This window comes from Triturus cristatus, chromosome 6, assembly GCF_964204655.1.
Source record: "Triturus cristatus chromosome 6, aTriCri1.1, whole genome shotgun sequence".
Classification (NCBI taxonomy): domain Eukaryota; kingdom Metazoa; phylum Chordata; class Amphibia; order Caudata; family Salamandridae; genus Triturus; species Triturus cristatus.
The window spans coordinates 200,164,878-200,236,966 of record NC_140589.1 but is presented as its reverse complement, the minus strand read 5'-3'; positions in this window follow the sequence as shown (position 1 = coordinate 200,236,966).

The window sequence follows — 72,089 nt, the reverse complement described above, 5'->3', positions numbered from 1 at the left end:
CGGAGATTACATGCTGCTACCTCTGTGTCCATTCGATATGGCCCTGGGGGCGAAAAGACAGGGCCGATTCCATCAACTGAAGGCGTCCGTCAGGGTTGCATTTTGGCCCCTTTCTTGTTTTTAGTTTACATAAATGGTTTAGAAAAATTCCTATTGGAAAAAGGTGCAGACTTTCCTAAAATAAATGGCAAACAAATACCTTTATTGTCCTACGCAGACGACACTGTATTGATGACGTTAACTGCAAATAGTATGCAAATATGCCTGAATGCTTTTAATGAATTTATGCTGGGGCTAGATCTAAAGGTTAATTTTACAAAATCGTTTATTATGGTCTGTGGCCCAAATAGGACCAAAACTTGTAAATTTGTCATAGAAAATTTGATTGTTGCCAAAGTCACAAATTTCAATTATTTGGGAAATCTTTTTAATAAAACTTTGAGTTGGGATCCTTTAATAACAACACGGGCACAAAAGACAACAAGATCTATAGAGGCCCTTTTTTCGTTTTACAAGTAAATTAGGCCAAAAACCTATTGCTGAATTAAAGACATTGTATAGATCTAAATGCTTGCCAGTTGCTACCTATGGAGCAAGGGTGTGGGGATACCATAAAAGCGTCCAATTACAAGTTATGGAGAATAAGTTTTTAAAACGTCTTTTATCAGTTTCAAATAGTTCTCCTAATATATTTTGTCATTCTGAGATGGGCCTTGACTTTGTGAGCGATAGTATCCAGATGTCCCCATTGCTCCTATGGGGAAAAGTATGGTCCTCAGATGATTTGCACCTTTCAAAAGAAATTTTGAAAGATGGTGTAAATCTGGATCATGCCATGCGGATCCCATGGATAAGTTATGTAAAGGAAACCTTTCATAAAATTGGCCTTGGTAATTTATATGATAATCCTGATTCTATTAACCCAGGCTCAAAGATGGCGATTAAGAATGCATATCGTAGTATACTGGGCTCATCTAAGTATGATGAACAACCATTATACCAGGCAGTTACACTACAGCATCAATTTTATTTGTCTTTCACTACACATACGCAGTGGCGTTTTTATTTGACCAGATTTCGGTTAAAAATATTGCATTTTCTGGTTGCTTTCCCGAAGCAAGGGGGTTGGTGTGAGAGCCTACCATCTTGCCCATGTGACAATGAAGCTGAACAGAGTACTCTGCACTTTGTACTTTTCTGCACACTTTACAAAGCTCCAAGAGATCGTTTTATTAGACCTATCTTAAGGGAAATTAGACCTTTCAATTTTAAGGAAGGTTTTGAACATTTAAGAACATTACAAACTGCTGCTATATGTATCTCTATGATCAGTTTTATTAGATTGGCACTCTCAATCAGGAATCGTTATCGATAGGAAGTTATTAAATGTCCGCGGAGATACAAATTGATCGTGAGTCCATTGGGAAATCTGGAGTAATAGATTTTTAGTTGTTTTTAATGTAATTTTTATTAGTGTTATCGTATTGAATTTTAGAGAACTTTTTATAAAGAATATAGTGTCCATAGAAAATGTGCTTTTGATATACGGTCTTTGCCACTTATGTATTCGTACCTTTTTGATAAGAAATACCATTTGTGAGCTTGTATGTTAAATATGTATACTTTTATGATTCTTTTTCGAATCGAATAAAGTTATTGAAATGAAAATGATAAAAAATGTTTTAATTATATTTCAATACTATTGTATGTTGTATATTTTCAACTTCTATTTCCCATTGTTTAACGGATATTTAACTTTTCTTAACTTTTTATATACATTTTTACAACATTATTTTACCATGCTTTTTTTATGTATGAACATATATAACATATGCTATATACGTTCAGTATATATTAATTTATTGTATATATTTTATACAGTTTTCAATATATACTTTACCATTTTTTTACATTTCATCTAAAAAAATGTTGTCACGTTTTGCATGTTTACCAATGTTTAACTTTTTGTATACATTTATGCAACATGTTTACAATATTTCCTATTTGTTTCTGTAGTGAGATAGTCTTTTTTTAGTTTCATTTAGTGGCCAATTTATTTTACTGCTAACTTCTATTTTGTAACCTATTTGTGGTATTTTTAGTCTATTTTCCCAGAGCCAGGTCCTGATAAGGTACTGCTGTTCATCGGAAGCCATTTTTAAAAGGATTTTTTAAGGGTTTTGAGGGTAAAAGGGTTTAGGGGGGAGGTATACAAGTTATTTACAGTGTTGTTTGTGATTTGTTTTGTATATTTAAATGTTTTAGTATTACTTTTTTTCACTAATTTGTAGTTTTGGCTTTCATACACTATTTTAGTAAGGTACCGCTATGTTATGTTAAATTGTGTTATGTTACATATATTCTGATGACTAACTGTTATGTATATGTATTTTTGGAAATGTAATGTGTTTTGCGGGTGGGTTTTTAAAATGTATTCTACAGGTTATTGTCTGCAAGTGTGTTCTATGGGCATTGCAAGTTTATGTTTTTTTAAGGAAATGATTGTTGTTTTAAAATAAACCAATGCTTTTTGCATTGATTTCCTTTTTTTGGTGTTTCCTTGAGCATTTATTAGACACTTTTTCGAGTTTCTAATGGTTCGCAGATATTTTGGATTGCTTCGAGAGATTTCTATTTGATTAGTTCATTTTTCTGGACCACCATCGCACCATGAGTGGGACCACTCGACAAGTAGTCGGAGGTCCCACCCACCAGATTATGATGAGACTGCTGTGTGGGCAGTCATAAATATCCTTTTTCCTATTGCGGCTTGTGCTGTGGCCCGGAAGAGGACCGCAGCACAAGCCACAATAGAGAATGATATGTTTTTAAACATGCATGCACCATGTGCCAGGCTCCATGTGGTGCCTGGCACGCGGTCCATGGATGTTTGAGGGCACAACACATGCGCCCCCCTGGTCATATAGCATAGGCCCAAGGGGATGGGGGCCCTGCTCCGGGTCCCTAAAGTTCCTTCTGACAGCCTTTCCATGGCAGTGCGACCACCATGAAAAGGCTGTGGGAAATGGACATTGTAATCCCTACTTCAGTGCCTGCACAGGCACTGCCCTCATCGTAGGCATTACGATCCGACCGCTGCGATCCAACTGACCACATCATAATGCGGCGGTCAGACCGCTATCCTGGATGTCGGTGGGTCCGCCTCCGAAAACTGGCAGTGCCGATCCTGCCGGCATCATAAAAAGGCTCTATGTGTTTGTGATGTGGAATTGTTTAATTTATGTGGTGTAATTATTTTTGATTGAGTTTGTTTTTAACTTTCTTGGTTGGTGAAGGTAAAATTTAAAAATATATATATAATTTTATTATATCAGTCTTCATTAACATTGACATTGTAATTAATTTTTTGACTGATTTAATAACATTATTTATTAATTATTGTAAATAAAATGATTTGGTATGTTGATTTAGAACTTGTCATTGTTTTTTAGGACTTTGGTAGGCCACTATTTATTTTATAACAGGCTTTTGGCTATCATTTTTAAGTATTTTACTCCTTTGTTCTTTATAAAGAGGTCAGTTTAAATTGTAGCATGTCATATTATTCTTTTGGTTTGTTTGCTAAGTTTAGGGCCAAGTTGGCCAGCAGATTGCTTCATTCGTAGTTGTTGGTAGCTTTGCTCTTTTTGCTATGCTTCTATAAATTTGAGAGTATATGTTGTGTTCTACCTAGTGTGGTTTGGAAGGCATTGTGCCATCCTTTCACTGCGTTGTTTGTATTAGCGTCTTATGCCAAGGTGCTGTCATAGACATTCCACTATGATATTTGGAATTTGGGTTGGCGTCTGTGTCCGCACCAATGAAGTCTGACAACCCAAGTGTCTTCAAAGTAGTTCATTTGGGGACTGAGTTTGTCTTAATTTCTTTTGGTAGAAAGGGCTTTCTATTAGTAAATTGTAGTGATCAACTACATCTGTGATAAGGAGGTAGGCTAGTGCTATAATATCTTAAATTTCAAAGGCAAATTGTCTGTTTGTAGAATAATCTATGCAGATGTTTCAGTAACAGCTCATTTGGCTGTGTGGAGGTACATTTTTAAAATGGTTTGAATAATAACTTGCTCAAAGTCTATGAGTATTGATGTGGGTAGTAGTTATTTGTTTTATGTTTTCTTTGGCTTAAGAGGCAATAGTAAGTACTGCTTTGTTTACTTGATAGTAGGGCATGCATAAAAGGGATATCTATGCTTTGATATTTACCATGTATGGTGTATATCCGAGTGAATAGATTGGGACATATTTTGAAAGCCCCACCCATCATCCATGTTTCACATTGGCTAATTTTTACTACTTTATCTGCTGTAAATAATATTAGGATTTGTTTCTCAAGGTTTTCCTATAGAAAGTGACAGTTAAAATACAAAATTGTGAAATTGAGTTGAAAAAAAACAGCCATTGGTGCCTACATTTTCACCTGTAACTTTTTCTAACTATGACAGGTTTTTTAAAGCAATATACTGTTACATCCACTGGTCCCTTCTGGATGCAGTTATATATAGGGCTTGTAAGTTTACCAAGAACCCTATGTACCCGGGACCAATAACTGAGCTGTTTTTTGCTATGGTTTTTCATTGTGTGCTGGGTATACAGCAATTAAATTGGTAACATATAAAGAGTGAAAAATATCAAGGAAACCTATGTATTTCTGAAATAGAAACAAGGTATGGAGTTTATAGGCAGTGGTTATTTGCACATCTCTGAATTTGTGGGTACCCATACCAGTATGTGAATTAGAGGGCACTTTTCAAAATTACTGCTTTTTTACATGCTGTCTTACATTTGGAAGGCAGAAATGCATAGAAAGACAATTGGTAATAGTGCTTGTTCTACTATTCTGTGTTTTCCCAAGTTTCCACATAAAAATGTTTAATTACTTGTGGGGGTAGGCCGAGTGCCTTCAACAAGAAATGGCCCAAAACCAGCCGCGGGCAGTGCAGGTAAGAGCAGTGGGGTGGTGTGGCGGTGGGGGGATTCGACAGACGATCACATAGGAAAATTAAATAAATAATTAATTTTCCCTCATCGTCTGTCAAAATCTCCCTCAACCAAGCCTCATTGCCCCACCGCTCTTACCTGCACGGGCCGCGGCTACCCAAAACACAATGTGGACACATCACATCTTTCCACTGAAAGCTGGCCCCTTTTAGGAATGTGCCTACCTGGGGATTTTGGTCCCTAGCTCAGCCATAACCTAGGGAAACCTAGCAAGCCTGTACATTTTTTAAAACTAGACACCCAGGATAATCCAGGATGGGGTGACTGGTGTGGCTGTCACCAGGTTCTGTTACTCAGAATCCCTTGCAAACCTCAAAATGTGTCTAACAAAACACATTTTCCTCACATTTCTGTGATGGAAAGCTCTGGAGTCTGAGAGGAGCCACCCACTTCCTTCCACCCCACATTCCCCAAATCTCCCGGTAAACAGGGTATGTCACTTATGTGGTTAGGCCTAGTGCCCCCGTCAGGAAATGGCCCAAAATGCAATGTGGGCACATCATATTTTTCCACTGAAAACTGACTTTTTTTTACAATGTGCCTAGCTGTGGATTTTGGACCCTAGCTCAGAGGGCACCTAGGGAAATCTAGAAAACCTGTACATTTTGGAAAGTAGATACCCTGGGGAATCCAGGAATTGTGTGGCTCTGACCTGGTTCTGTTACCCAGAATCTCTTGCAAACCTCAACATTTGTCTAAAAAACACAATTTCCTCATATTTTTGTGATGGAAATCTTTGGAATCTGAGGGGAACCGCAAACTTCCTTCCACCCAGCATTCCCCCAAGTCTCCTAATAAAAATGGAACCTCACTTATGTGGGTAGGCCTAGTGCCCGCGACAGGAAAGGTCTCAAAATGTATTTTGGAGACATCAAAATTAGCTATCACAAAACAACCTAGTTTTGCAAGGGGGTCACCTGCGGTTTGGTCCCCGGATCAGAGGCCATCTAGGGAAACCTTTGAAACCAAGACATTTAAAAAAATTAGACAACCGGGGAGAGTCTGGGGATGGGCCTTGCATGGATCCCCAATGTTTTATCAGTCAGAATCCCCTGCAAACCTCAAAGACTGTGGCTATTTTTTGGGGGGGTGGGGGCATAGCCATGCCCATGTTGGGCAGCCCCCACCAATACAAATAAAAAAAGCAATCCTTGGTATCTAGTGGACTTTTCGCCCCCTGGGGGCCTATGGAATAATTGCCTCCATCTCCCCCCCCCCCCCCCCCCCGAGGAGCAGAAAGACTTTTCCAATTTTTTGGGGGGGAGGGGCATGGACATGCCCTTGCTGGGCAGCCCCATCCCTAAAAATTTTAAAGATAAAGAGTTACCCCTGGTGTCTAGTGGTTTTCTGCCCCCACCCCCAGGAGCAGATTGGTTTAGGGTAGAAAATTGATAAAATAATACCCATATAATGGGGAGCAACCCTTTCCCAAGTGGCCGCTCCACAACATATTTATTATAAACATCCCTGGTGTCTAGTTGAATTCCGCTCACCAGGGGGAAGATTCGCCTAAACCTCAGGCCAATCTGCCCTAAAGAGGGGGGAGAAAACAGCCAAAATCTATTACCCACTATGTGGAGCGGCCCTTGCCTAAGGGGCCGCTCCCCGCCACAAAGATAAATCCCTGGTATTTAGCTGGGTGGAGCCCTGCTTGGGGATTGCCATCCTTGGGTGATCCCCAAACAGGGATCCACTTGGGAAAGGTACTCCCCTTTCCAATGATAACTCTCCCTTGTGTTTCGGTGCTCGGGAGCTGAGAAAGCCCTGTGAGCACTGAAGCAGTGAAAGTGAAATTAGCAGATTGGCTCATTTCACTTTCACTTTCAATGTAATGATGTGAGTGAGCCATATGTGCGATCGTCATTACATTGAAAAAGAAAAATGCATCAGGTTGTGTGCCATGGACGTGATCTTTACGTCCTCAGCACAGCAGCACCACAGCTAAGGACGCAACCATTACGTCAATGGCACCGAAGGGGTTGAAGTTATTTATTGTTTTTTTCCATTGGTTGGTTTAGTTTCAATTTGATTTTTTTTATCAGTTGGGTCCTTCTGTGGTAAACACATGACATATAGTTTAATAGTTTTGAATACATATCAATAATTTGGGTTGGTGTTCAAATGTTTTTAGTTAATACAAATTCTTTTGGGGGGAGTTGTATTGTTAATAATTCAGTTACATAATTTATTGGGGTGAATGGTAAATATTTTTGTTGATTTAATATATTTAATTTAATTTAAATTTGTATATTAAATGTTTCATTTTTTTAATGTAATTGTTTTATGAAAAAAAGTGTTTCTTATTATATTTTCATGATTAAATATTTTGGCGATAATATTGTAGTATATATTGTGTGAATCTTTATGTTGACCATATCATATGTTTATTTAAAGGTAATGATACTTTTGTTTCTGATATTTTTGTTTTCGATATCATTGTTAAAAATACGGAATTTTACCTATAATTGTGTTCTCGATATTTGTGGTTTCACTAGTTGAGTATAAGAAGTCAGTGATCCGCTATCCTTCATTGCCATCGTACTCAAGACTCTGATAGGTTGAAGTCTTTGAACAATGTGGGGTTGGAGTGCTGTACAGGAGTGACGGCGGCCTCAGATTTTCTCTATGAAGTTCTTGTTAAGTTCTGGTGATCTGTAGATCATAGTGAAGAAGACTGTCTGATATATTGAGATTGAGAAGGCAATGAATTTCTTGGATTTACTTTGATCAAAGAGGGTGGATGGGGAGAAGGATTTGTGGATGATGGCTAGTCTCATTACTGTCTTGAGCAGGCAGTTTATGTGCTGGATGTTGTAGCCTTTAGATGTTAGAATATTTAGGATGTGTGTGTAAAATGGTTTTTAACCATGTCTCTATGGTCGGGAGTGCACATAGGTTGTGTTCTGTGATGGTGTCAGCATTATTACTTGTGTAGACGATTACAGAGTTGTGTTGGCGAGCATTCGTTTTATGGTTTGTGCAGTAGGTGGAGTGTTTGTGCTAGTGATTAGGTTGTGGTTTAGGTTGCTAGAGTTATGCTGAGATGGTATCTTTGTTTGCATTGTCAGGTGATAGTAGAGTATATGGAGGGCTGAAGTGAGTGTAACAGTACACCTTTGATAGCTACCCGATGGCTTACATGAACAAACAGGTCTAAACAGGTGATGTCATGCCTATAGTAGGAGCGATCATTGCATATGAGGCAGAACATTTGTCCTCAGGAAACATTTTAGGGAGAATTGGGATATTTAAAAAGAAACCATGGAAAGAAATAATATGTACACCTTAATGGACCCACCTGTATCGCTGGAGGCAAATTTTGCATACACTACCATATCTAAAAGAGTACACACGGGCCTAATATATTTTGTGAAAGAAACACATAATTAAAAACAAAATGTGGTTGATAGTTGTTAGGCTACACAGATGTGGACACCTCTCACGTATCTGGAAGAAGGACCTGGGGAACATAGTGTCAGAAGAATCAGAATGCCCTCAGGATAAGTGTCTCTATACAAGGCATCCATGCACAGAAAACCTCTTCATTCTGGCCATGTCAGCAGCAGGTATGGCAGGAACAGAACTAAACGTATTGTTCATTTACAGATGGATGGAACTGAAGTATTGTGCCTGCCACACCCCCCGTTCTTGTATGGCCGTCCTGACATCTTGCAAGGCTACCACAGAAGAATATGCTGCGGAAGCAAGAGACAGTCCAGTGCGTTGCCTGCATTTTATTTTACCATGTATGCCTTTGCTCATGGAATCCATGAGCCATAGAGTACAGAGCAGTCCTTAATTTGTAAAATAAAATTAGATCCAGGACCCTCGTCAGGAGGCCACTGCCCCTGCCAGCGCTGTCAATAACAGCACCAACACAGCTACTGAAACTCATACTCCTAAAAATGTGACAATTCAGATTATTCCTGGTGCCCAACATCGTAAGAATGGCTTGGGCGGCAGGGTATTAGTCCTTTTTAATGTATATTGAATTAATAACTGTTTTTGCGCTCATATCTAAATTATACAGACAGTGCCACTAAGTAGCAGACTGTCATAAGTGCCAGTGTTGGCAATTAAGAGTGGGTACCAAGCACCAGAAACCACTGGCTCAAATTAAACACTAGTGCAGAGTTATATTACTCCACCTAGTTTAAAGTAGAAATCTATTTCTGGGCGTTGACCCGTGCTGGCCATTAAAATCCTGTACGCTTCACTACTCTCACTAGGTGGGTGAAGGGGCGGGAGTCCGCTGACACCATCAGGCCTTCATCATTAACCTACTAGGTTAATAGATGCCAGTGTATAACAAGGCAGCTGGCATGGTGGCTCTGATGTTTTGTTATGCATGGAGAGTCCGGCTGAAACTACAAGTGCTAGTGAGGAGCTCACTAGTGGTTCCGGCATTTCCTTGGTGCGGGTCCAGATGGTGACTCGGGAAATCTTGCACGAAAAATGAAGGCACACATTTTCAAGGGACATTTTGCTGCACACGGATATTCACTTTTGCTTAGTGCTAAATTTGTAAAATAATAAGTGCTGTACCCAAAGATTTATCAGAAGCCCATGGCCGGCAATGCAAAAGGGCTGAGTTACTAAACATCTAGGCTGTGCAGCGGCGGACGCCATAAACAAAACATGGTGGGGCAGGTGGCGTCGCGCGGGAGGTATCACGCCGGGGGTTAGAAGTACAATGTTAAAAGGGAAAAAATTTACCTTTTGCTTCCAGCCACATCCAACGTTGCGTCTCGTCACATCGCCTCTCCTCTTCCTGCCTGGTCCAGCTGCCCCTGGGACAGACTCCCTGGGATTGGTCTGAGCGGGCAGCAAAGACGCCCCGCTCAGACCAGGGAGTCTGGGGGGTTTCTCCTGCCCGGCTGCTCAATGCAGCTGGCCTGGAAACCTAAGTGCGCATGTGTGTTTTGGTCGGCCTGATACGCCCGGCCAAACACACATGAGCACTTAGGGAGTGGAGTGCACGTAGCACTCCTCCTCCCCCCTCCCTTGCCTCGGCCCGCCCCTCCCAACAGCACTAGCTAAGAGCCGGAAAATTTAAACTAAAACGATGCAAGAACATCGTTTTATTTTACATTTGCTGGCTCTGAGCTAGTGGGTGGGGGAATGCTCCTCCGCCATTGCAGAGGAGCATTGCCACTGAGGCTGCGTGGTCTTGATTCCACCTCATGTATTTTTTATCCACCGGCAGAGACTCCTTACCCCTTTATCTCACTCTTGCAGGTTGTTTTTCTTCCCTGCTTTATTATCTTGTCATTGTTTTTCCGTATTTATTTTCTCCGTTCTTTCCCATTTTTGTGTTTTTTTGCTCTCTTGCTTTGAGTCAAAGTCTTAAGCGATAAAATAATTGCTGATCCACAAAAATGAGTGCTAAAGAGCCCCACCTGCAACCACCAGCACAAATTAAGCAATGCCTGTGCTTCTATGCATAGGGGGGGGTCACAGATCCTATAGAGAAAGAGCCTCATAATCACAACAAATGCATAAGTACATAAAACAATGAACACTCCCTAGAGTTATAATCCCAACAAAAGTAGATCTTTTTGTAAATGGGGGAGCGCAAAAAATCCCATATGTGAAACCGAACTGTATTTGAACTACTGTACTTGGAAAGTTCATATCAATGTGGCAAGCAGTCTAAATGTGTATGCAATCCAGTGAAGTAGGTATGCGCTTTACACAGGGATTGTGTCACTAGATTAAAGTGCATTGAGTATAGAAAGAAAACTCAATTATTCATACAGGCCTTTCCAAGAAACGTGTTAAAATAAAAGGTTAGAACACATCACTATTTGGTAATGTGGATCGAAAGGTAAATAAAAGAAAATGAGCCCTGGGGATTATGTGCTGTGTGCATCATTTATTTATAGCCTAAGCCTTTCCCCGGGCTTTCATAAATGTTTGACGATCAACTGCTAGCATTGGATTTCGCAGTTGGCCTGGATTCTGGCATGTGCTGAAGGTTGTGACATGTGTGGGTAAGTGCCGGGAAAAGTCCAGTCAACAAATGGAGGATTCACAGTGACAAGGTTTCAAACCAGAGCGCGCAGAAAGAGTTGTAAATGTCCAGATCACTTATCAGTAATGTGGCAGCTCAGTGTCGCCCCACTGCTTGAAATGGAAATGGAAACTGAATACAAAAAATAAAACTATTTTTTTTTTTTATTCAGTTTGCACATGAAGCCAGGGAGGCGGGTCTAGAGAGTTGGCAGCACCTAAAGTGCGCATGATGGTTTGGCCGGCCGCCTGGGGCCAGCCAAAACGTAATGCGCACTCTGCATGTTCTCCACGACTGCTAAGGCAGCGTTGTGATTGGTCAGGGGATTCTGGGAGGCTTTGTGTTTCCTGCAGAAGGAGGACGAAGGAAGAAGAGGCCGCGGGCAGCGTTTGGCAGTATAGCTAAGTGTTTTTTTTTTATTTTTAATTATTTCCCACCCACTCCCTCTGTCTTCCCACCCGACCGACCACCCCTGTTCGGTAGAAGCCGCTACTGATCCCAATGTAGCATTCTTTTCTTCCTCTTTCCATGCCATATTTGTGAGGAGGCTCCGCCTCTCTGTAGACAGTTCTTAAAGCTACACCTTTTACCTAAATGTTGTTAGTCCACCCATTTTACCATGTATATGGGGACATGCCCTTCATTCACCTGGTACAATTACCTAAAAAGAAATGAGGAGGCTGCAGGCAGGAGGGTGGGTGGGAGGGAGTAGGCCTAGGCAAGAAAAATCCGACCTGCGATTACCGGAAAATAATATACACATTACCGTATCATTTTCGTTCCTCTTCCCCATCCTAATGTGTGAGGACATACCTAATCCAAATAGCAGCTTCTGAATATACCGGAACACAATAGCGTTGCAAGCAAATAAGTATGCAACACCCAAGTATACTTTTATGGCTACATCTCAAGCCATCATCTTGAGACAGAGGACAAAACCTCAGTGCCATTGTGTTGGAAATTTGCCCTTTTTGCAGGGTCATGTTTGCCTTTGTATCAAACTCTATTTTCTAAGTATGCATGGAGAGGGCTCCTCCAGTACTGATGCTGAGCAGCAACCAATCGACATCAAAGCCTTCCTTCCTCTTCACCCTCGCTCGCAGTTTTCCTGCCTTTATCAGTGACCGTACCAGGACTTCACTCTTCCGCAGCCCGCCGTCATCGAGCCCCACTTTGGATCTCTCTTTCAGCTTGCCCCGCCAACGACTCGTTGACAACCACTTTTTCTCCATTAAAGCTTCTAAGTCCAAAGATAAACTTTCTAAAGGAATGAATCTGATTGGCGATCCAACGCAGTCTGACTTAACTTTTGACTTTGACCCATACCAGCACGACAAGTTGCTCGCAGTTGGTGCTTGGTGCTGTTTGGCGCTAGTTTTAGGTCAAACAGTAAAAATTCATATCCCCTGTTCTAAGATTTTGATTTTTCTGTTTAGGTGCCATTTCATTTATTAAAATATTCTCTGTTTTTATTAATCTGTGTGTGAGCTTTTCTTGTATTGTGTTTTCACTTTATTAATGTCTGAGTATTGCATAAATAATTTAAATATTGCCCCTAAGTTAAGCGTGACTGTTTTGTGCCATGCTATCAAAGGGTTAAGCACAGGTTTATTTAGTGACTTAAGTGATTCACCCTGACAAGGGATGTGATTATTATTTAGGTGGGTTCTTACCAGACTCAACTAATACACAAAGGATTAAAGCACATGTAACTGCTTGACAAATGTCTGAAATGGAGACCCCCCTGAATTTCTGCCCTCGAGGCAGCTATACACTGTGTTGAGCATGTATTGGCAAACTGATTGATTTCCCTCATATTGATGAAAAAACAGAATATGTACTGTAATCTCCGGATCTAGGAAGGAATGACTGCACACCTTTTCCCTATTCCTTTTGGGGAAGCAGAGAGATGGCCTTCTTGTCTGGAGGAGATTGACCTCATCCTAATAAGGTCTGTGGCTTTTAAAGAGAATGAGACCAAGAAGTCACCAAAAACCAGTAATCTGGTGGTAGCATGGAAAATTCTATTCTTTTAGAACCTTCCCAAACTACTTCCAAGACCCAAGTGTTTGAAAAGAACTGCGCCCAAATTATTTAAACCTTCCCCCAACAGGCTGTGAGGCAGAGAGGCTGCGGTAGCCAGGAGCGAATTGGTTTAGAGAGAGGATCCAAATAAGCCTTTGAAGAGGAACCCCCAATTCTTGCACCTCAAACAACTGCCTCCACCTCTGGATTGATTAGATGCAGGGTAATGACATCAACAATGAGCCTACGACTGGTAGAATAATTTAGAAGACCTTAGGGAACCGTAGAAAACTCCATAAACTATAAGGCATGTTTTCTTTCTTTGAAAAACCTGTGTACAAGATCCTTCATTTGTGGGCCAAATCAGCTAAGAAAGGAATGTGGAGCACTGCAGATTTTTGAAGACCCTCCTCTTTTCAGCTGCAAGTTCAGATATGTCACCCTGCTGCTAATATTGAGTCTCAGGGTATCAGAGGAAGCATTTGCCAGCAATTTGGCTCCTAACTCTATCCTAAGAAGCCCTGCAAATAATCTTCTTTTGCTGACATAAGGGACTGGAAGTCTCTAACCAAACCCTGAGAATCTTAGTACGAATAAGACAAAACCCTAATGCTCAAGTGAAGCTATCTATAATTTCATCTACTGCATCTGATAAGGAATAATCCTCCATTACAGCTGTAGAGCAACCTGCCAAATAAGAAAGCCTAGGATCCACCATCGTGTCAGAGGAAAGCCTGGATCCTAAATGGGATACATCCAAGTCCAAAAGCATGGTAGGACTGTCTTCTTCATATCCTTGAATTCCTGAAGAATGGAATTTTGTATGACCGGAATTGAAGGTAAAGATCGTTGAGAAGACAAGATTTTTTAAAAACAATACCTAATCCCACCTTGTCCAGGCAACTGGCCTCTGGGATCTGGTAAAACAGTGGTAGCAGAATCCTCTTCAAACCCAAGAAAATTCAATGATGAAGGAGAGTAGAAAAGTGATTCCGATAAATCCTGTTTGGCAGTTTTATGTTTAGCCAATAATTCCTGAAAGGTTTCAGCCATTAAGGAATGTATGTGAACTTTTGTCACGGTAAACCTCACACACACACTTAGCAGTGGGATTACCCTCCATAGTGCAAGAAGGAAGCAGCCACAAAGCAAGTAAACACAATTGCAAGAGTAAAGATGTGACAAGCAGATATCAAGAGCAGTGGTCCAGTTTAAGAATGAATCTCACCTACTTTCGCAGACAAATCACCTGCTTCCTGTTGCTGGTGTACATCCCGGGGCCTATTTACAAGGGCATTGAGCCACTGGAACATCACTTTTTCTGACGTTCTGGTGGCCCAATGCCCGGCTCTATATTTACAAAGCGATGGTGAGCCACTTTGCCTGGCTTAAAGCCGCTTTGTAAATATCGTTCCCTTTCACACAGGTATCTGCGTATAATGGGCATGCAATAGGTGTCGCTGTGGGCGTTCTACCACAACACCCATTGCTTTTTGATGCTGCTGCAGATTTCCAAGGATCTGTAAATCTGAGGCTGTGCCAAAAACGGATGCCACTGAATAGCAGGCATTAGACTGGCGCAAAAGGAGAAATACTAATATCTCTCCTTGTTTTGCTCTTTCTATGTAAGCTGCATCCTGCTGCACACATAGAAAGGGTTACTGGGTTATCCCATTATCTTTAATGGCACACATAGAAAGAGCGTATCGCCTTTCAATATTGTGTATGTGCAGGTAGGTTTCCCTTCCTGCACGTATATAATCATTCCCTGCATCGCAGGTACCCTTGCTCTATGACACATGGGTATCTGTGTTGGCACTAGGCATCATTTTAAACTCCAGTACAAGGGAAAACACATTGGTGCACTGTATTCTTGAAACATGCCACATCCCTGCGTTAAATGGTGCTGCTAAATTGCGTGCAGAGCTGTGCTGCGCAATTTCCTTGTAAATATCCCTCCCTGTTTGCCTATGTGTCTCAGTCTACCTGCGCTTCTCAAGAAACATATATACAAATACGACCTTACCCAGAAGCCTGGAAGGGAATCGGGTGTTGACTCTGAGATGTGCTGACACATTTCCTTTTCTCTCATAAGTCACTGACATTACCATGAACAAGAGGAAGGATCTGAACCTAAGGAATGCTACGCGGGACAGACAAAAGACCAGGATAAATGATGGGCATTGTTCCCTTATGTAGGGTAATATGGGAGGAGTTAGGAAGCGAAGAACATCCTCACACATAAGTCCTGGGACAATGAGGTATATTGAGGAGGCATTGAGTAGTAAAGAATATTGACCAGTGAAGGACTGATGCAGCCTTATAGGTGACAGAATATCATGGCTACAGACCCATATTGATAATCTGTGCAGGGTTCCTCCTGTCAGGACAGTGGTGACACAATCTTTGAGGCAGGTTGTTTCCAGACAAACTAGCAAGAGCAGTAGTCAAACACGTTCTAGCAACATCCTCAGGCTTTATCCTGAGGCTTTACTGTACATAGTGCTCGGGGGAGGGAGGCAACAGGTGTTTACGCCTGCATTTTGGCCCCCCGTTGCACTGTAGTATTATATAAGGGGTCACAGGTGCTTTTACCATCTTTTCTGTACTAGCATGATCCTGAGAGCATTTTCTCATTTGCATAGGGGTGTGGTCTAATGCAAATGAGGAAACCATTTGCCCTTTGTTACTGCTGCATATTACAGATTTGAGGGTAATGACAAAGAATGTATTAGGAAGTGCATGGAATGTACGTCACATGGGAGATGGTGCACAGTCAGTGTGCCCTTGTGGATGCAGATTTGGAGATGCCCCAGAGTCGTAGGGACCCCTCAGGGATCCTTTTGAAGGGGGGTGCAGTCACAAACTGCATCTGCCTATGACGAAATCATTGGGACCCCTTCAAAATAAGGATGGAAAGCCACCTTGTGTGAAAGGTGGAGCAGCAGCCACACACAGCACGTCCGAGTCTCACTAATGAACCATGAACAGTGCAGCCGTATCTTCACACCTGCACTTTGAACAAGATATGTTTTGTAATCGGTTGTACTGTCCCGATCAGTGTCGGCACGCCCGGTGAGAGTGCGCCATAGTGCAAGCAGGGACAGAGCACCCGAACAGTGACTGGGTCCTTTTGTCTACTCAAAGTAAGGACTTCACAAACGTCAGTACATGTCTTATTGTGAAGAATGTGCTCATACTGTTGTTGAAGTGTTGGACCTTAGAAAGGTTATAACAAAAAAAAACACCAAAGCTCTTGGGCTTATAACTATTAGATACATGTATAAGCTCATACTGCTAAATTTGTTTTTGCCAATCCGTATTACCCCAGATTCTTTGGTCTGAAGGTAAGGTGAAGTTCATGTTTGCTGGCATACCTAGAATTGATGACCAATTCCAGTGCTTGACTTGTGGTGTAGCCATGTGGGGATGTGCATGGGCTCAGCTGTGGGTGAGGTTGGGGGGTTGAAGAGGCTGGACTCTCGGATGCCTGTCCCAGTCTATCATGAGGTGTGGAGGCAGCGGAAATATCACGCAAAGAAGGAATGATACTACATCTGTCACTCACCCTACATCAAGCTAAGTGCACTTATCTGGCCCCATGTTCCGCTTACAGGTGGAGGGTCGGTCCCCTACATATGATGCTAGATATGTGGGACCCGGTGGATCAACAACTTCACCAAGGACAGCTTTCAAGGTCTGAGGCTTCAAGATCCGAGGGAGGAAGCAAATCAAGTCGCACAGAAAATCCAATGATTCTAGGCTTTTCATACCATCAAGCCTTGCCTGGTTTTGTATTCCCACTTTACAGAGTGCTGCACAGTGTTAGCAGCATTGCCATCAAGGATAAAGGAAGCATTGTGTGTTTTTTACTGGGTTTTTCATTCTAAACAACGAGGAACAACCAGTTCCCAAGCACAGGGGAAAAATACATAACATTTCCAACATACGCAAATAAAGAGATAGCAGGCAAAATAATGACATGAGAATAAACATGCAACATAATACCTAGGAGAAGTAAAGTACAGTGGACGAGCAAAATAAGACCCCAAGCTTAAGTCTAGGCGGAGCATCCCTGGGAAGCAGCCATCTCAGCCAACAAGCCCGGAGAGCATCCCAAATCTGAAATAACCTCTTCCTCCAAGGGTCATTTTTAATTAGCACCATCTCTAGCCCACTCGTATGTAAGAATTCCCGCCACCAGATCCAAGGGTCGTGTGGCTCACAAGGGAGCCAGAATTGAGCCAAACCCAGCCTGGCTAGCGTAATGGAGAAAAAGTATTCACCTGCAAAACGGTGGGGGCGGGGGGGATAGCCAGTGAATGCCCCAGCATGGTAAGATTCGGATCTGCCAAAACCACTGGATTGGATATACCCCCCCAGTTTACCAAAGATTAGCTGTCAAAACAGTCATGGCGCAGGACAGGATGCAAAAACATGAACTGCATTAGCTCCCGCCATCCCACAATGGAAACACTGGTAATCCTGCCATCGATTCATTATAAAAAGTACAATACCAATTATTTATACATTTAAGGTGATGTACCTTGATCCAGGATATGTTCAAAAGTGAACGGGATATCACATTGCTACTCAGATGATCAGCCCCAGTGACTTCTGTACTAAGCCGAGAAATCCCCTTACTAGCCCGCTGCTGAAACCAGTCCTCGACTTGATCATGTAAAACCCTATAAATAGTATTGTAGACAACCCCGATATTTCTTTTAAAAGGAGTTTTCCTAATAAGATCCAAACTGGCATTTTCAGTGCGGTTCAAGTCCTCTTCCTTGAGGCTAAAGATAAAGGGGCAGATTTATGAGCCCCTTGCGCCACTTTTGCGTCACTTTTAACATGGGAAAAGTGACGCAAAAACGGCGCAAGGGGCTCATAAATCTGCCCCAAAATGTTGTAACTGTAAATATCTGAAGAAAAACCCAGATGGAAGGGGAACAAGCTACTGCAAAGTACTAAATGAAACAAAGACAACCCCCTCAAAAAGTTGTCCTAAGGTCAGCAGATTAACCCTTCCCCATATCTCCAAAAACCCATCATGATCGCCCTTTGAAAAATTAGGACTATAACTCAAATAGGTAAACTGACTAAATTGGGTGATACCAGGAAATGATCTTCAAGGGACGGGGGTGGGACACAGGGCTGCCAGGTCTAACGGTGCAGCTCTGTGTCCCACCCCCGTCCCCTGTCTCACCCTGCTCCCCAATGCCATCTAGGGACGCCAGGTTGATAGCTCTAACCTGCCAGGAGCGGCTGTGTTCACATCACCGGATCAGAGAGACCCCACCAAGGAGATAGGGACAGATACAGCCGTGTGTCTGTGACAGCACGTGCATTTATTCACCACCAAGTGCATTCTATTGTGTTCATGGGGTGATGTCAGTGATCCGAAAACTTGTCTTTATGCAGGAAGATGCTGCCTGTTCCCTGAAGAGATCACGGGGCCTGTGCTTCATGTTAAAACTAATAGCCCAATCTAAACACATGCACGGAAACACACGGCAGCCCCGCACACGAGCTGCTGGGTAATTCATCTCTTCCTGCACTTTTAAGTATTTAGAGAAGATAAGTGGTGTGATAATCTTCTTGACTTTGCCCATTTATTATTGCTTTATTTGGCCTGGCGTTAGCCAAGACCTTTTGATTCCTAAATGTATGCATAAGCAAGCCCACTTCATTCATTGGTCTTTTGTTCTCTCATTCATAGTTTTCTTCCCCTCCTTACAACTTCCAGCACGTGGCATTGGATCAGCCCACTTCATCCATTGGATAACTTCCCTGTGAGCAATGCCATTCTTCCTTTTCACTAAGATCACATTCACACACATTGAGAGTACAAAAAAATTGGAAGAAATTATTTTTATGTTAAATCTTTTTTTATTAGTCATTGAACCGTACATAATGTCTACGTGGTTATATATAAGGTAACAAAAATGCTTATAGCACTTTGTTGTTATGACTTTTCAACATGCTGCACAGCAGCCACACTGCTCTATGAAAGCTTAAAGACATTGGAAAAGCCAATAGCTCTGGCTAAACAGTTATAAGGTCCCAAAAGCGAGACCTATTGGCTATGCCAATGCTTGTTTTATTTTCAATAGAACATCCAGCTTTGGGATTTTTTTTTTATAATGAAAAACGTATTGATAGTGTGCTAGATGGCACCATCATGTTCACTGAACGGTATGGCACACTTTCAATACATTAACAGGAACCGCCATGATCGCATTTCCTGCCAATGGTCGAGATGCCTGTTTGTCGCCGCATATCTCTAAATTTGGATTGCGGTTAAGCCAAACATTTATTTCAGGCCCATATTTTCGACTCTTAGAGCATCATTTTATTGATTACAGAGGAACCTGTATTGGTGCTGTGACTTGTTTAGTGACTCATGGAGCATGTTATGAAATGTGCTGCTAACTACCTAGGAACCTATTATCAGCACACATCTGGCTTACTGTGGGGGCCTTTCTGCGTTTCATTCTCAACAGTGATTAAAAACTGACTTTGAAACAGGCCCCAATGTAGCTCTTTATTCATGTATTCAACTTTACAGGCAAAGACAATGTTCGAATTCTCAACAATTACAGTAACAATTTACCTATACAATCTCTGTTTGTATTACACTCATTCACTTCTTCTCGCATTCTGAAGAGTCAATGCATTTTAGCAGCGCTTAATTCATAAAATAATAAGTGCCGGTGTCCACAATGTTTCTCAGAATCCCACAGCGGGAGCGGACAGATGTCAGGACTGCTGAATGCAAAAGTCACTTAGTCTTGATTCCACCTCATGTATCTTTCTTCCATCATACACTTGCTGCCCCTTTATTTCACTCTTACATGTTCTTTTACATACCTGTTTTTTCCCTTTGTCACTGTTGTTCTGTCTTTCTCTTCCTTCTCCTTTCCTCTTTTTATGATGTTTCTCATTTGCTCTGGGTCAATGTCTGATGAGGTAAGTTAAGTACCAGTCCCCAAAAATGAATGCTTGTGGGCTGCACCTTAAATGAAGTGCTTCCTTTTCCAGATGTGTGTTTCTGTAGTATTTTTCATGCAAAAATGAGTTCAGGTCATAGGCGTGATGGAGAGCTCTGAAGCTGAGGCTGAAAACAGTGTGAGTTTCTCACAGTACCTGCCTGTGGGTCATAAAGGTGTTTAGACTTTAAGCACATTCAATCCTAGCCTTGGTAACATATCTGCATCTGTAATTGTGATTGTAAAAGAAATTGTGAGAAGGATATTGACAGCGTCAAAAGAAAAGAAAGTGCGGTGTTTACAAGTGAATGGGTGGATTGCGGCCGTTTGAGAGGGTGGTGAATTGGAGGGGGTGAAGAGGAGTGCGTGGAGAAAGAGTGAGAAGATGATGCTGAAGAGGAAACAGATGGCATGAGAGCTACAGAAGGAAAATGTCACAAATATGTGGGTAGGAAAAGTGTGTAAGTGTCTAACAGAGGGAGAGACAACAGAGAAAAGCAAACTGTATCTCCTGGGGTTGGAAACCCTGACACATTATTAGATGGACTCCAAGGAGTCTATTGGCCAATGCATTTTTGAGTATGTGAAGTAGTACTCCTATATTGCTAATTCAGGCACAAATGAAGTTCATTAATGTATGAGAAGAAATCTCTGCCCGGGTCTGTCCTTTCCTTATGTGCTGAGAACTCTGCGACAAGTGCGGAGAACTCTACACACACAGTTGTATATTATTTGAGTAAATGTGGCAGCGGCAAGGAGGAGTGATGCCTGTAAAATGAGGCCTAGCTATTAAAAAGTGGGAGGAGGAAAATGAAAATTAAGGAGGGATCTAGATAGAGATAAGCCAATATAGAAACATACCTTCAAAAGAGTAAGTAAATTACTATTTTTTAAAGTTACACCCACATCTACTCTAGTAGTACTGCTACCTGAAACAGGCACAGATCTCCTACAGCATAGGCTTGCAATAATCCATACACCACAGATAGCCATGCACTGCTACTGCACTTAAACCACATACCAATCAATGGAAACAGGAAATAACGCTGCCAGCAGGTAGAGGGGATCTGAAAATATAAATAAAAAGAAAATGCAGCACGCCAGAAACAGCAGATCCATCTGATGTACACACCGACAGAAGCAGTAAAATAATATAAATGGGACAAAACACAACATGCACAAGAAAAAACACTTTATTATGAGTGCACCACATAAATAGCTAACAGTGTGCAATCCCATTTAGGAAACTTGCGGATGCAAACTGGTCAGCTGTCACCAATCATGACACCACCATAACCATCACCAGATGAATCGAAGCACACAACCATCCAATTACACATAACCTGGCCACACAAGAAGCCAAGCCACAACCAAATCAATTTTTTCACCATGTTGGTGAATATGCTTTTCGCCCTGTGCCTTATTTTAAAGAACAATTACTTAAAAGGGAGAGATAGGATCTATAGGTAGAGGATCACTGTGTTTACAAGATGCCACTTTTCTACAGATGGGATCATTGACATGATTGACATGACTGACATGATTGCAAACTGGGAGCAGAAGTTCACTTCATCAGTCGCTAACTCTCAGGTCATCCCTTCAGAAGTCAAAATAGTGGCTGCGCTCTTCTTCATGGCAACTGAACCTTTCCAGATTACCACCAAGAACACTTGGCTACCTCACAGGCAAGGCATTCTAAATGCTTGCACCAGTCACTGAGATGACTCACCAGGCAATTAAAACAGTACATCACCATACAACTGTTACAAAAGAAAAACAGCAGCAACATCATTCTATTTCATTGCCCGCTACCTTCTGATGTTAGATGCCAATGATTGTTCCGAAATGGCACTTCAGCCACCCCAACTTAGGGTACAGCATATCCATAAGAGACACCACTGCCACCACTGCCACTCCATCAACATACAAGCTGCCTGAGATTTCTGGTGCTGCCTTACTAATATGTATCTTGGAGCATATTAGCAAGGGCAGTATCGCCGCTTTAGCGGCACTTTTTGCTGCTAAAGCGGCGATATTATTATCATCCTATCAGCAAGCTGTCGCTAACAGCTGTTAGCGACAGCTTCATGGCGAAAGCGACCATTTTGGGTGCCTCTTTGCATGTCAGCGATATTTATCGCTAATGACCCCCTATTAGCAATGAGGCCCTGGACCCGATTAGCGATGACAAAAGTCGCGCTAACCGCATTCATCGCTGGAATTTTTACACCTGCTCAGAACACTTTCTACCTATCTACACAATGGGAGGTGGATTGTGGGGCTGAATCCACCAGGGCATATCAGCAAGCATTCCCCTATCGCTGGCCTATTTGCACTGGATTCCATGCGATGAACAGGCATTTTGCCGCTATCCCTGGATTAATTATCGCATTGGAGATGCGCGTTGCTTATAACGCACTATCTCAGCAATAAAATCCAGCGATAGCTGGCGATAAAAAAAGTGCGCTATGCGTGCCTGGCGATATTTATCACAAAGCGTTGCTAATATGCCCACTGTCTTTCCTGGGTGCATAACGCGGCAAGACAGCTACATTTTCCAACAGTCAGCTAAGGGATGTTAGTTGGTTGCTGGGGGTTTCGGTGACATGTGGCTACTGGCTAACTTTACCAAACTCATATTGGGACTCCATAGGCATGTTGGAGATGCTTTCGGAAAGGTGTTTACTCATAACTGCACCCCATGCCGACACACTGGGATGGTAACATTGTTTGCATGCACATAAGGATCGCTTGCAGCATCCTCTTGAAGGAAACAGAAAAACAAATATCACCTGTCTTTGTTCGAGATGATGGAGGGTATGACCTCTCTCCTTATCTGTCACTCCTTACTGAAATTCAGTGATCCTGACTCAACAGAGGTACGACAGGGCACATGCATGTATATGAACTTTCATCGGGCACCCTTTTAGCATCCTCAAGTTGCGCTTTAGATGCCTTGTTTGCACACGGGGTGTGCTCAAATACTCCGAAGTAGTATGCAAAATCACTGTAGACTGTTCCATGTCACATAACATTGCCAGGCGACGAAGCTTACATGTGGACCTTAACTCATCCTATACCTCCAGTGCACCACGGCCCATAGGTCAGGGAAAGCAGGTGTTTGACTAACTAGTTGTCTCACAATTCACCTGAGCCTCTAGTTTGATTGGTGCATCCCAGTGGTTGTACAATGTTAAGTCAAGGATGAAAGGCTGACAGTTACATATTCCATGCATGCCATCCTGAAACACCACTCTTGCAATACTATGGTGCCACAACTTAACTTGCTTCTCTAATTCTAATGTGCCTCTTTAAACACTACACACAATTACGCATGGTTCAGTTCCATCTTTTACCTCCAAATGTCACTCAACCACAATTTCAATCCCCTTCAAACACATTTCATTGATATCTTCTCCCAGTGAGTATCTTAGCTAGAAAGTTATGTGTGGTACTCTTAGAGTGTCACACATGACGCTGGGCAAGTTGTCCGATTTGCCTTTTCTCTTTTTGAATATTTTCATATTCCTAGACTTACATGGTGTAGAACGTTGTAGTAGAGGCAGACCTCTCCACTTCTACTATGTGGATATAAAACTACACAACAAGGTGGAGTTTTCAACCAACCACAAAAACAGTAAGTTGCAAAGTGGAAGCGTAAGTGTGGCCATTACTAGGTCATCTTTGCACCTAAATCACAATCTCCCCATTCTGCTGCTGAGTCCATCGTAGAAGCCCCCAAAATAACTTACGGATGTGGTGAGAGCCCAGAATGATTGCCCATAAGAAGTGGAGGTCATTGGGGTTGGGGTCTTCCAAAACTAACCTCAGATGTATGGGGGCCCACTTATCCATCTGAGCAATGCAGCATGCTATTTTATTCTCGGCAGGCATCACCAAGCTTTGCAGGGCAGTGGCAGGCACCACCAGTCGAGCTAAAGAGTGATGGAAATGGTGGGAGGACATCAGGTGTTGTCTCAGCATGTCTCAAGGCACAGGACATGCTGGGACTGGGGTTGTACTCCCAACTTACCTCCCTCCACAGGAGGGTCCTTAAAATAACTTGTCTGGGCGTCCATGATGAGCTGGAGGCTCATCACAGCAGCACAGCTGCAACTCAAAATGTTTAAACCATCATTTGTGGGTTGCAAGTGTTCTTTCGACCCTTCACTGGGTCCTGCCTGGTATGTCCATGTTTCCCTTGGGCCATGTGTGAGAAGTTGGCCTGGTATATGATGTTCACTAGTTAAAGTGACCACCTTGTACCATGCCAAGCAACCCTTATGGTGTGGTAGCGTAGGCTAAGCAGTCTTTGAGGCTAAACTCATGAAGCGTGTTAAGCCAGCTGTTTTACCAAATGTAACCCCCTTTTATACCAATGAAAGGACACCACACAGATATATATTGAAAATATATATGTATTTATTTCTCAAAGTAACCCCTAGACTCTTTATGAGCACAGGAGCACAAATCGTTAAACAAGAATACGTTAGAATACACAGAAGTTGCACTTTATATGGATAGGCCCTGGTGGCCACTCGAACCATATACTAAAATAGTGGTATAAGTACCACGAACAGAAAAGGGAAAAGGCCTAGGGCCTCTAGAATCGCTGGGCCTACAAGGAGCTAACTTCAGTTAGTGACCAGGAGGTCCACGGGTTGCGTGTGCAGAGCAAATAGTCACACGCGAGCTCCTATAGGTTTTCAATGGGTGCGTAAAAGTTACAAAGTTACTGCAAAAAGGATCTTCCGGATGGACTATGAACTCAAGATTGGAAACACAGATACTAGAGATGATACTCTACACTTGGGCACCGGAGTGCCAGCTTTACCTCACCCACAGGAAGCGGGTGCATAGGTCTCGAAGTGTGTCGGGTTTCTTCTCTCTGTTCAATGGAGCCTGAAGACAAAGATGCTGCAGGCGGTCGGTCCGGAAGGGATGCGGTGGATCCAAGGGTGGATCGGAGTTGTAGAAGACCTGTAAGCAGAGGGGACAGTGTTCACAGTCACTAGCCAGTGACCAGCGTGGCACCAGGTGGGTACCAGGCGATGTCGGGTGCAAACAGGAAGGAAGGTGTAGCTTGTCTCTGCAGCCACGTGGTCCCTGAAGGTCGACGACGTCCAGGAGTCAATTCACGAGCTGTCCCACGCAGGCTCTCGCTGTCGGCGGTGTCGGCGATTTGATCAAAGCAAACAAGCCTTGGCAAAAGCAATTGTTGTGGAAAACGAAATAAGCTGATGGTTCTGACCAGCAAGGTCAGAGGGACTGATCCTTTGGAGGGGAGCAAGGGCCGGTCTGGAGCAACCAGACCAGCAGTGTAGTTCTTGAAGTTCGTCGCCAAGATGGCCACCAGCCAGCGGGCCAGCAACCGGTTAGGCGCGTCGAGTGGCAAAATGCAGAAGGGCCCCACGCAGATCGTGGAGATGCTGGAGGGCTCACCTTTGGTGCAGATGCTGCTCGGGTGTTGGGCTTCTCAGATCCCAAAGCACAACTTGGAGGGAGCCTCGGTTGTCGCGCTTGCAGCTTGTCGTGGTCGTTTCAAGATGGCTGGCTCCACGTGTCTCGGGGCCTCCACGGGTTCCTTCTTTTCAGGGACTGTGGATCGGGCGGTGAGAGGTCTGGAGGTCCAGGTCTTGTCAGTCTCTGGGCTCGGGCTCCGGCGGGAGGCGGCGGCAAAGCAGACGTTGATTCGCTGGATGGTGCTTGCGTTAGCAAGGTGGTCACTCCCTGACCACAGGGGAGATTGGCTTCAGTCCTCTGTGCGGCAGAGCGTCGAAGTTCCCGTCTTCTTCTTAGTTTCAAGTTGATTCCAGGATGTCTGAAGTCTTAGGACACAGCTCCTACCTTTAAGCGGATTCTAGGGGCCGGACTACCTGCTAGGTCCCTCCCTAAGGGTGGGACCAGGAAGGGGGGTGGTTACACCCCCAATCCTTTGTCCAGCTCGCCCCAGGTCCAGGGCTGGTGTGCCCCAGGACCGGTTTGAACTGGCATATGCACCGAGGCTCCTTGTGAGCCTCAGGCATGTCTGGTTCCTTTCAAGCCCTACCTGACCAATACACAAAATCCTGTCTGGGGTGGTGCACGCACCTCCCCTGGCAGGAAACCCTTTGTCCACACCTCCCAAGCTGGAAGGACTCCCAGCAGCAGGAGGGCAGACTTGTGTCTGTGGTGGCAGCATCCATTTTGTGGAGCTGAGGCTATGTCTGATTTTACCCGGGTTTCAGGTACTGTACATGTCGTGTCCCTCTAGAAGGGTGGAATGCTAACCCCGTTGCCAGAATTGGCGAGGGGTTAGTATTCCAATTCGTATGACACCTTACTCGACATGTTTTGATAAAGCCAAACCAAAGATAGCATTTAACCGCGAGGTTCATAATGCACTTAAGAGTATATGGTATGACGATATCTGGAAACAGTAGAAGGAAGTTGTTCCGACCACTGCAGACAGGCTCAGCTCATGCCAGAGCACCATCTCACATGGAACCAAGCACTCTGCCTTCAGGATTGCTAAGGCCTGCCATAGGAGTGACTTATAGGTTAACATGTGTCCCATTTAAGGTTAGGTATAGGTATACTACACCTAAGTAAGAGGTGGTTACACCAACTTACCCCAGCTGAGTGATCAGCCAGTTGTGTCAAATTTGTTAGGCCAAGCCTGGGGTGGCATAATACATGCTTCAGCCCCTGGCAGGCCTTAGATACACCAATGCCCTAGGTACCTAGTGTACACTGGTACAGGGGCTCACAGGGTGATCCACTTCCAATTGGTTATGCACCTAGGGTGCATAGTGTAAATTTAGTAGAGAGAACAGCAGGCTGGGGGTCTGATTGGCAGGCCCACAGCCTCAATATGTCAAAAACCAGTGAAGCAAAAAGCAAAAAATTGGGGTGACCATAGGATAGCAGACCCTACTCTCCTACACCATGGTTTTGTTCCCAAAAATAATTGAGAGGATGTGGTCAGTGCAATTATTGTTTGCATTTGTCATATTAACCTAAATACACCCTGTTGCATTACATGCTGGCACATTCGAGCTTCACAACAGATCATGTACGTTTTATAAAAGGCTGTTCATGTGACAATCCACATACATCTAAATGATAGGCTCTGGAAATTTGTCTCACTAAATACATTGCCCTTTGTCTACTTGACTCGTCAGACACAGATCACTGGCATTGTGGACTTCTTGTCTCCATCACTCTGACATGTTCACATTTACAGAAGTGTCAGTGTTACCTGAATCACATGCCTAGAAAATAGCTAAGTATGCCAAATAGATCAGTCATTGCGTATTGCCATCTGCATCATGCCTACATTCCTATGTGCTATCCTGAGTCAATGTAAGGGTTACATGGCTTCAGTAAATGAAGCAATCCCATAGCCAAAGGTAATGGTGTTTACATAGAGCTCTATGTGTCTTTTGGAAATCGCAGTAGTATGTGCTAGCGCTACTCTGTTGTTGTCCATAGTCGCCCACTGGACAGTGGCGGCTCCTCCGCTAAGGCAGAGAAGTGTCACCCCCACCCCGCCTCAAAAGGGCACGAAAGGAAAAATAAAAAGATGTTAAACATGTTTTATTATTGTTTTATATTTCCTTTCCTGCTGAGTCTTTGAGGGATGGGGTCATGGTGATGGCAGGCTGCAGCAGGAGTGGAAAGTGCACTGTGACCAGTGCGCATGACGGTTTAGCCATCCGTCTCAGGCCGGCCAAACCGTCATGCGCACTATAGCTGTCTCCTACTCGTGTTGCGTTGCTGGGTTGGAGACAGCAGGCACAGGCACCCAGCCACACTGGGAGTGCAAATTCAGAGCTCTCAGCCCAATCCTGATGCTGCTTCCAGCAGCAAGGGAGTAGCGTCAGGACTGGCCGCAGTGGAGTCTGGGAGCCTCTGCCTGCAGAGGAGAGACTCAGAAGAGTGCAACACGGCCGGCTGCAGGTAAGTTATTTGTTGTATTTATTTTTTTATTTTGTCATTTACTGTCCGTTGTCCCCCGACCCCTTCACCCTCCCTGCCCCCCACCACTCTGCAACAACACAAGCTGCTACTGCCACTGAACAAAGGGGTATGTGAGAATAACACATTTGTATGGGGTATGGAAGTGGGTGTCATAATAATGAGAGTCTGTACCAGAGTAATCATTTCCATAATGATAGTGTTTCCTGTTATCTACATGGAGTAGAGGATATATACACTGAAGAGTCTTCTGTTTAGTCACCATCATTTTTTAACAGGCAGCCAGGATGAAAGTGAGGACCGCCAGCACCAGGGCCAAAGGAGACAGAAGGCCTTGTCCACTCAACTGGCATTTTCAGATCACAGCTGTGGAAGAGGAGGAGGGAGAGGACACCAGAAGAGAGAATGTGTCTACCCAGAGAGTGACACATTCAAAGCACAGCAGACTGCTGGGAGAGTCCCCAGAAACAGCACAGTGAGGATAAATCAAACAATAGGGTTCTTTCTCACCAGGTACAACCAGCAACATTAGTGTTCCAGAAAAAGTCCCTTTGTCTCATGGACTTAAAGCTGCCTCAATACCATTGGTCAGACTCCCACAACACTGGAGCCTGGGACTGCACGGTCGCCGCTTCTCCTACTAAGGGCGCCCATCTGGAGGAAACATGGTTGAGGGTGAGATTTGCTCAAATGCCCTTGAGTTCTCTAATTTCACTCCACCTTTGCTTCTTCAATACATCACCTTGGAACATTTCCGGGAGTCCATGGGGCTGCTGTCGGCTGGTTGTTAGGGATTTCTGGTTGGCTAGGGCTTGCGCCTAAGCCAGGCAGAAACCACCACTCTAGTCAAGGCAAGGGAGTTACACGCTGAAGATAACCCCTGCTCACCCCCTTGGTAGCTTGGCACGAGCAGTCAGGCTTATCCCAGAGGCAATGTGTAAAGCGTTTGCGCAACACACAAACACAGCAGCAACAAACTAGGCACACTACAAAAGAAACTCCACACAAAGTTATATCAAACATAGCCTTTGTATTGTTATAAACTCATTAGAAACAGAATCACTCCTTTACACTGTGCCAACTGGCACTAGACAATATTCACAGGGGACTATATGTAGGACCAGGCCAATCGGACCACGGTCAGACCATCAGAACAGGTCAGTAAAATGTAAACCACAACCAGTAATTACTGGTACCATAATGACCTATGCATTATCACATTAGACATAAACCCACACCAGGCCCAAACCACATAAGCATAAACACATTACGCAATGCGCCTCACCAGCATAAACACATTATGCACTAACCCCATAAGCATAAACACATTACGCAAAAAGGTATTACCCCAAAACATCACAACATGACATTAGGCATCACAAGCATTAACACATTATGCATAAAACAGGGTGTGTAAATCATAGTACATGAATCACATTTACTAGCACCACATGAATCACACTAGGGCCTGGCGCCCTATTAACCTCACAGTCCCCCTGGCCAACTGGCCTTCTTGGAGGGCTCAAAATGCCCTAGGTGCACAATGTCAGGGCGGCTACCAATGAAGTAGAGTCTCAAAGTGCACAATTGCGCAGACCTAAAAGATGCAGCTGTCACTAAGTGCTGTACAGCTGGGTATCAAAGAAAAGGCCCTGGCACCACTGTGCCCTCTCTTGTCCCACTCAGGGACTTTTAAAACACATGCCAATCTCATTGCAGCTACCCACTGTCAGGCGGGGCAGCTGTGATCCTATCCACAAAGAGGCCCGGCACCATGGGGACCTGAGCCCCCACGGGCTTTTAAATCAACTTCACGCTGGCACCCATAGTGCCAGAGGAGCTCCGTTCTGGGCTCTGTAAACAAAATGTCCCCCAAACCCCCACGGGGACTTTACTCTCAATGTGGCCACGTTGTAGCGGCCCGCTCTCTGGCGGGTCCGCTCAGATCACCAAGACACCGACGCCGCACCTCGAAGGGCACCACAATGCTTAGGCACCCTTCCACTCACCGGGTCTGTGCGGGACTCTGGTTCCATACACGCTGGCACTCGGCTCTTCGCCCGGTCCCTCTACTGGGGCCGGGACTTGGACATGAAGCCTGCGAGGCTCTGGACGAATTAGTCTGCAGGGTTCTCCTCCACAACACGGGAGCCCCGCCTCCATTGGCAGTCTTCCTCTCCATTCCGCTTGGCCTGTGCAAAGGGCTCACCTCTTCTCGGCAGACGCGGGGCTCCCACGGCTCACGGGGGATCCGCTCGGCCCGGCGGCAACTTCCTTCTACCGACCCCGCCCACAACCAGGCAACGGTGCCTGTCTTCCAGGTCGTGCTCAGCACTGGCTCGGAAAGTTCTCTTGGCAGCTTCTGTTTCTTCGGCCGTGATGTGGGGTGGGCACCCGCTGTTCCACATAGCATGAGAGTGGGGTGGGCACCCGCTCTCCAATGTGAAATCCCTCAAGAGCGGGGTGGGCACCTGCCAAATACCTGAAAACGTGTGGTGGGCTCCCGCCTCACTACTGCAGCACGGGGTAATCCCTATGCTGGGGATTCCATCTCTCACTCTTCATGCAGCGCCATGCTGCAAGGCCCATGCGCTCTTCTCCCCTTGTCAGATATCGCGCTCCCAGGGCATCAGGAAAATCACAGGTGTAGTGCTCACAGGGCACAAGGAGCCATAGCTCCCACAGCAAAAGTCCTCAGACATCAAGGGGGCAATGCAGGGCCCAGGGAGGCAAGCCCTCATGGCAGTTCCTCCTGGACCCCAGCAGCATGCCCCGGCAGGGTTTAGGAGCAGCACACCATCAGGGAAGAGAACTCAACAACTCATGGGGTCACAGCCCCTATTTTTATACACCCTTTCTATTTGTCTAAAGTGCAGGGCATGGGAGAACCAGATGCAAATGGTTCAGGGGGGATTTGGAGCACTTTGTTTTGCAAGCTTCTATTCCCCTTTGTCCGGTGGGGGCTCGTCATCAGACACACCACAGGGGGAGGAGCCAGCATTCACTAGGGAAGACACCATGCTATTCAGAGTCAGGGGATTACCCCTCCCACTACTCTTAGCCCAGGTATCCTATTCAGCCTAGCACTGACTCACCCTGCCCCTCCTGGACCCACACACACCTCTCAGCCCCTGTCACTCACAAGCTAGACATGCAATTCACATCAGGCAGGCAGACACATAGCACACAGAAATGCCAACTTCTCAAAAGTATCATTTCTCCACCAGTCATCATAAATCTGCGCACACCATTGCGCAGCATTTATTCTCACGAGTTCATACATACTAAACTTGACCCTGCTGCTCCGCTCATACCAGGAATCACTACAGACACACTTCTCCCCAATGCATTCCAATGGGAGGGCAGGCCAATCTCACCACATGTACACAGAGAGCGCACTCACTTTACATTGGACCACAGTGTTAAAGTGCCCAGAGGCCTAAAATCACCAACACCAGGTTACAGAGAAGACAAAAAGTTTAGGGGTGAACCTGCCAAAAAGGGCCAAGTCCAACACTGGTCAACAGGTGGGCTCAAGAAGCCGTTCAGAGCTAGTGGGGGCAGTCAGCATCCACAAAAAGGTGCTGGCTAACCAGCATCAGGAGGTCTGTTGTTTCCTGTCTTTCTGGACATCGGCCATTTCCAGAAAGCCTCAAACACACGCCTACTCACTCGCCTACTCACTCGCTGTCTGTGTGAGCCCTGGTGTGTCTTCTCTTTCTGCCAGCCAAACTTCACCAGCATGTCTAATTCCTCCAGAGTTGTCTGTTCTGGCCTGGTACTCAGCAGTGCCTATGACAGAGGAGGAGCACCATGCAGTTCACATTTCTGACATACAGGAAGGCCTAGAACTCTTGCACTGATCGAGGAGATGCTGTCTGGGCCGGCAGGGTACTTGGAGGGAAGACGTTTTATTTATTTAAACAATTTGGGAATTCATTTCTTTTCAATTTGGATATTACTTTGGGATTTTTAGACAATTGACAGGAATTTTCAATTGGATTAGATTGGGTCCCGGGCTCTTTGTGCAGCTGAATTCAAGATGGCCTGGCAGGTGAGGGGTGACACCAGTCCCTGGATGCTTGTTTCTGGTCCAGAGAGAACCAGACTTGGCATTTTGGGCTGGACTGTTCCCATGAGGAGCAGGGTTGAAACTGATTTGCATAGGGCTGGATCTAAACTGGGGTGGCATGGTGAGCATAAGACGATTTAACCCAGGTCTCTTGGGGTGAATTTTTGATTTGTTCCACATACGGTCCATCATTTGTGTGACTTTAACTTTTTAATGGTGGCATTTTGAAAATTGTAACCAAAAATCCAACTTCACCATAAGAGAGGACTTATCATTACAATTTCAAAGACACCAAACATTGACTGGTTATCTGCTTCCATTTAGAAGTTTCAGCTTATTGAATGTAACAAGGTAACTCCAATGTTTTTCACTTCCAGGACATGTAAAACTTAAAAGTACATACCCAACTTTTTAAATACACTGCACCCTGCCCTCTGGGCTCTTCAGGGTCTAACTTAGGGGTGACTCACATGTATTAAAAAGGAAGGTTTAAGCCTTGCAAAATGTTTAATTCGTTAGCTTGTAATGGCGCTTTAAAACGGCGCACACAGGCTGCAATGGCAGGCCTGAGGCATAGTTGCAAGGCCACTTAAGTGGGTGGCACAACCAGTGCTGCAGGTCCACTAGTAGCATTTAATTTACAGACCCTGGGTACATGCACTACCACTTTACTAGGGACTTACAAGTAAATTATATGGGCCAATTGGGTGTAAGCCATTTCTTTTATGTTTAAAGGAGAGAATCCAAGCACTTCAGCACTGGTTAGCCGTCCTAAAAGCCAACATAAATTGGTTCAGAGGGTGATTGCAAAATGTTTGGGTATGACCCTTCAGATAGGGCCAAGTCCAGCGTTCTCCAATCTTGGATGTTTTGTGACTCTATTTAGACATGCCTGGAGATTCGTGTGTATGGTAATGTAAGGGGTAAATGGCATATGATCAAGACTCTCCAGCATATTTCATGACATTATTCACATGCACACACCTTGTGTCCCAGGCACACAAGAGCTGACACGCAGGTTGAAGGTAGGGGAAATTGGAGCTTCTTCATGAGATTCTGAAAGGTTCATCCACATTCCCGGCCATGCAACATTATCATTTTTAAGGGGATTTGGAAGCGTTCCAAGATACAAAATTCGATTTCACTTGGAGCACTGAAAATCCTTGCACCATTCTTGCATAATCTAGCCCCTCAGATGTCTTTGAATAGAATAATTTCCATAAGAACTGATTATGAAAATTTGTGATTATGACAATGTGCTATGCTTTTTTCTATTTTTCTTATTCTAAATTAAACAGTTCAATGCCATAAGAAATATCTGTGCTTAAGTTACTTGCAACTAATACACATTCAGGAAATCACAAGCAAGGTAGACAATATTAGAAAATTGTAAATTGGTAGAGCAGCATTATGAAGTGATGACTATCCCATGTTTAGTTTGTTACAAACCCTCCCACCCCTCCATAAACTAAACAATTGAATGTATTTATGTTCATTGTTCAATTAGCAAGATAGTTGACACACTTTGTTGATGTATGCTGGGAGTCGTTGATTAATGGTCTGGATTACTGTACGACCAACATAGCCTTCCATTCTTCCTGAGAAACATATCATTGGGTAATGGTAACACCGGATATTTACAGTGCTTAGGAAGACCAAAATTGTGTGAGGCACTATAGTCTAGGGGAAATGATCCCAAACACATCACACCCACTCAAGCGATCCCCGCCGAATCCCCTTCAGAGCGGTCTGCATCGCCCACAAGGTATCGATGTTGGCCTCCAAGGTATCTAAAAGACAAACTACGCCTCATGGGAGGACACAGAGACTCAAGAAAGAAATCCCAGTAAATCCCATCTCCTGCTGGAGGTTCTAAACTCAACAAGGTTCAAGACAATGAAGCAACCCTTCTGTCTCCCAGCACCAAGACTCCGGAATTGCGTTCCGGTTAAATTAGATCAGTTTAAATTTGCACGTCGCGAATGCCCTAAGGCGTCTTGGTGCTGCCTATAGAATGAAGGAAGGAAATAGCCAATAAGAAGCTACAAGTGTAGGGTAAACTAAGACTCATTCATAATGTACTGTCGTTTCAGCATGAAGTATTAACACACTGTTCAGTGTACTTCACTGCCTAACTCTACCTCCTAACCCCCCAATTGATAATCTTGCTGTATCCCCTGTCCCTGTGCTTCTCTCTCTTCTTTAATTGATTTATCTTCCCTGTTTAATTCTAGTTTCACTTGAAGCACTTTTTTGCCCTTGTGGCTAGGTCTGTGCTGTACAAATGCACAAATACAAAAGCAAGTTATCAATATAATTATTGAAATACTCAGCATTTTTACTGGCGGGAACTTTTGCTTGACCTTATCCCAAAGGCTTTGTGTGTATTTTTTGCAGGCTGAGTATCAGTTAAATACACTTGCTTCAGATAATGCCAGACAGAAATCAATACCTAGTGAGAAAAGAGTCTGTCATATTGTATTTAAAGATTCTGTGCACTTTCAGATCTCTTCATCGACGGAGGACACGTTGGCTTAAACCATTCATGTGTGAAATGCACATCAATTGCTTTGAAGATTTGTTTTTTAGTCTAATACAAGTGGAAAGGTGCTTCAAGGAGAGCTCATTAGCTGAGAGGAGACTTTTTTTTATAAAAAGAAGAGGGTGGGAGCGCATTGCTTCACATCCCAGCACTCAGTTTGCCCCAATGCTTTAGGATAAATTCTTTGCATGATAACACTCACTACAGTGGCAATCTTTAGTTTTTCACTCTTGTTGGTGCAGTCAGTGCTATGTATCTCTAGACATTTGTTCTATACCATTCATGTCTAAACTCTTGAGGTAATGTGAGTAGATATGTATTTGTGTGGTATTTACATAGCACCAATCTAGCCAACACTGCACAGAGTCAAAGGTTAAGATACTGTCTATTAGTGATTAGAGAGAAGCTGCATTTGGAGCGAGGAGAGTAGCTCTTACTTTGTTATCACATAGTGTTCTTTAAAGTGGTGTGCCTTCAGGTCTTTCTTAAATTGGTGCAGGGTGGTGGTGGCTGTGATTGACACAGAAATGTTGTTCAAGATCCTGTGTGTAAAAATGGAGAAGGACCATTGTCTGTGTCTTTTCTTCTTTGTACTTCTTCAAATACAGTTTAATGGTGTCACTGTTGGGTGCATGCTGAGATTCTCAGCCTGATAGGCAGGGATGAGGCTCATGTTGGCTTTGTACATAGTTGAAGTCACTGTTTATTGCGTGGTTGAGATATTAATTACATTATTGTTCAGTGACAGGTCAAGGGAATTAACTGGTCTTTTTATTACAAGTAGAAAAATAATAAATACCATTTATGTTAAAAAGGATCAAATTCCTGTTCAAGGGGAAGTCATTTCATAGAGAGGTTGAGACACCAGCCTTAATATAGGAGCAGTTCTAGAATATGTATCATCCACTTGCAAAACACCATTAATAGATCATTGCATTAATCACAAAACAGTCAATCTCATGGCCTCCTCACGCAAGTAAGTGACTGCGTTGTTACCACGTGAACCAGTACATCGCAAGTCATTTCAATGACTTGCTGTAGGGGGCATGCTTGACTTACGAATAGTATTATTTACTATTCCTACTCCAGTTTGTGCAACAGCAGGGAAGGTGTTGGATGGTAAATCCAACCCCAGCGCGCCCCTTACAGCACGTCGTTGTAATGACTTGTGATGTACTGGTATGCGTGGTAACAATGTGGTCATTGCAACGACCGCATTGTAAAGGTGCCGCGTTGTATAGGCTGTTTCCCCTTATCCACACCAAGGTTAACACATGAAGGACAAAAGGCCAATAAATGCAAGAGATCACCCATTTTCTCATCATGAATTAAACAATCATGATGATCATGTGACCCATACATTTTAAAACACAATGAGCAGTGTTGGTGAGCGGTGCCATGTATATGTTGAAAAGAATGGGGCTGAGTGACAATTACTGGAGACTCAGCAGATGAGTTTCTTGGTCTCTGATGTGAAGGGTGTCGCTGTAGCTGTGGAAACATGTGTAGTATCGAAATATTATAACAGAATAGAATAAAAGGGTGGAAAAATAGTACTCATATGCAGGTTTTCAAAATCCGCAGATTTATGTCCTGAGTGACAGCATTTGGGTCAAAGGTGTCATCAAGGGCAGATGTGATGTGAGAAAGTGGTAGGTACTGTTAAAAAAGTTCAGATCACCCTTTGATTTGCTGCAACAAGGACATGGTTGGGTTGAATGGGTGACAGTGGACATGTACATATAATATCAAAGAAGTAGCAAAATTGAAGGATGTATAATGTGCACTTAGGACAACACATCATACTTGGAATATCACCCAACACATCTATTGGTGATACATCCTCAACATGGAGTTTCTATCGTGATATGCATCACATTTTCCCTATCCACATGCTTATGCAGAGGTAGAGATGCATAGGGTGTTAGCAATTAACATGGATGTTGACTTACTAGGCTCTGTCATGCCCCTTGAGTCTAAGGCCAGTGCAAATGGCCACACAGGCAGTGCTGCAGCAATTGAGGTGGTGAAGTAGCAAGTAAAGACCTGCAAAATAGACTATGACAGGAAGGGTATGAACAAACTTGAGGCCTATTCACTAACAGTGTAGCTATGTGATATGGGAATTGTCGAGGAATACAGACACAATACATTTATGGAAGTGTTCAACTACCACTTTAAAGATGGGCACCTCTTAATAGTGTGATTGTGAAAGTGATCGCAGTGAGGCATACCTGGTTGGGAGCATGGAATGCGTTATGATGCCAGTCCTTGTTGGGGCGTGATACATGAGGGGTAATTACTGCTGCAGCTGTTGGCTGTCAGGGAGCAGACTTGTCGACTGTAAAATTGAAAGTTAGAAGGCAATAAAATAAGTACTTTCAGTCATAACCTTAAGGGAGGAAGCTGTGTTTGGGTGACATGAGAGATGGTTTCCATAGCTAAAGTGGGAGATGTCTGTTGTTTGAGGACAGTGTGTCATGAATGCAATGTCAGAGATAGTCTATGAAGTTCTCTGTAGTTATCCACTGCAAGATTAACTACCTGGTCTGTCTAGTCCTCAGTGAAATTCTTCTTTCGCTTCAGTGGAATGATCAGGACAATAGTGTCTGTAGGAGTGTGGCTCCACATAATCTTACAGCACAATGGGAACATGGCTTAGCAAATGATGTGGGCTGTAATCCTGTGGTTTTAGTGACAATGTGTGTCAGTAGTGTGTGACTTCTCTTAGGTGATAGCTGGTTTCGTAGTCTTTCATTCTGTGGTATTACGTGTCATAGGCAGAAGTATCAACCTACACTACATAGGACTACTCTTATAGGCATATACCTAATGTACGTCTATAAAGTTACTATTAGTAACATTACAGTCACAGTTTGGGTGATATGTGCCCATCCATCCACTCTTATAGAAGGGTGAAGATACATTCTCCTACTACTGGGCATTAATCTCTGCCTGGAGATGCTGAATTGCAACAAGGATGAGATTTACATTTACAACACAAAGAATTACACTCATTGGTATATCGAAAATATGCCTGTTAAGTTACTAGTAGTAAGTTCATGGTTGCATTTTGAGCCATACGTGTCCCAACCGCTAATGTAAGGGTTGAGGTTACTGGTGCTGGGAGTAGATCTCTGTTTCAATATTCTGAATTACAACAAGAAGGAGAGTTATGGGCGGAAAGCAAGATGTGGGCCCTGTGAGGATGGCTGTTTTTGCCCTCCCTCATACTGGGCCTACTGTTTGGTTAACCGCTCTTCAGCGAGTCCTTCTAGGGGATGAGAGCATGGATTGGACTTGCTAGCATCCAGCTAACTGTTTGGCTGCTCAGTGCAAAAAGCTCACTCCCACTGCATAATGTGTATAGGCGGCTAGTATACTGTGCAGCTCTCTGGGTGCCTGTCTCCACAAGGCATCAGATGGAGCAGGGGCTGACGATGCCTCCTCTGAAGGCAGCATGAGGCTCTAAAACCCATGGTGGCACAGCTGCAGTGGCAAGAGTGGAGACAGGCCTGCGGCGCTCACATCAGTTCTTGGCCGAAAAGCCTGGGGAGAAGAGGAGACCAGAGTTAAGCTTGGCACAGGCGGTAGCTGCCACAGGGGCTTCAGGTTCCTAGGCGGATTTTTTTTAAAAGTCTACACAAACCACAGCTTGAAGGACAGGCTTAAAAAGAAGCTTGTCAGGTAGCTTGATTCGTGTCTCCAACAAAAAAGTGGGTCTGGCCACCCCTTGAGCAGGCAATGCAAAGTGGCAGATCAAAACTCTCCAGAAGGGAACATGGAGCCCTCCCCACCAGTGATGCAGTCCGCACTAGCTCGGAGCCCAGAGGAGCTAACGGAACAAGCGACCAGAGAGGTATGGTGGCAATCTCTAATACTGGGGAAAGCATGCATCATGTGGTAAAGGAGAGGCTATACCCCAGAACCCTACAATTGAACTGATGGTGGGTGACAAATTAGCTGAGAACACTATGCGACACCAGTAGCTCTTACTAAAGCATGCTTAGACTTGGACTCAGGGGACACATTTTTCTTGCTTTCGGATCATTCTGACTGGATGAGGAGAGCTAGGAAAGAGACCGTTTATTGAGCAATATAAGCAGTAAGTATGAGAGGCGCATCTAGAGGCACATAGCGACTGTACTGGGACAGTTAGGAGGAAAACAGAAAGGTCTAAATTGGAGATTAAGGGGCTTCTCTTGACTAGTCTATCCTGCCTTACCAAGTGGGGGATGCCCGGTGAGGTGAGTCAAAGTATCAAAGTATAATGGCACATCGCAAAGAAACAGGTACAGAGAGCCCCAGAAGCTAGTCTGCCCATCGCAAGTTGCAAGGGGCTCTCCTAAGAGTTGCTAAGACCTGTACTAAAGTTTCTGAAATAATGGGGGAAGCAGAGAATAGTATTGTGACTCTGGAGAGCAAAGCACTGACACACAAGAAAGCAACCGAGACTCTAGAAGCCCAAATGGTTGATACCCAATGGAAATTGGAAGATTTTGAGAACAGGCTCAGGCAAAATAATGTCAGAGTTCTGGGCATTCCAGAGGGTCTGAAGGGAGAGGATGTTCACAAATATATAGTAGGACTCTAAAGAAGAGCCTTCCTACAATTATCACTTTGGGACTGGGACCAGGAGGTACAATGGGCCCATAGGTTTCCCTTTAGGCAGAACTCACTAACTATCCAGGATGGGGTAAAACCCAGATCAATATTGATTTATCTTGGTAATTTCCTGTTGTCCAATGCGGTATCAGATCTGCCTCAACCAGACCAAAAACCGTCAATGGAGGGTTTTACATTCTTCACCACGCCGGACTACTTAATGAACCCAGCTAAGTTTAAGGTGGTCTGGTGAGACAAATTTATTTTTTTCACATCTGAGATTAAGGCGAAGGAGTTTCTGCATGGTGTGAGCTCAGGCGAAACTATTTTAGCTCAAAGTATAATGTGCTCGGAATCTCGCTTTGCTGGCTCTGATGGTGGTTGCTCATATTTATGTATACTATAATGAGGGAGAATTTTTTTGTTGAAAGTTCTGGTTCATGGGCACAAAATCTGTGGTGTGTTGAGTATATCTGTGCTGGGGAGCAATATGATTATTGGTTAAGAAGTGCAAATGGGGCTCGGTATGGAGGGAGGCAGTGCTTCATAACCATACCTGGGTGGTCCAACTGCTTCTTTCAAGAGGTTACAGGAGAGGGGTGGGGGTAAGAGATGGGGGTGGGCAGGGGGGTGGGCAGGGGAAGTGGAGGGAGCAGTTTAGTGGTGGGGTAAAAAGAGGAATATGTCACAGCAGGCAAGATTATCTAAAGGTGTGTTCTACAATGGCAAGGATTTTGAGTACCAGCAGTAGCAGCAGCAGCAGCAGCAGCAGCAGCAGTAGCAAATTTACCCCATGGTGCTGAAATGGCAGGTTGCAAATTACCTATTAGTACTATTAACATTTTAGGTCTTATCAATAGGGACAAGAGAGGCAGAGTTGCCCTGGGTTGAGGGTTATAAAGTCAGATTTGGCCCACATACAGGAGACTCATATTCCATTGGATAAGAGGGGTGGCTGAATGATCTGGGTCTGTCACTGTTGGCATGTACATGCCAAGTGTTAACATCTAGGGGGTGGCAGTGTTAGTAAAAATGTATTTGTCCCTTCAATCGGGTAAAGGAAGACAAATTTTGTTGTTTGGCCATATTTGACTGTGGGGTTGGTGGTGTTCGTTTTACAGTCTGCTCAATATATGGCTCTAATACTGATGAGGCAGGAGTGTTTGATTTTTGAATATGGATCTGGCTTCGTGGCCACATCGCCTTACCCTTTGTGGGGATTTAAATATACACTTGGATGTACAGGATGATTTAAATGGGAACCAACCATATCTATGGAGGAAACCTGGGGTGTTTATGGCTCTGCAGCGGTTGGTGAAAACTCATGGCCTCGCAGATTTATGAGCTAAATGTAAAGCTCTTGACCCAGGTTTTGCATTCTATTCAACTCAGCACATTAAAATAGTCCAGCTGGACTAATGTTTTCTATCAACTGCTATCGCGGGCCAGGTTGGGATAGAGATTTTTGCAAGGGCCATGTTGGACCGTAATCCTCTTGTACTGGAAATTCTAATTGTGGGCACCGCTAAATGTAGGAGGACTTGGACTTTTGACAAGAAGCTCCTGCTAGACATAGCACATAGGGACCATATGTCTAAATAGAGTTTTTCGGGACTAACAGGGCGGCCTCTGTAGATATGGTGTGGGATGCTCTTAAGACGGGGTTAGGGTGGAGACCCTCAGTTTTTGCCTGAATCAACAAAGGTTGAAGCAGGGTAAGGTATATGATCAGCTGTTCTTAGCATAAGAAGAACTTACTCAGAGGGTTGTTAGGGAATTGGATGTTCAGGAATCCTAGCAAGAGATAGCAATTTTAAAATCCAAAATTAGTCGGCATTTTGGCATTGAGTTGGCAGCTAAATATCATCAATATAGGTCTGAATGCTATGAATTTGGTGAAGATACTGGGTGGCTTTTAGCCAAATACATCAGACAGAAGGAGGTCGATGATGATATTTGCTATAGAGGATCAGACAGGGCAGATGTTTGAGTCTCCGACCGATATCCTGAAGATATTTAGGGAGTTTTATGAAGCACTATATTTTGGATTGGCAGAACACCTGGCGGATGGGTATGGACATGTTTTTACATACTTCAATATGGCTACGTTAATAAGGAGGAAGAAGCCATTCTCGAAGCTCCAATAACTTTGGAGGTTGTTTATGAGGCAATACAGTCTGAAGCAACAAGGAAGGTCGCGGGCCCCGATAATCTACCAGTGGAATTTTTTAGATTCTTTTTTTAAGAGAGAAAACAAGATATGTTACAGACTTTTTTGCAGGCTCAAGCTGGGATTGTCCAGGTATCTCGGGAGACAACCAGTATAATTGTGTTTAAAAATAAACGTAAACCAGCTACACTGCCAGGGTAAAGTAGGCCAATTTCCTTAATAAATTGTGATGGGAAGATATGTGCCAAAGTACTGGCAAAAAGGTTGGGAAACGTTATTGTTGCATTAGTTTCCCCATGGCAACACAGTTTTATTCTGGGGCGCAGCACCTACTGTTTGGAGGGTTATCATCTTATTCGATATGGCTGAAGCCTCATGGTCAAGTCTTGTCTTAGCTTATTAGACACTGTGAAATCATTTGACTGCATGTCATAGGGGTTTCTGTGGGTAGTGCTAGAGTGGAGTGGTTTTAGCAACAATTTTATTCGGGCCAGTAAGGCCTTAAATAAGACATTGAGGGCTATTGTGCGAATAATGGGGCGAGCATTTGAGGGCATAAGAATTTCAAGGGGTATGAGGCAAGGATGCTCCTAACTTGCCATTGCTAATTCACACTATATATCGACATTAAATCTATTATTGTCAATCAGGTGGAATATAAGGTTCTCGCATACACAGATGACATTATGGTGGCAAATACCGACCAATCTTCAGTGATAACTAAAATTGAAGCCGTGGCTAGGCATTTTGGGATGATTTCTGTATATAAATTAAATAAGAGAAAAACCCAGATTTTATGTATGGAGGGAATAGGATTTTGTGACCCAAGGCTAGCAGCCAATGCAATGCATCTTGATGTTAATACCACAGTAGTCTTGGATCAGCTGGTTGAAATTAGTTTGGTACCAATACTAGATAACATCAAACGAGATCTTAATAGAATAGATCATCTGCATTTGTCACTTTATGGAAGGGGCAATGTTTTAAAACTGACCATCTTGCCAAAGGTACTTTATAGCTTTAGGACTGTCCTGCTAGAAATGAGCAAATTCTGGTTGTCTAGGCTGGAGAGTGTATTTTTAGATTTATATGGGATATAGGAGACCAAGGAGGGCGGCCAAATACATGATCTTGCCAAAGCAGCATGGGGTTGGTTGGTTCCCAATTTTATGTTTTATTATTGGAAATGCATGCCGCAACATATGGGCATATGAGTTACATATAGCTCAGGTGGGATTAGCATGGCAGAAACCCCAACAATCTATGAGCTGATCTAGGGGAGTGAAGCTAGAGGTTGCCTTGTTGGAAACTGGAGCCTAGTTATTTTAAGAAACTGAGGTTCTAGATCCTAAAGGCAGCATACAAGAGCTGGGTTCAAGTTATTTGAAAACTGGCTATCCCTACGATCAGTCCATATACACCACTGATGGCCTTGTCAATTCTCCCATCTGTGTTTCAAGATGCAATAGTGTCCAGATGGGTACAAAAGGGCTTTACAGTTTTGGGAGATAAGTATGAAGAGCTGCAAGAGACATTTAGATTGGTTAAGGAAAGTGTTTTAGGTTTCTCCAGCTCCAAGAGTTTCTGTTTAGAAACATGAAAGATGTAAAGGCATTGGAAAGGAACCCCATAGTCAAAACAATGAGGCAAAGGAATAAGATACATATTATTTATGGCTTATTGATACAAATCTTGCCAGATCATTTAGAATTGCAAAACTCCAAGTGGAAGGTTAGGTTAGGCATCGAGGGAGTATACATTTCAGAGTCCCTGGACCTAGGTAACAGAGTGCCTTTAATGGTCAGGTTCAATTTTCAGCATTTTAAGATGGTTTTTGATTTTTATCATACCCCGGCAGAGGAAGCAAAGTGTGGGGTGTGGTAGACTTGGTGACAAATGCAATAGGTGTGGTCGTGAACTTGCTGATATTGTGCACATGTTCTTTTCATGCCCCAAGTTACATGTACTTGTGCAGGAGATTGGGAGGTGTATGAGGCAAATTGTTGGTGGGAAGGTTCAAATTACAGGCATGTTGATGATTCTGGGTGTGATCGATATCACGGAGGATAGCGATGCTTTAAGGCAAGAGGCATACCAAGTATTTGTGGATATGGCAGTCACATTGGCAAAGCCCTGGTGATGCCCCGACCTTTTCAATGTGGTGATCAAGGCTGTTAGCAGTTTACCACATGGAAACCTCTCTGTAATAATGTACAGAGTGCAGAAAACAGCAATGGGGGTCCTGGATATGGGCTCCTATTACCACCTGGATGGAGGTGCAAAGAGGGTGGCCCGACTGACCATGAAATTGAATAGAATTTTATGCCGATATGGGTATCAAGGCTGCGGGGTCTGGATTATCTAGCTGATTAATTATGTATAATATATTGGAATTCTCTGCTGTGTATGTTGGTAACTGATGAAATGTATATTTAAAAGCAATAAAAAAATGAATTCAAAAATACCGAGAGTTACACCCAGGCATTGGTGTAAAGCTTCATGTGCATAGATCTCAGACCATACATTTCCCTTTGTGAATCGGACCCCGAGGGTGCACATAGGAAAGAGAAAAAAACTGGAAATAAAATGTAGCACATTCAATTCTGCTTGCTATTCCTTATTCCTGGCCAGACTATGTACCCAGAGATTTTGGCTGCTATAAGCAGCCTATCTGCCGAGGGAAACTATGAGCCTTATTTATGAAATCTGTCGCATTGCTGCGTGAAAAGCGTGATGCGACAGTTTTCACTGCGCCCTCCCTGCGACATGATTGATGCGACATTTTTCCTGTATGGCACATCATGTCGCAAGGAGTTACAGATACGTCAGTATTTCTGACATATCTGTAGGCACAGTAATGATGCATTACTAAAGTGACGCAACTCCAGCAATGTGGCCTTTCACATGGAGCATGCCCAGGTGAAAGGGTCTTCGTCAGTCTGCTGTGATGCAGACGTAAGATTTTAACGCAGAGGCGTCCTAGAAGTGGTATAGTGAAATCTGATAGATTTCACTACGCCACGTCTACGAGGCTTTTCGAGTGGGAATGCCCACCCTGCATACATTATACCTGACACAGGTATAATGTAGTACAGGGCTCTACAAAGTGACGCATCTGCTTAGATGTGTCACTTTGTAAATAGCGCGCAACCTGGCTCATTTTTTACGCCGTCGGTGCATCAAAAAAGTGATGCAATGGCGGCGCAAAAGTCTTGCAAGGCCTCATAAATAAGGCCCTATGTGTCTCCACATTACTCATGAGCCCGATGAGCCCTGTAACTGCTTTTACCAGGCCCAAAGCAGATTACAAGCAACCCATAAAGAGGAACTTTATGATTTCCCTAAAATACACAGGGCCTGATTCACAAAGGGCCTCTGCACTCGTGGTGAAGGCCTCGCAGTCGTGGGAGAGTCTGCACACTCGGGCGAAATCTCCGCAATGGAATTCTCATTGTGGAGATTCTTACTCGAGGGCACACACTCCTTCATGACAGCGGGACTTCGCCACTAGTGCAGACACTCCTTCATGACAGCGGGACTTCGCCACTAGTGCAGACATTCCTTCATGACAGCGGGATTTTGCCACAAGTGCAGACACTCCTTCATGACAGCGGAACTTCGCCACGAGTGCAGACACTCCTTCATGACAGCCGGACTTCGCCATGAGTGCAGACATTCCTTCATGACAGCGGGACTTCGCCACGAGTGCAGACACTCCTTCATGACAGCGGCACTTCGCCACAAGTGCAGACACTCCTTCATGACAGCGGGACTTCGCCACTAGTGCAGACACTCCTTCATGACAGCGGGATTTTGCCACAAGTGCAGACACTCCTTCATGACAGCGGAACTTCGCCACGAGTGCAGACACTCCTTCATGACAGCCGGACTTCGCCACGAGTGCAGACACTCCTTCATGACAGCCGGGCTTCGCCACGAGTGCAGACACTCCTTCATGACAGCGGGACTTCGCCACGAGTGCAGACACTCCTTCATGACAGTGGGACTTCACCACTAGTGCAGACACTCCTTCATGACAGGGGGACTTCGCCACGAGTGCAGACACTCCTTCATGACAGCGGGACTTCGCCACGAGTGCAGACACTCCTTCATGACAGTGGGACTTCGCCACTAGTGCAGACACTCCTTCATGACAGCGGGACTTCGCCACTAGTGCAGACACTCCATCATGACAGGGGGACTTCGCCACTAGTGCAGACACTCCTTCATGACAGCGGGACTTCGCCACGAGTGAAGACACTCCTTCATGACAATGGGACTTCGCTACGAGTGCAGTGGCCCTTTGTGAATCAGGCCAAAACATTTTTGTCAATGGAAAAGTTGGAAATAACACAAAGTCAGCATTGTGTTTTAAAATAAAAAAAAATCCCCACAAAGTTTGCAAAAAGCTTAAGGCAAATCCGTTACGTGCCTCCGCCCATAAAATAGTTTGTAAATCCTACAGGCAATAGTTACTACCCCACTATAAGTTACAATTTGTCTCTAGTACTTCATAAACATTGTTTGGGTTAGAGTTGCGTTTAAATATCATCCATGCAAATGCCCACACCACAGGCCGTGCACACATATAATGTCAGAGCCAAATCAAAAAGTCCCTGCTATGTCTCCTTACCATCGTCAATGTCACCTGCAACAATGTGCAGTGCAATGTGTGAGGAGCTCAGTAGCTTGCAGAGATGCTTTTTGTGCAGGTACAACTTACAGGCATGGCCATGCCAAAAGTATGGTGGCTAAAATTCAAAGGTACACACTCTGCATTCTGGGTTTTATAGGAAGGAACCCAAGGTCTGCTCCTTTTCTGCCACCAATTGAAATGCCTGTAGTGGCTCTTTGGATTAATCCTCATCCCTTGAGTGGAAATAATCATAAGATTAGGGCGTTGCTTAGGATCAAACCACTACCGCATTAAATGCAACAACCAGGTGAAGGGACATAACCTGCCTGAGTGGGCACCTCACCACGAAACATCAATGAGAGAGCAATGTAATCGTGTGAAGATTACCAGCTCAACCTAAACTGGTCCTTAAGAAGGAATTGGACGAGGGCCCCTTGGGTTACTGCAGGTGTAAGGGAGCATGGTTTGCTAGACACATACATATCTGGGTGGGATTCTTGATGATAGTATTAATTGGGGGCACTGCTTACACCAAGGTAAGCAAGAATAGATAATTGTCAGCAAACCTAGCTTCTTATCTAGACATAGAAGCTCATTTGCCCAATATGTGTACGGGGCCCCTAGTGGAAAATATTCCAAATGCAACCTGCAAAAAAAATATATTCATTGGGAGAGTCCTGGGTCTGCTCCTGTCATCACCAAGATATACTGTTCTCCAAGAGGTTGGCCTTCCATAGGTGATGAGCAAAATTACCAGCATTCTAGTGCCCTCTGCTATCAGCCTGTCATAAGCTCAGCACCCATTTCACAAGACTGATGCGCAAAGACCTAAAAAGGTCAGTTCATGCCAATGCAATCCTCTGCCATGATTATCTTTGTGGGACCATTGAGCCACTGTGATGCGGGGAGGTTTAGCAGGCACCTGAGGTCAAAGTGGGAGTCATAATGCAATATATGATCTTCTTGTATTCTGTGCTACAAGACGAGGAATCATTGGCACTCGTTAAGCCAGAGGTACAACACACTCCAGTTTGAAATTTAAATTCAGCCGTGAACCTTCTTGCGCTGCTTCGAGAAGCCCATGTTAGTCCTCTTTAGGATGGGCTTGATAACAGAGATGCTAAACTTCAAAAATGAAAGAGATTCTGATGGTACAAGATTTTGCTTTGAAGGCAAACAACCATTAGGTCAATCCTGTAGGTATTTTTGCATTTTGTTTGGTGCTATCACAGTTTGCTGAGTAAATATCTGCAGACGGTATAGCACCACAGTATCACGGGCACAGTATTGTATCCAGAATATCGTTTATACAAATATCATCCCATTTTAGTTATTAATAGAATATTTGCAGGCAGTGAAGTGATATGTTTGTTTAACGATGTTTAGGACACTATATATGTGTCAGACAATACTTTTGCGAGTTATATTGGGACATAAACCCCTGTGGAAAATATTGATTACTTTCTTAGGTAGAGTGTGCAGACCGACAATTAACAATCTGTTGTTGAATTCCAACTTAATTACTTATGCTGTTTCCAAGTTCCTAAGGAGAAGTTTAGAGCTGACAGAGGTGTTAGTGGAAAGATGATTTAGCTAATAATGTGTGAGATTTATGGATCCACTCTGTGTATCTGACTCACTATTGAAAATGCCCTTTTTTAGGGATTTGGAAGCATTCCAGGAGAAGACATTATTTTTCACTTGGAGCACTGAAGTGCCTTGCCCCATTCTTGCATAATCTAGCCCATCAGAAGTCTTTAAATAGAATAATTTACCTAAGAACAAATTCACTGAAATATTTGATCATGACAATATGTTATCCCTTTTTTATGTTATTGTTCTCATTCCAAAGAATGTCATAAAAAATATCTGTGCTTGAGCATTCAATGTTGGAAGAAATATCTGTGTTCGAGTTACAATTAATACACATTCAGGAAATCCCAAGCAAGGTAGACAATATTAGAAAATTGTAAATTAGCAGATCAGTTATATGAAGTGGTGATTACCCCGTGTTTAGTTCTTTACAAAACTCCCAGCTCTATAAACTAAACAATTAAATACATTTTTATTCATTGTTAAACTGTCAAGATAGTTGAGGCACTCTGTGGATATATGCCGCGGCTCTCTGATTATGGCTTTGAATTTTAGTAAGACCAACATAGCTTTTCATTCTTCTTCAGAAACATTTAATTGGGCAATGGTAACACCTGATATTTACAGTGCTTTAGAAGAGCAATATTGTAGTATGAGGCACTATAGTCAAAGGCGAATAATCCCAAACACATCACACCCACTTAAGCGACCCCCAGCCAGAATCCCCTTTAGAGCGGTCTGCATCGCCCACAAGGTATCGATGTTGGCCTCCAAGGTATCTAAAAGAAAACTACGCCTCATGGGAGGACACAGAGACTCAAGAAAGAAATCCCAGTAAATCCCATCTCCTGCTGGAGGTACAAAACCCAACAAGGTTCAAGACAATGAAGCAACCCTTCTGTCTCCCAGCACCAGGACTCCGGAATTGCGTTCCGGTTAAACTGAAACTCATTCATAATGTATCGTCATTTTAGCATGAACTATTAATAAACCGCTCAGAGTGTACTTCAGTGCCTAACTCTTCCTCCTGACCCCTTCCACCCACCCCCCACTAGATACTCTTGCTGTATAAAGCAAGTAATCGAAGTCATTATTCAAATACTCAACATTGCTACTGGCAATTGCTTTTTCTTGACCATATTGCAAAAGGCTTTGTGTGTGGTTTTTGCAAGTTGAGGATCAGTTACTTAAACTTGCTTCACATAATGCCAGACAAATGTCAATACCTTGTGAAAAAGAGTCTGTCATGGTGTATTTAAAGATCCTGTCCACTTTCAGATCTCTTCATCGACCGAGGGCACTTTGGCTTATATCATTCATGTGTGAAATGCACATCAAGTGCTTTAAAGATGCGTTTTTAAGTCTACGATAATTGGAAAGGTGCTTCAATGTCATTATACCGTGGCCATTTTATGCAACAGGCTTCAGCATTCAGACAGTGAACAATTTATGAATTAGGCCAATGACTTGTTTTATTGGCATACTCTACATATTCAATGTTATTTATTTAATCAAATCCTTAAATGAATTCTGACTTTACATGTTCTTTGTTGCCAGGATCTTGTAACACTCAATTTTAAAAAAGACAATTATTTTCCATAGAAATTCAACAATTACTTTTTTCCAGTGAAGGCTTTGCTCTTCCCTGGACCACATGACGCCCTGAACTCAGAAACGTCTCTGTGCATTGATGTCGGACTAAGAGAGACTGCAGAGAGTTTTCCTGGGATGCAGAGAAGAGTAGAGTTCATATACAGTCATCACCATCATGTTTCCCTTTTTTTGTCAACGTCCTTGTTTTGTGAGGATTTACTTTATGCAGCTGGTCCTCCATTGAGCTCCAAGACAAAACAACAAATCACTGCTAAGAGGCTGGAAATACAGTAAATATATTCAAACTCTCTCCTCACAGAGCATTCTCCCGTTCTCATATATCGGATATAACTGTCTAAAACTGGAACTGTCCAGCCATGTCCTTACACTTCTATAAGATTCATGCAAAAAGAGGGTGGAAGCACTGTCTCACATCCCAGGACTCAGTTCGCCCAGTGCATCATGGGAAGTGCAGTGCATGATAACACTTCAATGGCAATCTTTAGTTTTTAACCCTTGCTGGTGCAGTCAGTGCTGTGTATCTCTAGAAACATGTTTCAGATTAGTTGTCGTTCTTCAGTAGGGAACAACATATTATTTGGGGGGACTGGGACACCTGGCCAATGTCTTCTCAGGTCTCTGTACCACTCACTGGGTGCAGGAACATCAGTCAGAGCTTGTCAGCTCATTAGTTCAAGAGATCCTTTAAAAAAAAAAAAAGAAGAGGGTGGGAGCACACTGCCTCACATCCCAGCACTCGGTTTGCCCCAATGCATCATGGTAAATGCATTACATTATAACACATACTTTAATGACAGTCTTTAGTTTCTCACCCTTGTTGGTGCAGCAAGTGCTGTAAATCTCTAGACATGTGTTCTATGCCATTCATGACTGAACTCCTTGAGGTAATGTCAGTAGATATGTATTTGTGTGGTATTTAAATAGCACCAATCTAGCCAAAAGGCAGCGCAACCCTACACAGGGCCAAAGATAAATATACTGTCAATGAGTGACTAGAGAGATAGCTGGGTTGGGAGCAGAGAGAGTGGCTCTTACATCGTCATCATGTAGTGTTCTTTAAAGTGTTGTGCCTTTGGGTCTTTCTTAAATTGGACCAAGGTGGTAGTGTCTATGATTTATACAGGAATGTCATTCAAGATCCTGTGTGTATAAATGGGGAAGGACCATTTCTTGTGTCTTTCCTTTTTTGTACTTCGTAATCTCCAGTTTAATGCTGTCACAGTTGGGTGCATGCCGAGATTCTCAGCCCAATTGGCAGGGATGGGCTCGTGTTGACTTTGTACATACTGGAAGTCACTGTTTATTGCTTGGTTGAGATATTAATTACATTAATGCTTAGTGGCATATCAAGGGAATTACCTGGTATACAAGTAGAACATTTTAAATACAATTTATATTAAAAAGGATCAAGTTCTTGATCAGGGGGCAGTCATTTCATAGACAGGTTGAGACACCAGCCTTAATATAGGAGCTGTTCAGCAATGTTATGTTATGTTATGTTATTGAGTTTTGTAAAGCGCGACAAATACCCGGAGGTGTCCTGGCGCTGTCATGAAAACTAAGAGGGCTTAGGATGGGAGCAACAATGCGGAGACGTGAGCCTATTCATTCCGGAACAGCCAGGTCTTTAGTTCCCTTCTGAACAGTAGAAGATCCGTCGTAGTCCTGAGGTACGGCGGAAGTTCATTCCAGGCTTTGGCAGCCCCATAGATGAAGCTCCCACCTCCCCAGCGCACTTTCCTAATGCGTGGGACATGTGCCAGGTTGGCGGATTTTGAACGAAGACATCTCCCTGGCACATACCAGTGTAGTCTGTTCTTTAGAAATTCTGGACCTTGCCCATGCAGAGCCTTGAAGGTCAAGGTCAGGGCCTTAAACCGGATTCGGCTCTTGACCGGGAGCCAGTGCAGTGTTTTTCTTCCCTGGGAAGCAGAGGCAAATCTGGAGTTGCCCATGAGAAGACGGACTGCGGCATTCTGAAGGATCTGAAGTTTACTCAATGCTCTACATTGAGCATTGAGAAAGAGTCCGTTACAGTAGTCCAGTCTAGCAAGTACCAAACCCCTGACCACGATATGTCTGCTATCTTGGGGTAGCAGGGGTAGCACTTTACTCAGCATCCTGATGGTGTACATGGTTTTGGATGTAACCTCCTTAATGTGGTGATCCATAGTCAGTCTATCATCCAGGATAATGCCGAGGTTTTTTGCTTTTGCAACCGGGATTGGGAGCTTGCCCAAAGAGTCTGGCCAGCAGGCTGGTGTCCAAAAATTAGAGATGTTGCCGAAAAGAAGAACCTCAGTTTTATCTGAGTTTAATTTGAGGCAGTTCTCAGCCATCCAGCTCCCAACTGCTAACATACATTCACGCAGACGCTCTTCCGTGTTAGTCTCCCCTCTGGGAGTCAGAGAGACCACAATTTGAGTGTCGTCTGCATATGACGTGATCCCGAATCCATAAGCGCTAATAACTGGTGCCAGCGTGCTTACATAAACGTTAAAAAGGGTGGGGCTAAGTGAAGACCCCTGAGGGACACCGCAAGGTGTGGAAAGGGGCTTAGACTGGAATTCCCCTAAGGTAACTATTTGTCTCCCATCCGCCAGAAAGGATTTAATGAGGTCCCAAGCTTTACCACCAATACCACGTGTTTTTAAACGATTCCGGAGTAGGGAATGGTGGACCGTGTCGAACGCAGCCGACAGGTCGAGCAGGATCAGTGCCGCTTTTCCTCCCTGATCCACTGCCTCTCTAATTTCTTCCATAGCCTTAATCAAGGCAGACTCCGTGCTATGACCTGGCCTGAAGCCGTATTGAGTAGGGTCAAATGCTTGGGTGTCGGTCAAAAAGGAGGCGAGTTGCTTATTCATAAATTTTTCGACCAGTTTGGCCGGGAGGGGTAGCCTGGCGATCGGGCGAAAGCTGTTGGGATCGTCAGGTGGCAAATTGGCCTTTTTTAGCAGTGGTAAGATTGAAGCAAATTTCCACTGACTTGGAAAAAGACCAGATGTAAACATAAGATTAAATATGCTCGTGAGCCTAATCCCTATCGGGCCAGAGGCCAACTTGGCAATCCTGCATGGGCAGGGATCGAAGGGAGAGCCTGAGTTAGCTTCCATCAGACCATTTTGAGTGTCTAGGATAGAGATGGGCCGAAATTGATCGAAGGTAAGGCCTGTGGCGTCCTCTGATCTAAGGCCTTCCCCAAGGACTTCCCGAAAGCTAGAGCTTCCCTTGGTAAAGACCTCAAATATACGTTCTACCTTTGACAGGAAGAAATTAGCCAGCTCTTCGCATAGCTGCTGGCTAGGTTGGATCGGATTTGGTTTTGGGGATGCCAACGTCGTCACTGTCTTAAACAGTTCCTTAACCGAATCTTTGGATTCTAAGATCTGTGCTGCAAAATAGGTTTGTTTAGCAAATGCAATGACCTGTTTATAGGATTGTAGGCTAGATTTATAGGCTAAACGCTCAGCCTCTTTATAACCGCTCCTCCATGCGCGTTCAAGTTTCTTACAGTGACTCTTATGAGTTCTGAGTTCCTCCGAATACCATGGGGCGGAAGGCTGTGTTCTCTTAGGTCTTAATAGTTTAGTCGGGGCTAGATTGTCACAAGCCCGCTCCAGCCACTTGGTATATTGTTGACAAGCGCTTTCCGCATTGTCCGCCGCACAGTCTGTTGGAGAGGATAGGGTTTTATTAAGGGCGCCCGCCTCCACCTTGTTCCAAGCTCGGATTTTTATGTTGTTCTTTCTATTCTCCCTTTCTTTAGGAAGAGGGTCAAGCCGTATCTTAAATTGGACTGCTACATGACCGGACCAGGCCAATGGGAGGGGGCCCTGAACAAGGAGATTACTAAAGTTAGAAAAGATCCCATCCAGGGTGTGTCCTCCCCTATGGGTGGGCCCTTTAACCCATTGTCTAAGGTCCGCTGACATCATGAGATCGTGCAGAGCAATAGTGTCCCCATCTTCGGTGGCATCAAGGTGGAAGTTAAAATCTCCCAGAACTGTAAAGGCCTGGGAGAGCAATCCTTCCTCCAGTAAAGTCCCTACGGATGCCAGGAACGATTTCCGAGTCCCCGGTGGTCTGTACACTAGGCAACGTTTGAAAGATTGATGGTTAGTAAGTGTGAAGTTATAAAAATAATGCCTCACACGTGTCAATGGGGACGGGCTGGAAAGATGCTTTAATAGTATGGTGATATATTATAGCCAAACCTCCTCCTCTCCTCAAAGGCCTATCCATGTTGTAGGAGAGGAAGTCTGGGGGGGTCGCTTTCACCATGTCTGGCCCTGCGGAAGGATCCGTCCAGGATTCTGTTATGAAGGCTATCTTGATCTCCGAGTCTTCCAGAAGTCTAGCACATTCCAGGCTATGTTTAACTGGCGACCTAGCATTTAACAGCATGCAGGCTAGAGAGCTATCCTTCTTTCTCATTACCTCACCCATCGTTCTGTTTATACTGGCTATGGGGAGGTTAAAGATCTGCGGAATATCAGTAGAACAACCTGAACAATAGTAGGGAGGGGATAAGGGTAAGTCCTCTGGTGCCAGGCAGACGCAGGTTTGGGTAATGGCCTTTCGCAAAGATAGTAAAGAGTGGGCCTCATATCTGATGGTTAACTGGCACCCCCGGGCGAAACTACTAGGATTCCTGGCGCTGAGCTGGTGCGGACGGGCGCAGACGGGCTTGCCTTAGGCGCGCCAGCAGCGCGCCCACAGCGCGCGTCCGCTGCGCGCTCGCGCCAGGGCCTCTTTTATGCAGAGTCAGAGACTAGCCTGCTGACCTGTATACGCCTAAGATGGCAACCGTAGTTAGGAGGCCGCCTCGTTACTCAGACGTGCCCCCCAAATAAGTCACACAACCCACAACAAATAAAATAGGAGCAGTAGTGAAATTAAAAGATTTAAAATCACCGGGATGTGCAAGGATGCAAATGTAGCAGCAAAATTTACAGCAAAATCACGGAAGTGCAAAAATGCCAAAGTTACTCAAGTTACTCACAGGTCATACATCTAAGCTCCCGGCTCAAGCTTTAGGAGTTCATGACGCTGCGCGCTCGCGCCAGGGCGTCTTTTATGCAGAGTCAGAGACTAGCCTGCTGACCTGTATACGCCTAAGATGGCGACCGTAATTAGGAGGCCGCCTCGTTACTCAGACTTGCCCCCCAAATAAGTCACACAACCCACAACAAATAAAATAGCAGCAGTAGTGAAATTAAAAGATTTAAAATCACCGGGATGTGCAAGGATGCAAATGTAGCAGCAAAATTTACAGCAAAATCACGGAAGTGCAAAAATGCCATAGTTACTCAAGTTACTCACAGGTCATACATCTAAGCTCCCGGCTCAAGCCTCAGGAGTTCATGACGCTGCGCGCTCGCTCCAGGGCGTCTTTTATGCAGAGTCAGAGACTAGCCTGCTGACCTGTATACGCCTAAGATGGCGACCGTAGTTAGGAGGCCGCCTCGTTACTCAGACGTGCCCCCCAAATAAGTCACACAACCCACAACAAATAAAATAGCAGCAGTAGTAAAATTAAAAGATTTAAAATCACCGGGATGTGCAAGGATGCAAATGTAGCAGCAAAATTTACAGCAAAATCACGGCAGTGCAAAAATGCCAAAGTTACTCAAGTTACTCACAGGTCATACATCTAAGCTCCCGGCTCAAGCCTCAGGAGTTCATGACGCTGCGCGCTCGCACCAGGGCGTCTTTTATGCAGAGTCAGAGACTAGCCTGCTGACCTGTATACGCCTAAGATGGCGACCGTAGTTAGGAGGCCGCCTCGTTACTCAGACGTGCCCCCCAAATAAGTCACACAACCCACAACAAATAAAATAGCAGCAGTAGTGAAATTAAAAGATTTAAAATCACCGGGATGTGCAAGGATGCAAATGTAGCAGCAAAATTTACAGCAAAATCACGGAAGTGCAAAAATGCCATAGTTACTCAAGTTACTCACAGGTCATACATCTAAGCTCCCGGCTCAAGCCTCAGGAGTTCATGACGCTGCGCGCTCGCTCCAGGGCGTCTTTTATGCAGAGTCAGAGACTAGCCTGCTGACCTGTATACGCCTAAGATGGCGACCGTAGTTAGGAGGCCGCCTCGTTACTCAGACGTGCCCCCCAAATAAGTCACACAACCCACAACAAATAAAATAGCAGCAGTAGTAAAATTAAAAGATTTAAAATCACCGGGATGTGCAAGGATGCAAATGTAGCAGCAAAATTTACAGCAAAATCACGGCAGTGCAAAAATGCCAAAGTTACTCAAGTTACTCACAGGTCATACATCTAAGCTCCCGGCTCAAGCCTCAGGAGTTCATGACGCTGCGCGCTCGCACCAGGGCGTCTTTTATGCAGAGTCAGAGACTAGCCTGCTGACCTGTATACGCCTAAGATGGCGACCGTAGTTAGGAGGCCGCCTCGTTACTCAGACGTGCCCCCCAAATAAGTCACACAACCCACAACAAATAAAATAGCAGCAGTAGTGAAATTAAAAGATTTAAAATCACCGGGATGTGCAAGGATGCAAATGTAGCAGCAAAATTTACAGCAAAATCACGGAAGTGCAAAAATGCCAAAGTTACTCAAGTTACTCACAGGTCATACATCTAAGCTCCCGGCTCAAGCCTCAGGAGTTCATGACGCTGCGCGCTCGCGCCAGGGCGTCTTTTATGCAGAGTCAGAGACTAGCCTGCTGACCTGTATACGCCTAAGATGGCGACCGTAGTTAGGAGGCCGCCTCGTTACTCAGACGTGCCCCCAAATAAGTCACACAACCCACAACAAATAAAATAGCAGCAGTAGTAAAATTAAAAGATTTAAAATCACCGGGATGTGCAAGGATGCAAATGTAGCAGCAAAATTTACAGCAAAATCACGGAAGTGCAAAAATGCCAAAGTTACTCAAGTTACTCACAGGTCATACATCTAAGCTCCCGGCTCAAGCCTCAGGAGTTCATGACGCTGCGCGCTCGCGCCAGGGCGTCTTTTATGCAGAGTCAGAGACTAGCCTGCTGACCTGTACACGCCTAAGATGGCGACCGTAGTTAGGAGGCCGCCTTGTTACTCAGACGTGACCCCCAAATAAGTCACACAACCCACAACAAATAAAATAGCAGCAGTAGTGAAATTAAAAGATTTAAAATCACCGGGATGTGCAAGGATGCAAATGTAGCAGCAAAATTTACAGCAAAATCACGGAAGTGCAAAAATGCCAAAGTTACTCAAGTTACTCACAGGTCATACATCTAAGCTCCCGGCTCAAGCCTCAGGAGTTCATGACGCTGCGCGCTCGCGCCAGGGCGTCTTTTATGCAGAGTCAGAGACTAGCCTGCTGACCTGTATACGCCTAAGATGGCGACCGTAGTTAGGAGGCCGCCTCGTTACTCAGACGTGCCCCCCAAATAAGTCACACAACCCACAACAAATAAAATAGCAGCAGTAGTGAAATTAAAAGATTTAAAATCACCGGGATGTGCAAGGATGCAAATGTAGCAGCAAAATTTACAGCAAAATCACGGAAGTGCAAAAATGCCAAAGTTACTCAAGTTACTCACAGGTCATACATCTAAGCTCCCGGCTCAAGCCTCAGGAGTTCATGACGCTGCGTGCTCGTGCCAGGGCGTCTTTTATGCAGTCAGAGACTAGCCTGCTGACCTGTATACGCCTAAGATGGCGACCGTAGTTAGGAGGCCGCCTCGTTACTCAGACGTGCCCCCCAAATAAGTCACACAACCCACAACAAATAAAATAGCAGCAGTAGTGAAATTAAAAGATTTAAAATCACCGGGATGTGCAAGGATGCAAATGTAGCAGCAAAATTTACAGCAAAATCACGGAAGTGCAAAAATGCCAAAGTTACTCAAGTTACTCACAGGTCATACATCTAAGCTCCCGGCTCAAGCCTCAGGAGTTCATGACGCTGCGCGCTCGCGCCAGGGCGTCTTTTATGCAGAGTCAGAGACTAGCCTGCTGACCTGTATACGCCTAAGATGGCGACCGTAGTTAGGAGGCCGCCTCGTTACTCAGACGTGCTCCCCAAATAAGTCACACAACCCACAACAAATAAAATAGCAGCAGTAGTGAAATTAAAAGATTTAAAATCACCGGGATGTGCAAGGATGCAAATGTAGCAGCAAAATTTACAGCAAAATCACGGAAGTGCAAAAATGCCAAAGTTACTCAAGTTACTCACAGGTCATACATCTAAGCTCCCGGCTCAAGCCTCAGGAGTTCATGACGCTGCGCGCTCGCGCCAGGGCGTCTTTTATGCAGAGTCAGAGACTAGCCTGCTGACCTGTATACGCCTAAGATGGCGACCGTAGTTAGGAGGCCGCCTCGTTACTCAGACGTGCCCCCCAAATAAGTCACACAACCCACAACAAATAAAATAGCAGCAGTAGTGAAATTAAAAGATTTAAAATCACCGGGATGTGCAAGGATGCAAATGTAGCAGCAAAATTTACAGCAAAATCACGGAAGTGCAAAAATGCCAAAGTTACTCAAGTTACTCACAGGTCATACATCTAAGCTCCCGGCTCAAGCCTCAGGAGTTCATGACAATATTTATCTTCTTGCAGAAACACCATTAATAGAGCATTGCATTGATCACAAAACCACCTGTCTCATGGCCTCCTTCTCACGTGGGTCAATTAAACCTACACAAGAGTTTGTTACAAGTCTCCAGACTGGCACTTTCAGTCTTTTTTTAAAGGGGCCATCTCAAAACCCAAGGAGATGTCAACAAACAGAGCAATCTTCTAGAACGCTTATTCTTCGTGATTGTTAGTCATGCGGGACTGGCTAAAGAGATCTGTTTATTTGTCTTCCCTAGATGGCCCCTTTAAATACAGGGTCACCTGACACTGCTCCCAACAAAAGTGAGGCAAGCACTTGGTCTTATCCACACCAAGATTAACACATGAAGGCCAAAAGGCCAATGAACGCAGAGAGATCGTCCATTTCCCCATCATGACATAAACAATCACGACATTCATGTGACACATACATTTTAAAACAAATCAATGAGGAATTTGGTGAGTCGTGTATATGTTGAAAAGGATGGGGCTGAGGGACAATCCCTGAGAGACTCCGCAGATCAATTTCTTGGTCTCTGATGTGAAGGGTGTCACTGTAGCTGTGGAGACATGTAGAGTATTGAAATACTATATCAAAATAGTATAAGCGGTGGAAAATTAGTACTCCTATGCAGTTATTGAATATCCACAGTGTTGTGTCCTAGGTGACAGCATTTGTGACAAAGTTGTAATCTAAAGGCAGATAATAATGTGATGTGAAAAAGTGGTAAGTACTGTGACAAAGGTCGGATCACTCTTTGATGTGCTGCAACAGAAACCTGGTTGGATTGAATTTGTGACAGTGGAAATTTATGTGCAATATCAAAGAAGCAGCAAAACTGAAGGATGTGCGTAGTGCACTTAGGATAAAGACATACCTGGAATATCACCCGGTACATCTGTTGGTGAAACATTCTAAGCATGGAGTTCCTATTGTGATACGATACACTTTTTCCCTATCCTCATGCTTAGACATAGGTAGCGATGCAAAGGGTGTTAGTAATTGACAGAGATGTTGACTTACAAGGCTCTGTCATGTCCCTGGGGTCTAAGATCAGTGCAGATTGTCTCACAGGCAGTGCTGCAGCAGTGGAGGAGGTGGCAGAGTAGCAAGTAACACAAGACCGGTAAGAGGGAAAATGACAGGGCGGGTACGAACAAATCTGAGGCCTATTCACTGACAGTGTAACTATATGATTAAGGGAATTGTCCAGTTATACATATAAGGTACATTTGTGGCAGTGTTCAGCTACCACAATCAAAGATGGGCACCTCTCAAGAGTGTGGTTGTGAAAGTGATCACAGTGAGGCATACCTGTCTGGCTGCATGGAATGGGTTGTGATGGCAGTCCTTGTTGGGGCATGCTGCAGGAGGGGTAATTGCAGTTGCAGCTGTTGGCTGTAAAGGAGCAGACTTGTGAACTGTAAAAGGGAACAGTTAGAAGGCAATAAAATTAGCAATTTTAGTCATCACCATTTGGAAGGAAGCTGTGTTGGGTTGACATGAGAGATGGGTACCACATCTAAAGTGGGAGAAGTCTGGTGTTTGAGGACAGTGTGACATGAGTGGGATGTCAGAGACAGTCTATATAGTTCTCTGTAGCTATCCATTGCAAAATAAACTAACAGGTCTGTCTAGTCCTCAGTGAAATTCTACTTTCCCCTTAGTGGAATGCTCAGGACAATAATGTCTGTTGATGAAGTGTGGTTCTACATCATCTCGCAGCACAAGAGGAACATGGTGTAGCACATGATGTGGGCTGTATTACTGTGGTTTTAGTGACAATGTGTTAGTTGTGCGTGAGTTCTCCCAGGTGATAGCTGTTTCGTAGTCTTTTCACTGTTTGATACAACGTGGCATAGGCAGAAGTAGAAACTACACTACATTGAACTGCTCTTATTGGCATAGACCTAATGTACATCCATAAAGTTACTATTAGGAGCATTACAGTCACAGTTTGAGTGATAAATGCCCATCCGCTCTTGTACGAGGGTGAAGATACATTCTCCTACTAGTGGGCATTAACCTCTGCATGGAGATGCTGGATTGTGACAAGGACGACACTTACATTTACAGAACATAGAATTACACTCATTAGTGTATGTCTAAAATATGACAGTAAAGTTACTAGTAGTAACTTAATGTTCACATTTTAAATTATAGGTGTCAGAACCACTAATGTAAAGGGTGAGGATCCTGGTAATCGGAGTTAATCACTGCTTTGATTTGCGGAGTTGCAACATGGAGGAGAGTTAATTTCAGGCGTTGGTGTAAGGCTACATGTGCAGAGATCTCTGACCATGAATTTCCCTTTGTGATCGGACCCCGAGGATGCAGATAAGAAAGGGAAATATCAGGGGAATCAAATTTAACACATTCAATTCCACTTGCTATTCATTGTTTCTGGTCGGAACTCTTTAACCAGAGATTTTGGCTGCAGTGAGCAGCCTATCCACTGGAGAGACACTTTGGGGCATATTTATGAGAGCTTTGCGTCATGCTTGTACCACGCAATGTGGTACATGTATTGTTAGAAATTGGGGTCTCTAGTTGGCAGAGGTAGGTACCTTTGACCAAATAGGGACCCTTGATTCTAGTCAGGGTAAGGAAGGATACACACTTTAGATAACCACAGCTCACCCCCTTGGTAGTTAGGCACGAGCAGACAGGCTTATCCCAAAGGTAATGTGTAAAGTATTTGTACCAACACTCACAGTAACACAGTGAAAACACCACAAAAGGACACCACACCAGTTTAGAAAAATAAAATATCTTTATCTAAACTAAACAAGACCAAAACGACAAAAATCCAACATACACAGTTAAAAATATGACTTTCAAAAGGTTTCAAGGACTTGTACCATAGAAAACTATGGGTGCGTAACTTTTCACCAAAGTACCTGTAGTTGCGTCAAAGTTCATCAAGCTAAACAGCTGCAGCGTAGGAAAACGAAGAGATGCGACACTCCTGAGACCCTGAGGAGGCAATGCGACAGTCCCGCTGCACGCAGAGGAAGGGTTGCTTCGATTCAGGTCTGTAGGGGGAGTGATGCATCGATTCTTTGTGCCGTTCAGGTCTGCAGGCGATGCGTCGATCATCGGGGTGCGTCAACAATCGATGTGGGCGCTGCGTAGGTCCTCTTCAGCCGCGATCCCTCGATGCATCGATTCTTGCCGCAACGACAGGGGCTGCGACGACTTTCGCAGCGGCACGGCGATGGGTGAAAATTCTTCTCCCGCCTTGAAGATGCGTCGAAACAACAGCAGCAAGAAGAGCGATCCGTCGATTTCTGCAGTCCTTTAGGTTTCTTCTCTCTTCCAGCTCCCAAACAGCAGCAAAAACCTCCAGAGGCCCAACACTGGCACAGGCACCTCGAGGCAGGTCAGAACTCACAACAGCAGAGTTCAGGGGAGCTGGGGGTGAAGTCTTTGTGTTACTGAGACTTCTGAACAGGAGGCCAGATCACTTCAGGTCCTTGGAGATCTAATTCAAGCAGGGGACACCGCACAAAGCAAAGTCCTTCTCCTTTCCTTGGCAGAGAAAGCAACTGCAGGCCAAACCCCAGACACACAACAAGGGCAGTACTTCTCCTCAGTCTCTCCAGCTCTTCTCCTTGGCAAAGGTTCCTCTTGAATTCCAGGAATGATCTAAAGTTCAGGGGTTTTAGGTCTGCTATTTATACCCCACAATGTCTTTGTTACCTTTGTGCAAGGGGCTCTGAGCCCAGTTCAAACCAGTTCTGGGGGAACTCTGCCAGTGCAATACAACTTCCTTTGTTAGTGGGGGCCTTGGCTCCAGACACACAGCAGGGGGTGGAGCCAGCATTGTGGAAGGCAGGCACAGCCCTATTCAGGTACAGGTGATACTCCTCTCACCACTCCAAATGCAGATCAGGCCTATTCAGCCTAGTGCTGACTCACCCAGACTCCTGCAAAGCCAGACAGTCAATCCACAACCAGGCAGAGGCAAACAGGAAGGTTGAACAAGAAAATAGCCACTTTCTAAAAGTGGTATTTTCAAACACACAATTTAAAAAACATCTTTACTAAAATATGTGTTATTAAATTCTGAGTTCAGGGACACCAAACTCCATTTTCATATCTTACTCCTATGGGAAGATATGCTTGTAAAAAGGTTACAAAGAATTCCCCATTCTGTCCTATGGGCAAGATAGCCTCTCAATAGTGAAAAACGAAATTAGCAGTATTTCACTATCAGGACATATTACACACACCAGTACATGTCCTACCTTTCACGTACACTGCACCCTGCCCATGGGGATACCTTGGGACTACCAAAGGGGTGTCCTATGTGTAAGAAAAGGGAAGGGTAAGGCCTGGCAAATGGGGGCACTGGCCAGGTAGACATGGCAGTTAACAAACTGCACACAGGCACTGCGGTGGCAGGTCTGAGACACGTTTTCAGGGCTACTCATGTGGGTAGCACAATCAGTGCTGCAAGCCCACTAGATCTACTCCCAGCTGGGTGATGGAATCAGTTACACACACCTCAGCTCCGATCCCACCAAGGAGATAACGGAATTGATATCTAGAATTACTAAATCTGCAAGTGATTGTAGTTTGCTATCGGATTTGGAATATAACTACCTCAATCAGCGGCAACCACGCTGCCCAAAGATTTACACCCTACACAAGGTTCACAAGAACATGGAAAAACCACCTGGGAGACCTATTGTTTCGAGTTGTGGCTCAGGACTGGAACCCCTATGTAAATTCATTTACTTTTTTCTGAAGCCACTTGCTGGAAAACACAAGGGCATACCTCTGTGACACAATGGAGGTTATTAAATTGGTGGATGGAATGCCTTTTGACCCTACAACCCAGATTCTCTTCACCATGGATATCGTGTCATTATACACGAGCATTCCACAAGGCCCCGCATTGGAGGTAATGCGTAAAGCTTTGGACAGAAGAACGCAACCCACATTGATCCCCACTGAGTTAATTCTCCAGTTATTGGAAATTGTCATGAGAAAAAACTTTTTCATGTTCCAAGGAGTGTATCACCTTCAAACGAAGGGAGTTGCCATGGGCGCCACCTTCGCCCCGGATTTGGCCATACTTTTCATGGACCATTTTGAACAAGAGTTTATCTGTAACGACCTAAATCCATTCCGGGCAAATGTGACCCATTGGAGAAGGTACATCGGTGATGTGCTTCTAATATGGACAGGCACCGCGACAGACCTTCAGGCTTTCCACAATTGGGTCAATGGTAGATCAGAAGACATCCAAATTCTCCATCCATTGGGATACTAAGTCTATTGACTTCCTTGACATCTCTATCAAGGTTATGGACCAACAACTATACACCACCTTATTCCGGAAACCTGCGGAGAGAAACACTCTTTTGAGATACGGAAGCCATCATCCCAGAGGCCTGCGGGACAATCTGCCCTTTGGACAGTTCCTCAGGATCAGGAGGAACTGTTCCCTTAAAGAAGATATCTTTCTTGAATCTGACAACTTGGTATCACGATTGATCGAATGTGGATACTCGAGAAGGATGGTGAAGAGGGCTAGGAAAAGAGCCTGGTTTAACCAACGTGATACACTACTCATGCCGAGAGACCGATCCACTGACAATAAAGAGAGAATGATATGCGTGACGACTTTTAACACCTGTAGCAACGCCATCAAGCTAGCGGTCAACAAGCACTGGCAAATCATTGCTGATGATCTGATTGTACAGGATCCCCCCATGCATTCGTTCAAGAAAGGGAAGAATATTAAGGACTATGTGGTTAGATCCTTACTTGACACACCAACCATCCAAACACTGTGGCACCTTCCGGCAGTCACTGGACATTTCAAATGCAGTCACTGTAAAACTTGCAAAATGACTATACAAACCAAAAAGTTTTGCTATCGCCTACATAAGATAGACCTTATGACACACACGAACTGCAACACCCAGGAGTTCATATACACAATCCTGTGGCCTGATCTACGTCGGTCAAACCAGACAGAAAATAAAGGCACGCATACTCCAGCATTGCAGCAGGATTCGATGCAACACTGCTGGGGCCCCATTGGTTGACCTTTTCAAAGCTCACAATCATCAACCTGAATCCATGAAATCGGTGGTTTTAGAGAAAATCACATTAGGACCCAGGGGAGGCGATTTGGACTCAATACTAAACATTCGCGAATGTAAGTGGATGGACCTTTTCGATTCAGTCAGGGATGGTCTGAAAGAGTTAGATGCTACGCATGCCCAATTGTCCACTCTGTTTAGGGACTAGCACATGTAACACTGCAGGTCCATATATATGATGTCACTTGTGAGGTTTCCTCTTTTGTTTTCTTCAGATCCACCTAACTACTTAAAATCTACAGTTCTGGGACTCATCTAGAACTTATGCACCATTCACAATGTACCATATGTTTTGCATATATTTCTTAACGTGGTCGTATTTCTCATGACATCAGCAACCCACCTAACTACTTAGAATCTACAGTTCAGGGACTCCCCTAGAACTTTTGCACCATTCACAATGTACCATATGTTTTGCATATATTTGCTAACGTGGTCATATTTCTCATTACATCTGTGACCTAATGAGTTTGTTATGCTTATATTGTGCGCTTCACTTTAGGACAGTTAATATCCCCTTAACACCACCAACATGTATTGTCTACAGCATACAGACGAGTTTTGGTAAATGTGCCCCTAAATGTGTAATCAAGCCGACTCTGACGTTTTTCATGTCCCCTGAGCTAGCGTGAACCCATTTCTCATTCATATTTTTTCTCAACCCCAGGGTCAGCATATACAATAATCTCTTACAGTGTGACATTGGTTTCTTGTGCCATAAAACGTTTAATCAAGCCGACTCTGACGTTTCCCATGTCCATCGAGTTAGCATGCACTTAGTCCTCATTCAGGATTTTTCTTGTCCCCAGAGTCAGCATATATACCAAATGTTTTAGTTCACATACTGCATCTTTCTATTTCCCTTTAAACATTGGCGTTTACTACACAATCGGCTCATTAGCTCAGGCCGTTTTTTAGGTCGAGGACTACCGGTCTGCCGAAGGCAGAACCGGAAGTCGAGATTTAATGTTTCCTAGAGTGGCTCCTTAGCCCGCCTCTCTTTTTGCTTCTCCTCCATTGGCTGGCTTCCTAAACGGAGGCCCGCCGTTGGAGGAGAGAGCCGTCCCTCCAAATAGGCTCCGTCTTTTTCAGATTCGGGGGCGTGTTTTTGCTGTTCTTTCCACTTTTTAGCCACGCCCTTTTAGAACAGCAGGAACACGCCCCCGAATCCGAAAAAGTTTCGGAGTCTCCATCCGCCATTTTTTTGTTGTCGTCTGGCCGTGAGCAGAGAAATGGCGAGGGTCTATCGACACAGCGTCTCTTCTGAAGTCAATATCCGTTCTTCCTGCTGAGGTCAATATCCTTCTCTTCGGTAAGGGGACGTGGCGCTGCTCAGCCCCTTCCTTCCCCCACTCTCTCACCCAAGGCACCCACGGCGTCAAGCACAAAAGAAGAGGTGGCGAAAGCGAGCAACTCCCTTGCGGCCAAAAGCATCAAAATCGGGTACAAACTCACCAGATGGGTTTTTGTCTACAAAACCTTTAGCGTTCTTCACACCAAAAGTTGGATTAAAGTCCCTGGCTAAAATGATAGCAGTCTGCCTCATTCTCAAACTAAGCTGGGGTGTAGCCAGAGAGCCATAGAACTGAATCCTGGTTGGCGGAAGGCTGAACACAGAGCGAGAGTAGACAGAGCGGCGGAGGGCGGGCACACAGCCCCCAAGTTTTACTCACTTTCACCGCTCTCATAGTTCACCGTCCCGACAGTCTGTCCCGCCCCGAATGTCCCGGCTGCCGTAGTGGTGAAAAAAACCCTGGTGGCAAGCCTTCTTTTCAGCGGCAGCAGTGAGCGCGAGCCCTTGGCGGTTTCCCTGAGGCGGCCTGATTAGATCAGGTGCAGCCTGTGACACCGCCTCGAGTGCCCCGCTTGCCTCAGCGTTACACTGAATCCGCGGAGCTCGGAGATGTGAGGAGAGTAGAAGTAATTGAAGGAGGCTGAGGGAGGCTGTGGACGGCAAGTTGGGAGGCCGAAGGAAGATGGATGAAGGTGGCTAGAGGGGGCCGCAGCGAGTAGTGAGTACGGCCGAACGCAGTGGCGTTCGTTGAAGCAGAGAGTGGACTGGGAGCTCCAGCGGAAGAGACCCAAATAGTCCAGGTGTAGCTGGCGGTGCTCCTGAGTGCCTCCACTCGGTCCACTTGACCCCCCACTCATCACCGAGAGCTCCTGAGCGATCACATGTCCCGTGCATGCCCGCAAGGTTCTCCGTGCTTGGAGTCACCCCCACAGTACATTAGAAGTCCCCCCTCATTCCTCCTCTCCCCCGATAGTTGGGGGACTACACAAGGACATACTCGGAACTGCTTAGAACCGGTCCCGGTCTTGGCTTATCTGGCCTGGTAACTAACTAATTTGGAGTGAGGAGTGGTAGGGGTTGTTGCTTTGGGAGCTATAGCGGATGGTGAGGCTTGTTTTTCCCCCTATCAGCTCTTGGCAACGGTACGTTACAAAGACAGCAAAGACGAGCTTCGGGATTAGCTCTTGGACCCCAGTTACCCCTGAAGAACGGTGATTAGAGGAGACCACGGCAGCATTCTACTGCAATCACAGGAAATTTACCGGAAAATCATAGTCGGCGAAGGGTCTTTTTCAATTTATCATTAACACATAATTGGCAGTGACCGCGATGCCTGTGAGTGCACTATATTGCATAAATGGCCTATATTTGTCCTGAATGTCGGTTTATTATACAAGACATTTGCAAAATATCATTGTCTCCCTCCCCCCCCCCCCCATTTCTCCCCCGTTTTGCTTGAGAACTAGACGCATATATAATCAAACACGACAGTGTCAATTCGAAAATAGCAGGGATTATGAATGCCTGTGATCATATTACATTATACAAGTGGCTTTTCACATTCTTTCTCCACTTAATGGCTTTGGTTTATTTGCTTTGCAGCAATTCTTAAATCAACAATACAACATTTATAGGAGTCCGTTCATCTGCACAACATTGTACCAAAGTAAGTGTTGGCCTGTTGTACACTTATTTCTTCATTACTAGTATCTGACTAGTTTCACATCATTGACTCCTCCCAGCACTCTCCGCTACAACAAGCGTTAAACTGATCAGGATTATTGTGTATGTTTCCATTCAGCAGTTCTGGAAATGCAGGTAGCCTTTGGTCATTACTGGACACTTGGCGCTATCTTGCTTCTATGATGATATCTAATTCATCAGTCAACTAAAATGTATTGGACATACAGGTATAATGCCAATAGAAATGACAATGCCATTTATTTAGGGATAAAAAAATAAGAAAAAAATAATGAGCAATACCAATAGCTCTACCTATAATATTGCCGAGACCATTGCATTGTAAATGCTTGTCTAACATTTTTTCCATCATTTAAGGATACAGCCAGCATTGAGCGCCTTTCACTCAACGTAATCCGATGTGCACGCGTCACATACTCCTTTTAAATAGACACCGCTACGGCGGTCGGGTTGCTATTCCAAGTATATCTGGAGCCGCCGGCGGTGAGTCTTGCAACTTTGTGCTCGTTATTCTCACTTTTTGGATTTGAGCTAACTCGAAGCGTTTTTGCTAGGGGCAGATTCCTTCGCCAGTATACGGGTCATTGGTGTCGCGACCCATTTGTCTCCGTGATGCTTGAGCACGCAGTGATTAATTTAACTTCTTTTTAGATTCACCATTAGTATGCGGTTTTCTTTCCTTTGTGTTACGGCTTTGTATTCAGTATGGAAACACACACCGGGGGCACACCATTCGTTCATATCTGACAATCATTACGAGGAACTCGATATTTGCCTCTCTATTGCACGCACAGTTGTATTTTGGTTGGCAATTTTGCATGTTCCCTGTTGCTAATCCAACACGGTGACCGCTATTGGGGTTTTATTTCTCTTTCGCGCTGATGGTTTCAACAATAACTGTACCTTGCCGCAGGCCTTTTCCAGTGTTTTGCGACTTGGTTTTGCCCCTTTTTCCTGTTCTAGTACGTTCTACACCCTGAGTCTGTCCTGATTCCCTCGACCTCATTGAGGCCTTTGTTATATCTCTTAAACGAAGAGCGCCTAACCACTTTAGCTGTAGTGCTTTCAGCCCTGATGTGCCGGTCCCTAGCAGGCCTATGCCCTCTATATTTCTCAAGTGTTGTTTTTAGTTATTTTGATTGACACTGACTTGTGTTGGATTGAAGCATTTCCTGGTTTTCTCATACTCCGCAGGTTACTAAGCAACCGCGTCTGGCTACTGAGGTGTACTCGTGGCACCATCATATTCTACTCATTTTCCCAAGTGAGTTGGAATGCTGATTGATCTCTTAGTTTTAATGCTGGTAGTTATTTATTTTGGTCTCACGTCTCCCCATCTGATCTTTTATTAGGAGCTATGGGGCCCTCATCTTCAAAGGACAGCCAGATTCCACAAGCTGTTACTTAATGGTAATTACCCCTGACTACCTTTTAATTTAGTTTTATTTCACTTTTGAGGTCACCTAATCTCAAGCCGATTTACTTCTAGGTGTTCTCTCCCCTACTTCACTAATCCCCAGAGTCCTGATGAAGACCCCCCAATAAGGATGAAGCTACCTTTATGACAACAGGGGTCGAAACGTTGACTCACCATTAGTTTTATCAAACATAGGCAACAGAGACATGTTTATGGTGTCCCTAGAATGTTATGTTTATGATTATATGATTTTTCTGCCAAGCAAAAAGGCAGATTGGTTCTAAAGATTTGGATGTATTTGAACCACAACCTTTCCGTTCCCGCACACAATCACTCAACTCTCTCTGAGCACTCACTCTCTCCCTCCTTTTCTGAGCACTGATGTGTACCAATGAGGATTAATATCCTATCATTATGTTTTGTTTCATTCTATATTTGTGATGTAAAATTAAATCACAAGCATTTATCTGCTTTTTGGAAGTGACGTCTGAACTACTTAATGCATTTGAATTAATTTCGATTTTTTAAGAAATTCTGAAAAATATTTGTCCACTGTGACCGTTCTTTCTGTACCACAGCAAGCCCACTAGGAGCATTTGATTTACCTGCCCTGGCACACTTAGTGCACTTTACTAGGGACCTACTGGTAAAACAAATATGCCAAACAGGAGGAACCAATCACAAAATCAATTTACACAGGGAGCACTTGCACTTTGACACTGATCAACAGTGGCAAAGTGCCCATAGCAACTAAGCCAGCAAAAACGAAATCCAGCACAGCATCAAAAACACAGGAGGTATGGACCAAAAAGTCAGTGAAACCATGTCAAGGATGTCAGGTCTAACATGTGTGACCTCCAGCTGAAAAGTGGGGAGAACTACCCAGCCTCTTGGGAGTTCTCATCACTAAGGCGGAAGAATCTGGACAGACCATCAGCATCGGCGTGTTCTGTAACAGGGCGGTGTTCCACCACAAAGTCCATTTCCTGTAGGGAGATGGACCACCTCAACAGTTTTGGATTCTCACACCTCATCTGCATCAACCATCTGAGGCGCCTTTGGTCGGTCTGAACCCGGAAGTGAGTCCCAAACAAGTAGGGCCTTAGCTTCTTCAGTGCCCAGACCACAACAAAATCTTCCCTTTCAATTGCACTCCACGTCTGTTCCCTGGGAAGAAGCCTCCTACTTATAAAAGCTACAGGTTTGTCCAAGCCCTCGTCGTTCGATTGTGAGAGTACTGCTCCCACACCATGCTCTGAAGCATCTGTCTGCACAACAAATTCTTTGGAGAAGTCAGGTGTCTTAAGCAAGGGCGCCGTGCACATGGCAGATTTCAGGGCATCTAAAACGGTCTGGCAGGCTTCAGTCCAGATCACCTTCCTGGGCTGCTTCCTTGAAGTCAGCTCTGTCAGGGGGGCAACAATGGTGGCATATCTCTTGACAAACCGTCTGTAGTACCGGGTGAGACCTAAAAAGGCCCTCACCTCTGTCTCGGCCTTGGGGGGCCAGAATGGTATCAATCTCTGCCTGTAGGAGCGCCACCTGACCGCTCCTTCCCTGATGTCCCAAGTGCACTACAGATCCCTGCCCTATCTGGCACTTACTCACCTTCATAGTGAGGCCTGCCCTTTGCAGAGCCTTCAACACTTCGCAGAGGTGTTGTAAATGTTCCTCCCAACTGGAGCTGAATACAGCAATTTCATCCAGATAAGCTGAGCTGAATTCCTCCAGCCCGGAATGTACCTGATTGACCAGTCTCTGGAAGATGGCAGGGGCATTTTTCAACCCACAGGGCATAACTCAGAACTGGTAGTGCCCCCCTGGTGATGAAAACGCTGACCTCTCTTTGGCCCCCTCGGCCAAGGCAATATGCCAGTACCCAGATGTCAAACTGAATGTACTGAGGTACCGGGCAGCTCCTAACCGATCCACAAGCTCATCAGCTCTAGGGATGGGGTGTGCATCAGTCTTGGTGACCACATTGAGCCCACGGTAGTCCACATAGAACCGAAGTTCTGGAGTGGCAGCAAGTGCAGCAGCTTTCGGCACTAAGACCACTGGGCTACCCCAAGGGCTGCTTGAGGGCTCTATTACCCCTAGCGCCAACATCTTGGAAACTTCTTCTTTGATGCTGGCCCTGACTTTGCCAGCTACCCTGTAAAACTTCTTCTTCACAGGGGGACTGTCCCCAATGTCCACATCATGGATGCACCACTTGGTGACACCTGGTGTCAGGGAGAACAGAGAGGCGAACTGTCCCAGCATATGGCGACAGTCCCTCTGCTGCTTTGGGGTCAGGGTAGGAGAGAGGTTTACGCCGTCCACTGACCCATCATGTTCCTTCACTGACAGGAGGTCAGGAAGAGGCTCACTCTTCTCCTCCATTCCATCATCTGTTGCAAGGAGCATAGTTACCTCAGACATCTCAAAGTGTGGCTTGAGGCGGTTCACGTGTAGGACACTTAAACGGTTCCTAGGAGTCTGCAAGTCAACCAGATAGGTCACCTCACTCTTGCGCTCCACCACCTCAAATGGACTAGTGGACCACACTTTCTGGCCATGCTGAAATTCGACCAGAGTGGCATTCTGGTCGTACCATCTTTTAATTTCTTCCTGGCTAGCTTCCAGGTTTGCCCAAGCAAGTTTCCTGAAGAGATGAGTCTAGTTTCTGAAAGCCAGCACATAGCTGAACACATCCTGGGGGGTCTTACTAGGAATTCTCTACCAACCCTCCTTTACCAGATTCAGAGGTCCTCTCACAGGGTGCCCGTACAGCAGTTCAAAGGGGCTGAACCCTAAGGACTTCTGCGGTACATCCCTGTATGCAAACAGCAGGCATGTCAAAAAGATGTCCCACTTCAGTCTCATGAATTCTACAAGACCCTTGATCATGGCTTTCAGGGTTCGGTTGAACCGCTCAACCAACCCATTCCCTTGAGGAGTGGTTAACTTGTAAGTCACACCACACTCCTCCCACAAAGATGTCATGTACTTTGAAATAAAGTTTGTATCACGGTCAGAGACCACCTCTCTGGGAAACCCTACATGGGAAAATATCCCCATCAATGCACGGCCCACCACAGGGGCTGTGATTGTCCGAAGAGGGACAGCTTCTGGGTACCGGGTGGCATGGTCCACCAAGACCAAGATAAACTTGTTGCCTAAAACTGTCTTGGGTTCCAGTGGCCCCACAATGTCAATTTCCACCCGCTCAAAAGGGGTGCTCACCACAGTAAAGGATTGGAGGAGATCCTTAGACTTCCCTCTACTCTTGCCACTTGCCTGGCAAGTCTGACAAGATCTACAAGGTGTACCAACGTGCCTTCTTATTTGGGAACAATAGAAGTGGGTGACAAGCCTTTGGAGGGTCTTGTCGCACCCCAAATGTCCTGCTAGAGGCATTTCATGAGCCAGACCCAGTAGAAAGGTCCTGCAGCGCTCAGGTACCACCAGCACATGCGCTGCACCGAGCTCAGCGACCTTAGGCTCACTAAAGAGCAAACCATCCTCCCAGTAAATCAGATGTGCTCCAAACTGATCACCTGCAGCCTGGTCCGCAGCCTGCTGCCGCAGTAGGCCACTCCATCTGCCCCTTGCAGAATTCCTCCCTGGAAGGACCCCCTTCCTACTGCCAATGGGTCAGCTCAGGCAGGTCTCCCAGTTCGGCTACCTGTTCTTCTGTAGGTTCCAGGGCATCCCCCTCAAGTTCTGCCTCCTCCTGGACCGTGGGAACTTTGGGG